This window comes from Phascolarctos cinereus, unplaced genomic scaffold, assembly GCF_003287225.1.
Source record: "Phascolarctos cinereus isolate Bilbo 61053 unplaced genomic scaffold, phaCin_HiC Scaffold_726;HRSCAF=1367, whole genome shotgun sequence".
Classification (NCBI taxonomy): Eukaryota; Metazoa; Chordata; class Mammalia; order Diprotodontia; family Phascolarctidae; genus Phascolarctos; species Phascolarctos cinereus.
In genome coordinates, this window is record NW_027556098.1 from 174610906 (window position 1) to 174682769 (window position 71864).

General features: G+C 43.2%; 2 protein-coding genes across 4 annotated transcripts in view; both read right to left on the reverse strand.

Annotated features, from left to right (window-relative positions):
• Positions 1-7962: 7962 nt before the first annotated feature.
• USP2 (ubiquitin specific peptidase 2) lies at positions 7963-38879 on the reverse strand. 3 transcript variants are annotated; one of them, XM_020984837.2, is made up of 13 exons: positions 38680-38879; positions 29469-30259; positions 13586-13636; positions 12618-12741; positions 12276-12387; positions 12035-12145; positions 11736-11800; positions 11399-11502; positions 11230-11310; positions 11002-11080; positions 10344-10451; positions 10026-10161; positions 7963-9741 (listed from the first exon to the last, which is right to left on the reverse strand). In XM_020984837.2, exons 2-13 carry the CDS (start codon positions 30216-30218, stop codon positions 9654-9656), a joined length of 1809 nt encoding a protein of 602 aa, XP_020840496.1. In that variant the 5' UTR covers positions 30219-30259; positions 38680-38879; the 3' UTR covers positions 7963-9653. The 3 variants fall into 3 exon arrangements, with proteins under 3 accessions (XP_020840496.1, XP_020840497.1, XP_020840499.1); XM_020984838.2 differs by having other exon boundaries at positions 10026-10146; positions 38680-38877; XM_020984840.2 differs by lacking the exons at positions 29469-30259; positions 38680-38879 and adding an exon at positions 16996-17461 and having other exon boundaries at positions 10026-10146.
• A 31811-nt stretch (positions 38880-70690) lies between these two features.
• Positions 70691-71864, reverse strand: part of THY1 (Thy-1 cell surface antigen) — a 6034-nt gene continuing 4860 nt past the window's right edge. The window contains exon 4 of the mRNA XM_020984841.2: positions 70691-71864. This exon is cut by the window's right edge and continues 314 nt beyond it. The gene's annotated coding sequence lies outside the window, so the exon portion shown is untranslated.

The window sequence follows — 71864 nt, forward strand, 5'->3', positions numbered from 1 at the left end:
CCTGGATGTGACCTTTATATATGGTCTGCAGCATGAAACTCCAATTTAATTGCTATGTGGTCTTTTTATTTGGGATTATTGCCTGCAATTATATTATGTGCAGATGTTTTATGGTATATTTTGAGAGCTGTCCATATTTACTTAGTGTTATTTGTAAGAATTACAAATTTTTTTTTATGGTGGGGGAAAAGACGTAATTGGAGTCCATCTGATTGAAGAAATGGCATTTCCCATGAGACTCTGAATCTCAAGGAGAGACCTGATTGGAATTCCCTGGATTACAATACTGTGGGACATGTGCCTGGGCATAGGAGATTTCACTGGATGTATAGGGGTGGTGCAATTTCCTGGGATTTTTCCATTGTTTGCTTGGGAATGAGACCAGACCCTAATTTCCTGAGTGCCACATGAGATTGTTTCTTTGCTCCTTTACTAATTGTCTTAATCCCAATTTTTGCTTTTAAGATGCAAGTTCCTCATTCTAGTCTTCCAATATGATGCTACACTGAATGTAGATAATGTTCAACCTCTCAGTATCTTTAGGATGGGGGCTCTCAAGCCAACTAAGAAAAGATTAGCCTTCAAATTACCCTTACAATGAATCCAGTAATCTGTAGAAATTCTGGGATGAGTGGAATATAAGGTAGCCCTTGTTCTCGAAGAACTTACAATATAGGAGGGAGGTAAGACATATACAAATAACTATAATACAAGTTGGAGGCAGTTGGTGGCTCAATGGACAGAACACTGGGCCTACAGTCAAGAAGATCTGAGTTCAAATCAGCTTCAGACACTTCCTACCTGTGTGATGCTGGGCCAGTCACTTAACCTCTGATTGTCTGACAAAAAGGATCCCACTAGATTCACTAGATTCCCTGGATCTACTGGAGAAAGAAATGGCAAACCACTCCAATATCTTTGCTAAGAAATCCCCAAATAGAGTCATGAAGAGTCAAACATGACAAATAACTGACCAAAATGTATTAAGCATAGGGATGAGAGATTAGGAAGGGAAGGACCTCCTCTAACAGAATGGAATTAAATAAGGTTTCATGGAGAAGGTAACAATTGATCTGAGTGTTGTAACAAGGAAAACATTTCAGTAGGCACAGATACATAAAGAGTCTATTCCAGAAATGAAGGATAGTATATGTAAATGCACTGATGTGGAAGAGAACATGTCAATGTATATCAAATTGCTTATCCTCTCAGGGAGAGAGGGAGAAAATTTGGAACTCAAGATTTTAAAAAAATGAATGTTAAAAATTGTCTTTACATATAATTGGGGAAAAAATAAGATATTAAAAAAGAGAGAGAGAGAGCGCATGCCAAGATTAGAGAATTCCAAGAATTTAATTCTGGGTGGCATGTAGAGTCTCTAAATGAGAGCACTATGAAATGAGATTGGAAAGCTTGCTTAAGTTGACTCTAGGGGGTACTGATTGCTTTGCGGCACACACAGAGTTAGGAGACTCAAGAGGGAGGGAAGCTGTCAATGGGTACAAAAAGGACCAACTTTGGAAAAGCACTTCACGCTATTCCTACCCTCTGCTCTAGCCGTCAGCAACAGAATATACATTTCTGAAGGGCAGGGAATGTCTCATGTTTGCCCAGCCCATAGCTGGTTGTTGTCCTTCATGTTCGAAGAAGACCAAAATGACATCACTCTGTTGCAGTCAAGATACAGTGTGTCTGACTGTGATTGATCAGACCAATATGAGCTTGGAACTCTCTACCAGAGGTTGGGCACAAATAGTCTGTGTGAACATTTGGAGTGGAGATGTCAATACATTTGTGCCTCTCATGTTTCTTTTAAACTACTTCAATTGTGCTTTGTTCATAAAGCACAGAACCATTGTGGGCATGCCATGCTGGGTGGTCCTGTGCCAGTGTCTTCCATGTCTCACAATGGATTCCAAAGTTCTTCAGAGAGACCTTGAGAATGTCCTTGTATGGCTTCTTCTGCCCTCCTGAGTGCTTGCCTTGTGTGATTTCTCTGTAAAATGGTCTTTTAGGCAAACCTACCTTTGGCATTCAAACAACAGTGGCCGGATCACCAGAATTGCATTCTGCAGTAGAGTTTGAATGCAGTTCAGCTAAAGAAAGAACCCCAATTGCGCCTGGTACTTTATTTTGCCAGGTGGTTTTTAGAATCTTCCTAAGACAATCCAAATAGAAGCAATTCAGTTTCTTGGCATGGCGCTGGCATACTCTCCAGGTTTCACAGGCATACAACGATGAAGTTGCACAATGCTCTGTAGACCTTCAGTTTGGTAGGCAGCCTAATACCTCTTCTCGTCCACACTTCCCTTCAGAATCTCCCAAACACTGAGCTAGCTCTGGCAATGCATGTATCAATTTCATTATCAATGTGTACATCCCTGGAAAGTATACTGCCAAGGTAAGTTAACTTATCCACAGCACTCTTTATTTGCTGTAACTGATGGTTCCACACGTGGATAGTGTGGTACTGGCTGGTGCAGAACTTCTGTTTTCTTGTTGTTAATCATCAGGCCAAAATTAGCACAAAGGACAGAGAATCGATTCATACTCTGTTGCATCTCAGCCTCCATTTTAGTCTTGGCTTGTAGCCTTTTCAAGTTAAATAATTTACTATCAGTGGTAACCTACTTTGATGATATTTTCATCCTCATTGAAGGAGTTCAACATTGCTGAAAACATCATGCTAAAAATCTTGGGAGCAAGCACACAGTTCTGCTTCACTCCATTTCCATTGGGAAAGTGTGACAGCGTTGTACATTATCCGGAACCCTTGCAAGCATGCCACCATGAAACTGACATATAATATTGATAAACTTCTCTAGCCAACCAAATTTTGCCATGATCTTCTACAAGCCCTCATGACCGACAGTATCAAAGGCCTTGGTCAGATTGCCAAACATTGTGTACACCCTCTGTTCTGCTCCTGGCATTTCTCCTGGAGTTGCTGGGCAGCAAAAACCATATCAATTGTTCTTCAGCCTTTTCTGAAGCCACACTGGCTCTTGGGTAAAAGACTATCTTGCAGGTGAAGGATCAGCCTATTAAGGAGGACTTTGACAAGAATCTTGCTGGCAATAACTAAGAGAGAGACTCCTCTGTGATTGTCACAGGACAACCTATATCCCTTTCCTTTGTAGAGATAAACAATGGAGGCATCCTTGAACTCCTGGGGGATAATCTCCTCTTGCCATATAACTTAGAACATTTCCACCAGTTTTTATATGAGCAGTGGACCCCCTGTCTTGTATATATCAGCTGGAATAGAATCAACACCAGGCACTTTGCCACATGAGAGGAGTCTAATGGCATTCTATATCTCTTGTTCAGCTAGAAGTTCAGCTAGAGAGGGATTGACTTCAACCTGAGGTATGTGGTCAATGGCTTTAGCATTGGTTGATGACAGTCTATTGAGAAGACCATGGAAGTGTTCAGCCCATCTCTCCAGGATCATGTCCTTGTCACTGATCAGTGTGGCTCCATCAGAGGTGAGTAGTTGAGATGCACCATAGGTCTTTTGGCCCATGAAAAGCCTTCAGGGCATCATGAAAATGCTTTGGATTGTTACTATCAGTGTGAAACTGTATTTCATCTGCCTTCTTACTGAGTCAAGAACCCTGCATCTTTCTACACTTTATTTTTTTTTTTGAATAGTCAGCCAATAGTCAAAAAAAATTTATTGAATACCTCCTATGCATTAGGGACTGTACTAAGAGCTGGGGATAGGAAAAAATGGCAGCAGACAGCATTTGCTCTCAAACAGCTCACAGTCTAATGGGGAAGACAATATGCAAACAAATTGTTTGTTGTTTATCCTTCCGTCTTGAAGAGACCAGTGACATTAGGAGGGCGATGTCCTGACTTGCAAGTGAATTGAATCTAAGTGCTTTACTTTTGATGGAATTAAATACTGCCTTCTTAGAGAAGGATGAACTATCCTGCCGATAAACCTTGTAGAGTTCTTGTTTTTTCATTTAGCAGCTCCTGAATTTCCCCATCATTTTCATCAAATTATTCTTGATGTTTGTGAGTGTTCTGGCCCAGATAAGTAAATGTGGTGCTGTACACCAAATCTCTGAAAGCTCCCCACTCCTTTTTTGCTTCACTGTTGCCAACTGGCTCATAGAAGTGCTCTAATTTGTTGACATTAAGTCTTCTGGCAATTGGCTTGCCTTGGGGCCTGCAGCTTTTGTTGAATGCGAATATTTAGCTTGGAAAAGATATGTCCATGATCAGTCCAGCACTCTGGGCCACACATTGCCTTTGTGACTCTCACACCCTGTCTGTCTCATCTCCTTACAATGACATAGTCTACTAAATACCAATGTTTGCTATGAAGGTGCACCATGAGGTTTTATTGCTGAGCTGAAGTTTATTTAATTGAAGTTTAGGTAAACAGAAGGATGATATTGGTGATGAGGTCATGAGATGCACAAATCTTCAGTGGTAAGTGACCATTGCTGTTGCTGTTTTCCAACTCCATTCCTCCCAAGGACTCTCTGCCGTGTCTGATAGTCTGTTACTACTCTGGTGTTAAAGTCACCCAGAATTACAAGCTTGTCTTCTTTTGGCACATTAAGGATGAGGATCTCAAGGTCTTCATAAAATTTTTCTTTGACCTCATTAGAGTTCATCATGGTGGGAGCATATGCACTGATTATGGTGGCATGGCACTTTCCTGCAAGTGGTAATCACATTGTCATAAGTTCACTCCTTTTGGGAGGCATACAGGCTTGTTGACTAGATTAGTTTTGATTGTGAAACCTATACCAGCTCTACAGTTCTCTCCATCACTATAATCACTCTGACTCCAGCTCTGACTCCAGTAAGCTAGCCTTCATTTGCCAGCTTTGTTTTATTTAGATGGGATACCTGCTGAGTTTTCTTGCAACAAGAACTGTTCACCTTTCAGGTCTACTAGATTTCTTGTTGCCCATAAATGTGAACACATTCCATGTACCAAAGGTGAGTAGAATCATCTTTGCAAAAGTTTTTGTACTTTTTTTGTGTTTCCACCATAGGGTGGAATCCCCGCCGTCTTCAATAAGCAGACCAGGGTTATGTTAGGTGAAGCAGACAATTTTTAGGGCACCTTTTCTAGCCCCTTTCTCATGTTAGGAGGTATGCAATGTGGTCCTTACAAAGGGCTGCTCAGACATCTAGGGGGCTGCCAAATCTCATTGCTGCTTCAGTCCAGTGAGAAAATTACCCTATGGTCTGGGCCACCTATATGCAGGGTTGTGACTGTAGTTCCCAGTGTATTTGCACCTGCTGCTTTATCACTTGCCTGCTGCCACAGGACTTTGAGGTAGATAAAAATGGTAAAATGGTATGGGTGATGTCATTTGACTTCATACATTTGTGCACTGAATTCATGCACAAATTGTATTTAAGTGAGGCAGAATTGCATGAAGTCATCAGCCCCACTCTCTCTTTCAGAGTCATTGAACACCACTGGCAATACAAAAGTCAAAACAACTGGCAATGGTTGGGATGCAGGGGATGACCTCGGCGTCTTTGATGTCTGATTAAGTTCTAAGTGCTCCACAGCCCTTGCCTTCCACTGCCTTCATGGTTCGTTGGAACAAATTGTTCATCTCTACCCATTCTGCTGGGGGAAGTCGTCACATGTTTGGGGTAGACACCCCCTGACTCACTGATGGGTCTAAGGTCAGTCGATTACTCTTGATCTCATTTAGCCTGTCTGCTGAGATGGCCTCAGGATGTCAGGACACTAGGGAAAGTTCCTAGGGGTTCAAGGTCGTGATTGCTTTTTTCCTGAGAAAAAGCCCTGTTGTTGTTCATGGGATGGGGTGGGTGTTGGCTTGACCTTTGCTTCTTTCCCATAAGAATATTCCCCAAGGCCATGGGTCCTCTTTTCTGTCTATACTTACTTTTTTGGTGGTCTCATAGATGCCCAAGGATTCAATGATCATCTCTACATGGATGACTCTCAGATCTACATACCTAGCTCACCTCTCTCCTGTATTCCAGTCTCTTATTTCCAGCTGTCCACTGGCTATCTACACATAGATGCAGGCAACTCAAAACTCCCTGTATTCGACAGAACTTATAACATCATCCCTAAACCCCTTCTCCAAACTTCCCTATTTCTCTTGAGACCACTGTTCCAGCAGTTCCTTGTTTTCACAGTGTTGAAGGTATCTTTACTCTTCCCTCTTCATTACCTTCCATAACCAGTTAATTGTCTGGTCTGGTCACATCTTTTGTATTAGTCCCTTCCTTTACACCATCTTAGATATTTTGTATCATTCTTTCATGTACTTTGCTGGAACCAAATGACCATAGTACTCCCTGAACCTGATTTTCCATCTCCCATCTGTATTCTTTCTCACAGGTTTCCCCCCCCCCCAATTCCTAGAACACATTCCCCTTCATCTCACCTCTTAGAATCCCTAGCTTCCTTCCAGAAGCAGCCTAGGTGCCCTTCTCCTAAATGAAGTCTTCTCATCCCTCCAGTTATTAGTGTTCTCTTCCTCTTCAAATGAACTTGGACATACTCAAGCACCCATATTCTAACCCGCCCCCTATTCCTGAGTAGAACATAAATTCTGTGAGGGCAAGGGTTATTTAGCATTTTTTTTAATCCATTACACTCAGCCTTGCCCAGAGGTGGTTAATAAAGAAAGGGAATGAGACAGCACAGTTGGGGTGGGGATTGGGAGCAAAGAGGGCCAGATAAGGGTATGCCATTTCCCTAATAAAATCCGAGTTTATGGGATCTTAGTACTTGGCACACTCAAAAGACTACTTTATGGCTTCAGGATCGGTATAGTATTGTACAAATGATGTTAAAGGAAGGATGGCTAAGAGAGGTGGAGGAAATCTTGAGATTAAATCTAATCTAAATTTACAGTGACTTCAGCAATTAAAGGTTGAGAGAGCAAATGCTGGACAAACATGAGGAAAAATATTCAAAATCAAAGGATACAAGTCTAAAGTAATAGGGCTCTTATTTTTAACAGTCAAGATAATATTACGTAAAACTGAAAAAAAAATTGCCTTTACTGCATGAGGTAAGGTTTTACTTTAACCTAACACAAAAGTATGTGTAATTATGTAATGAGGAAGATTTTGCAATCTTATAGACATGTGACTCTTGGTTTAAATAGTTACTGCTGTAATCAGTGGGTGTTCTTTCATGTAGGTTGTTTAGAAGGGGAAATGCAGGTACTTATTAAAAAGGGTTTACTCATAGAACTTTGGAAACCGAAGGGCTGAACGCATCTAATCAAACCTCACCACATTTCAGGTGAGGAAACTGAGGTCCCAGCATATTGTCAGAGAAGAAACGGCAAAGCAGGAGAAGCTCCCTGAAAGCAAGATTTCAGAGAAAGACCTTCCTCAAAATTTGAGATAACAATGGGATGGGTTGCCCTAGGAAACATATTCCTCATCCCTGAAGATTTTTAAGTGGAAGCTGGATGATCAGTTGCTATGAAGAGGTTGGGCGAGATGACCCAGAAGCCTTTTCTAGTTCTGAGGTTCTACGATGTTCAACAATCGCCCAACATACATCAATACACATCACTGTTGTTGGTGTTCGGTTGTTTCAGTCACTTGTGAATTTTTGTGACCCCATTTGCACTTTTCTTGGCAGAGATACTGGAATGGTTTGCTGTTTCCTTTTCCGGCTCATTTTACAGATGAGTGTTAAGTGACTTGCTCAGAGTCACACAGCTAGTGTCCGAGGTCAGAACTGAACTCATGATGACGAAGTCTTTCTGACTTATGACCCGGTGCTCTATCCACTGTGCCATCCAGCTGCCCAATATATGTCATTAGGGACAGAATTCCTAATACCCGGGGTTGCGCTTCCTGCCTTACACGACACTGCCATTGCTCAGGGTGTGGTAGATCACCAAGACTATGCAATAAAAACTCTTAAGCATCAAATTGTAAAGTGCTCTGTCTGGACACAGTTGACTCACAAAGAAAGGCTTTTTTTTTCAAAGCTAAAATTTATTCTGTACAAGGTTCCACTGTACATTAGACATTCTCTTTTACTCTTGCTTACACAGTAAGCAAGTGTACACTAGCCCCTTGGCTCAGGTTTACAGGTCTCCCCTGGAGAAGGGGGTCAGGCCAGATAAACTTATGGAGTCTTCCCCTTAATTCACTGGAGTGCCTCAATCTGAGGAGCACAAGTTGATCCTGGGTCTGCTGGTGGGGGAGGACCCATGGAGCTGAGTTCCTTGGGGTTGGATAATCTTTCTTTCCAGAGACCCAGTGGAGTTGTGTCCATCTACCTAAGGGAAGAACCAGACCCTTGTTGGGGAGAAACACTAAGAAGGGCTGAGGCAGCATGTCCCAAAGCACTCATGGCTGTAGCTCTCAGGATGGTACCAAAGACTAATGCTAAAAGGAGCCAAAGGGGCAGCATGGGTGTCCCTGAGAAACTCAGTCCAAGGGGCCTATGTCTGAGAAGCTCTGAGGGAAGGAGGGAATGGAAGGGAGGAAGGGAATAAATTAAAAGAAAAACTGGGAAAGGTGCCAGGGAAATGGTTTGTACTGTCCTTTAAATGCCTAGGAAGTGGAACCATAGATTGATTGGAGGAAGTGGGCAGGGAGAATCAGACACCTTGTCATGAGAGATGTTCTCCTCACCTACTTGCTTCTTCATCTCACTGCACTGTGAAGTAAGTCAGTGGTATAAGGACATAGCTCCTATTCCCCCAGCAAGTTTGAGCATGACACTGGGGGGAAGGGAAAACAAGGCAGAGGGATATATCTGGGAAGGGCATTCCCCTAGTCCCCAAATGCTGTAAGGCACAATTCTCAGAGGCAACTAGGATCCATCCAAAAAGCTTTAACCAAAAAAAAAAAAAAAAAAAAGAAAGAAACTTGTTAGATGCCAGTTCTATAATGGCTGTGCCCTGGGGCCCTGCTGACATGCCTGCCTAGCACCACTGGGGGCTATTATTAGAAAAAGTTGTGCTTGACAAGTTAAAAAATAAAACCAACACAACTTCCCAGCTGCAGAGGCATACAGGAGAACACCTCCAGTCTGAGAACTCTGCTTGTAGTTGTTGGAAAAACAAAAAGAAAGAAAAAAGAAAATTGGGCTTTTAAAAACAAAAACTGCTTATTTCAAAAAAATATCCCACAATCAGTTCCTCTGGAGTTAGCAGCATCAGGAGGCCTCCTGGCTCATGTGTGACTTCAGCAGGCTGGCGGTCCAGGATGGGGTCTCCTCTCTGCAGAGCCAGCATGGCTAGACGCAGTCTTCCTGGTCAGGCTCCTGAGGGCGAGGTCTCAGGAGGAGTTCGAAGCTGGAGACAGCAGCAAATGGATGAGGGCCTTCTCCCCACAACTGCTGTTATTTATTACACACATGGAAAACACACGTTTAAAAAAAAAGAAAACACGAGAAGCCCAGGGAGTGCCTTGCTGACTCCAGTCTCCGCATCCTGCTTTCTCCCAGCCAGGTCTGGGCGAACCTTGGGAACACCCAGCTCCTCTCTCCCGGCCCCTGACCAGGCTGTATAAACTCCTGCTCGGCAGCTTTATTTTAGTTTATTACTCTCTCTCTTTCGCTTTCATTTGCAGTTTCTTTTTTTTTGTCTTTTTAAAAAAACTTGGGATGTGGGGCTGCCACGGGGACGGGGAGGTGGGGTGTGACACCCCTGCCGCTACATACGGGAGGGTGGACTGGCCAGTTCGTAAAAGAGCAAATAGGCATCGCTGCTTCGCACTTGGCTGGAGGACATGGGTGTGACGCTGCGGAAGAAAGGAAATCTCCATTTATTCCTATGCTCTCTAGTGTTTTTAATAGGAATGGGTGTTATATTTTGTCAAAAGTTTTTTCTAAATCATGGTCAAGGGCTAGCCAAGGGACATCTCTGGAAAACTAGCACTGATATGGGGCAACTACTTTGCTACCACTAGAATTTTTCAACAACCCCAAGGTCTTTGCTTGCTGTAATACAGAAACTCTGCCCTTCCTGGCCCACCCATACCTGCTAGGAGAGGGGGAGGGGCACACCGTTCCCAAGACCACTCACCTGGAGTCATTAAAAGTGTGCCATTCTCCTGTCACTGGACTCCGACAATAGGCAGTATAGTGGCCACCCATGGTGGTTCCAGAGTGATTGGACACAGCATACAGGTTGTAAACAGCGTGGTCTAAACGAGGAAGTCCTGAGTCAAACAGCAGCAAGGGGCACAAGGCTTCAAGCCCCTATGGGTCTCGGCCACCCCTCCTTCCATCCTCTATCCCGCTCTCAGTTGGCTCTAAGTATTCCTCTTACTCTCATCCTAAAGGTGGTGATGCCTCCCCCTTCTCCCCTTCATCCCCACCCAAATTCTGTTAAGACACTCACTGGTGTTCTCTGAGGCAAATTCTCTCAAGTCCAGGTCTCTCAGTGGGAAGTTCACAAATGTTGTGAGTTTGCTGGTTCGTATCCTGGATTCTGAGAATCGCTTTAGATCTGGAATTGGTTTGAGTTAAGAGCAGAGAGGGTAGTATTTGCTCGTCACTTATTGTCTGCTAAGTAAATGGCACCATGTTCAGTGCTGTATGAGCACAAAGTCCAAATAATGAATATAGGAATCCTAACTGAGCTTTCTTGTTTTTAAGAAAGCAGAAAAATAGTCAAGAGCTAACATTTACATAGCACTTTCATTGTGCCAGGCATAATGCTAAGTGCTTTACAATTATCATCTCCTTTGATCCTCACAACAGCCCTGGGAGGTACATGCTATTACAATTCCCATTTTACAGATGAGAACACAGAGAGAAGGTAAGTGACTTTCCCAGAGTCACACTAGTAAACATCCGAGGCCACATTTGAATTCAGGTCTTCCTAACTCAAGGTTTAGTGCTCCATCTACTGCACCACCTATCTGCCTCACACAATGAGGATTTCATTGTCCCACTCCTGTATTACCCTCACCTCCCCACAATTCAATCAGTCCATTTCATTACACTTCACCCTCCCTCAAAATCAAGATGCCTATCTTGGTAGGCCCTAAGGATACGGAGCACCAAGATCTTTGGGAACTTCTGGATGGAGAATTTCTTTATACACCTTTTTCTGGCTCGGCAGCGACAGCATGTCTGAAAAACATAAGGAACAGAACGGATGAGTTGTGGGGAAGATCATAGGACTCAATGGTAGTGAACCCTAGCGCTTGATCAGCTGAACACCAAGTAAACTAAGGTGCTAACAAAAAGTTGTTATTTGCCTACTGGAAAGCATCACTTACTGGCTTCTCATCTCCATCAAGCACATCCTCTTTGGTGAAGAGCCTCATGCAGTCCATCAAGGTCACCTCAGGATAGCCCCGCTAGGAGGATACAGAGCTAAGGTAAGAGGCCATGGAGAGGAAAGGATGGGAAGGGGAATTTTAGAAGTGGGGTAGCAGCCAGAATTACCTTAGCAATGGGTAGAGAGAGGTCCCAGAAGGGGTCGAAGACGGTAGAGCAATAACCACACTCGGTACATGTCAGGGAGCTCTTTAGCTGCCCAACAAAGAGATCTGAGGGGAAAAGATGGAAGTGAGACACATAAGCAAAGAGGATAAGGACATGCAGTAATACACATTAGATTATGTGCTCTCTTTTCAGTATCCTGATGGTACTGCTACCAAGCGCTAAATCCTGGGAAGGACAGTGATCTTCCCTTGGGGATCTCCATCCTCTTTTCCCAATTGCTCAGGTACAAAGTGACAATAAAACTTGAAATTCCTCACCGATGATTTCTAGCACTCACCCCCAATCCGACTGTCTTCCCGTTCCAGATATTTCCTCCACATTTGTCGCCCTTTCTCCTCATCTCTGTGGTACCCAGAAAGAGAAAGATTAAACAATAACTGAGTTAAGGTCCAGATTCTGATAAGCTACAAGTGTAATAGAAGCACTGACCCAAAATGGCACTCAGATCTAATGTAGAATCTATCCTACTTTGGTTCTCTTGGTCATTTCATTGTCTTTTGCTTTTGTGGGGGAAGGTGGGAGAACCCATTTTTTCCTTTAAGTTTTTCTTTCTGCCCATTCTCTTTTCTCACTTACGGAAGGTGATCGAGGTTCTCAGGGTTGGACTTGGGCCGTACCGTGACCCGGTTCACCTCATTGTGGAGTCCATCCAGAAGAAAACGAAGGAACTCCTGAGCATCCTGTTGGCTGAACAAAGAGAAGGGAAAACAGTAAGGGGGAGGGGAGAGGGCAAGTAGGTCATACACATTTTCCCAGAGGTTCTCAACTGTCCCCTTCACCCACCCTGGGAAGAGACATCTCTCTGCAGAAGCCTTACTTATAGCCAACGAATCGGGGTGCAAATCTCTGGATCTGGGTCTTGAACTCTGATGGGCTCACCACATCATTAGCTGACGAAGTCCATATGGTCTGGATCAGTTTTGCGAATTCTATTGGGAAGAAAAGGTGTCTGAAAATGCCAGGACACAGAACAGTCCATTAAGGGTCTCTGAAACTGGGGCTCTAACCACAGTAGACAAATGCCAAAAAAAGGGAAAATGGTAGACAACATGACCAAAGGGGAGACCAGAGAACAGCTGAAGCAGCTGTCACGGAAAGAAGGGAAAATAGATTTCCAGACAGCATGGGTTAACAGGACAACTGCCCAAAGATTCCTCACCCTCCATAAGGGCTGTATGTGCATGGCTGCTGCTGTTGAGGTCACGGAGGTAGAGCCTCTGGAGGCAATAATCTCTCAGCTCCCGGGTATTGCTCAGGCACTGCAGGATTGAGTTCATGAAGCACTGAAAGAGATGACAGGAGCCATTACTGGGCAAAGCAGAGAGATAAGGTTTCTGTACACTATAAGCAAGGCTTGAGAATTGCATTCTCTACCCCCGCCCCATAAGTGTTTCTATTCACAGAATTTGTGCTTTAATTTATCAAGGAATAAAAATATCAATGTGCCGGGAAAAATGGAATATTTAGGCATTAAAATATACATGTATAAATAACAGTATTAAAATGCACCCCTCACTGGGACTCCAACCCCCCACCCCCAACGCCCACCAATGTGCTATGTCCTAGGCGGCTGCCTACCTTACCTATCCCTAGTCTCAGCTCAGTCCGTAGGAGAGATGTGTGGCCCCAATCTAGAGTTCTAGCTTCCCTAGCATACAGGAACTCTTTGGTTTACCCCAGATATGAATCCTCCCACAACCTCAAGTTCCTCTTTTCATAAGTGAAAGGATTGTTGACCTGTAGTAAATTCCCTGTGTCAGCATAGGATGATGTAAAGAGTTATTTATTGCAGGGGTGTGCAACAGGGTGTGGGCAAGATTGGGAATAAGGGAATAGAAAATGGAGGGATACCCCTGAGGGCAAGGATCAGGAAGGGTATTAACACTGTCAGTTAAAAGGGAAGCTCCCCTTCAGCAGGGCTTTTTTCTGGGGAATTGAGGCAAGACATCATATAATTCTGGGAAATGCCAACCAGGTAAAGAAGGTACCAATTGGCTTAGCAGGTGGTTATCTTGCCTACAGCTAAGTGGGCGGCTCTAGTTAGGATGGCTCTGCCAGGAACAGGAGGGGGAGTCTTGAGGAACAGCTGGGTTGGGTAGAGATGTGCAGTTTAGGCTTAGTACTCACCGTGTTCCCAAGGTTTCGAAGACCAGCCAGACCCTGGGTGCTTTTGGAGGTCTGAAAAAACCAAACAAACAAATAAATAAATAATGCACGAAACATTAAGCAGAAGCCTAGTCAGCTCTGCAGGCAGGGCCTGTGCTAGGTCCATAGCTCCATTCTGACAGGGGCCTTGCACTTCCCTAAGCCATGAGCACCAGGCCACAGATATTATTTTCATCAGGCTCTCTTTACTTCTCAGGTCTGTGCTCCTTGTGGAAAAGAGGGGTAAAGAATGCCTTTCCAACAAAGAACAAAAGTGCTCTTCAGAATTTTGCTTTTTTTGTCAAAAACTATTTTATTTAATTATTTTTCACCTTTTCACTTATCTTTACTACTTTTCTCCTCTACAGCAGGCAAGGGCTAGCTGTTAAGGCTGAGAAATAGGAATTAGGACATGTGGGTTTCCCTCTACTCCTGGCTATGGGAGACTGCAAGTCAGAAAACTGGGGTTTTCTTTATGGCTCTGACTTATAGGATCATAGGATTTTAGAGCTGGAAGGGACCTCTGAGATCATCTAGTCCAACCCCCTTAATTTACAGATGAAGAAAATAAAGCCTAGAGAAGTTAAGTGACTTGCCCAAGATGAACAATCCCTAATTTTACCATGGTTGCCCAATATACAAAGTGGGAAAAACTACAATGGCCACTTCAAAGAGGGCTTGAAAAGTTTAATGAAATAAATCATAAACCATGTTTTCAGATCTTCAGCTGAGAGAAGCTCAAGTCTCTGCCAGTCCAAAATGCCACTGACAGGTGGAATTCCTTCCTGCTTCGCTCAGCTCCCAAGGGCTGATGAATTAAGAGCTAGGAGAATCTTCCTTCCCTGGCTCCATGGCTTGGGTTCTGACATCCTGAGAGGCTACTGGCTGGGAATCCTAGTGATGGCAAATTAGGGTGATTTGATATCACTCAGGTGGCTAAGCAGAGATAAAAGTCTGGCTGAAGGGTGCTATTCTTACTTCCCTATAATGGGGGCTGGTGAGAAGTGATGCAGGTATAACAGGTGCTCAGGCAGGAAGTCAGGATGCCCATTGTTAAGGCACCTTTACTGATCCAAGTAGGCAGAAAGTCTAAAGTGTCAAAAGGGGTTAAAACAGTATCTTCAAGATGTCTGCCAACTCTACTTCTAGGGAGATGGTCCAGGATCAGACAGCTCCAGAGCTGTACTGGCTGGGGCTTGTATGGGGCCAGCTCAACCCTCATCAGAACAGGAGCTTGAAATAGCTCGGCTAAAATTACTCTTGCTATACACTGACAGCCTACATAGTTGTCAGAGGCTCACTACCCCAAGAGAAGTGGTTAGGGAAAGGAGAGCTGGGTGGACATGGGGCCTTCTTTTAAATGTTGCTTTGTTGAACTCATAACTAAGTTTTAAGATCTCCCTCAGTAATAAAGCTGAATCCCAGCATGTGAAGTCAGATTGTGCCACTGAAAAACAGCCCTTAAATATGTAGTCAGAGGGAAAGGTATGTTGATACCACGTGAAAGCTGTCATACCTGAGAAGGAAAACAGGATGCCAGGGCTGATATTGTATGGCCCTAACTAAATAAGAGAAAGTAATATTTAGGGGTTAGGGCAGTCTAGCTTGCAGCAGCATCCTGATATGGAAAAGATTTGTTCATGTGATCTTTGGGGTAGAAACCTGATTAAATTAATATGCAAGTGGCCCTAGAGAAGTACAAAGTACACATTATTGAGACTAATACATTTCTCTGTTTTGAGGATTCCTAACTGAATGCTGAAAACTCTGCCCTCAGACACCATCTAATACCTGTCTTTGGCATAGTCCTACACACCTTAACCTACTGTACCAAGTTCTTTAACTTGCACACATGAAAAAACTGGGGCCATGAGCATCCTTCCAACCATGCCAATAACAGTGTTTACCAATGTCAAGGTATTACATCTATGGTAATAGCCTAGGGGAAGAATATAGGGTCATCTTTCAACCTAGGTTCCCCCAAGATGTTTTAAATTAGGAACTGATAGCTTGGGAGAAGAAGGGTCAAACAATGTCATTACTATTACTATCCATTATGATTTTGCCCCTTGTATCCAAGTTGTCAGCTTGTGCCCCCCACTGCCCTCTCCAGGTCTGTGGGGGATAATTGTTTGCATAAAACTTCCTGAATTCATCCTTCTTGCCAAATACTAAGACCCATGTGCAGGAAGTGGAACTGCTGGATACCAAGAGTCTAGAGGAGAGTAATGCTGCTTTGCATTCAGTCAAATAGTCTGCCATTGAATAGGAAATTAGGAGCTCCAGGGAAAGTCAGCACTTTCCATTCTAGGGAGGAACAAAATGTCCCAGGAGTGACCTTTCTTACCAAAAACAATCCTACCTCTGGACCAACAAGGAGAGGCTAAGACTGAGGAGCTGGGGAGACTTCAACTAGCTTCTTGCCCCCTTTCCTTAAGACTGTAGGAATTCTGATAATTTCAGGCAATTCTTAAAACTGGTCATTAGAAAATGTGTGATTCAGTGACAATAAATATGTATAGAAGGTGGCCAGTTTCCTCCCCCACCTCTTTAATACCTAATATCTAACAGCCTTTACCCTTCAGAGAAAGAATAGGGAAGGTTAGGACAGACATGGGAGGGGCTGACAAGTTAAAAGAAACTGTCTCTGAATTACACCAGAACATAAAAAAGATATTTAAGGATCAGAGGTCACAAGAAAGTTCAGTTGAGACTTATTACTTAACACCCAGGATCATTAGGAGAGCACCTTTGTGACTATTTCACCTGTTCTGACAGGGTCAGCCATGGGTCCTGGCTGAAGCCCAGAAACCCGGTGTGGCTCTGGCACGAGGCAAACCACGCTCTGCCAGGACGAGTCAGCAGTGCCTGTTACATAATAGCTGTCAAGCTCCTGCCCCTTTTTGCTCTCTTAAAGGGAGGAAGGAAGGAGAGGTCAATTTGTCTCCAAGTTACAGCACTGTTCTAAGGTGCTTTATAAATTTTAGGGGCGTATGATTTCATTCAATAAAGCTGAATTTGGCCCACAGAAAGGTGGGGGATTCCCCTCCCCCTCTCACAGCTGCTCTGCCCTTCACAGGGTCACAGGGCTTTCCCCAAAGCCCAGGGACACGCTTTGGAAACAACGTCTTTTGTGCTGGGATTCCGGCCTAGGAGTGCCGTCCAGAACACACTACTACGGTTCCCCTTCCCTCGCACCTGTCCCGACTCCAGTCAGGAAGCCTCCGGATCCCCACGACTCAGGGTGGGGGTGGGGGAACAGTCCCTAGGGGTGTCCTGTTCTGGGCTCACCTGGGAAAGGAGGAACTGACCTCCGGGGGGGGCAGAGAGCTGGGCAGGGGGCGACGGGAAAGGAGCGGCCCCCGCCCAGGGCGGGAGGGGTCCCGGCGTACCTTGGCTTTGTTGAGCAGTAGCCCCACGAAGGTGGAGAGCAGCAGGGAGCGGGGGAGCGGGGCACGGGGCCGCAGCTCCTTCCCGAAGGCGGGGAAAGGGGCTGCGGGTGGCTCCTCGGGCAGGGTCACGGTGTACGAGGTGCGCATGCTGGGGGGCGGGCCGGACGGCAGGGGTGCTCAGCAGCGCTCCGCTCCCCTCCCCCAACAGACGTTAGCCGGCGGCGCGAGAGCCGGGAGGGGACACCCCGCGCCGAGGGCCCGGCGACCCTGGCGAGCGGGAAGCTCGCGCCGCGGGCGCGCTCCCCCAGCCGGTAATCGCTCCCGAGCCCGCACCGCGACCGCCGTCAGCGCTCCCACCGCCGCCCCAGCTCCCAGTGGGCTCGCGAGACCCGCCCCCCAACAACCTCCTCCGCCGCCTGCTCGGCAACTCGCGCAGCCAAACGACCGAGCGACTGTCGAACCCGAGCGGCCCGGAGGCTCGAGCCCGCTGACGTCACGGAGGGGCGGGCCGGGGGCGGGGTCGGGCGGGCCGCGGTTGAGAGCGCGCGAGAGGGCCCCGGGGCTGGGGGGTGGGGTGGGGTGGCGCGCGACTGCCCGCCGGCTCGAGAGGCCGTTGGGGGGCGCTCGGCCTGCCCAGGACCCCACCCCTCTCTAGTTTTCCAGGCAGGGGCCACAGGTACAGGGTTTAGGGCTACAGGGGATCTCAGAGATCATTTAGTCCAGCTCTCTCATTTTACTGATGAAGAAACTGAGGCCCTTGCACAAGGTCACACAGATAGTAAGCAAAGGAGCCAGGATTCGAGCGCTGCATTTAGAGTCTTGGAATCCCGCAAAGCGAGGGTTCATTTTAGATGCCAAAAATGTGACCTGGAGGTAAAATGACAAAGCCACACAGAAAGGACACAGCCAGCACTAGGACTGTTACAATCTTCAATACTAGATCTAGTGCCTTTCCCACTATATTGGCGGCCGCCCGCAAAGACAATGCACCCACAGAATGGAGAAAAACCATCTTTTGCCATCGCCAGGGAGAAATGCCCCTGGTTTAGAAGCCTCCCACTCCAAACACCATACTTACCCCCATTAACCAGGGTCTCCCACATCTAGCATTAACATTTTATAAGCTACAAGCTGGTGGAGAGAAAATTTGAACCAAATAGCCCACAGACATAAGTCAAGGATCTCAGTGGCTTTTTGCAGGGCAGAGGGTGGGTAAGAGACAGTTAAACTTTTCTGGGAAATGGATTTTCAGCTAAGTCACAAGCTGGTGTCTCATCTTCACTGTGACCATAATCTCAGCCTGCATACTTCTTTGGGGCCTCCTGGTTCTAGAGAATTTTATCTCTGACTCTATATCCCTCCCCCTCGGTGTAGCACATGGACCTGCCTGGAGAAAGTATCTTGTTTGGAGCTTGTAGGCTATATTTAGCAGCATTTAAAAATATTCAGAGAGGCAGCAGTGTGTGCTGTTACTCATCTGTGGGCTCCTTCTGTTCCTCTCATAAAAACAGGCCTGCTCATATTCACATGTACACAAATGGTGTCCACATGGCCATGGGCACATGGGTAATGGGTCCTGTACGCATGCATGGCGTGTACACTGTTCATTTGCTACCCAGGTACCTTCAGCTTCATGTTGAAGTTTGGGAAGCTGGGTTGTCTGCCAGCCCTAAGAAATGGTAGCCCATGGATGTGGTTGTAATGATTGGGAAGGCTGGGTGATGAGAATGGATTTGTTGGGGCTGTGCCTGCTGATATGTGCCAGGCATTCTGTGACTGCATGGATGTTAAAGGGCTAGACTGTCACAGCTACCACCCCAGTGTCCAGTCTTGATCATTTCACAACTGGACAACTGTAACAGGTTCCTTCCAGGCTTTCCTACTTCTAAACTCTCTTCTTTCTGATTCATTATACACATTGCAGTAATAACAAATTTTTCTCATACATTGCTTGGATCATGTCATTTTTCCTTGCTTAGAAATCAGTTTTTTATTGCCTTGTATTAAATTAAAACTCCTTAACATTTCCTTTAAGACTGTTCACTAATTGCTTCTTACTATCTCATCATCCATGCTTTTCCATACTCCCTGCTGTGAGCCAAGCAAACCCACGCACTGTACTCTTTAGGCAACCTGATTTCTCCCACTTCATCCTATCTTTGCACAGATGCGCCTCTCTGGGAAATCCCCCACCCCTTTCTGCCAGTCCACATCCCTTCTCCTCCTTCCAAACTCACCTCCTCCATGAAACTTTTGCATTGCTACCTACCCACTTAGCTTTTAACACTCCATTAACCATGTCCTCTTCAGCAATTAAGCACATAGTTTAAACACACTATATTAATTTGCATCTGGTTATGTTTTGCTTCATAAAGTCTTTTGTATTTGCTCTTCTGGGTGCATCTTTTGTTATGGCTGTCTGTGAGATGAAAACTGAAGGTCACAGGTGCTCATTCTTTAGGGAGTAGGCAATAAAATGAGGTGTCGGTATGAAGGAACTGATTGTTGGGGATGACAGTTCTGAGTGTTTTGGATAAAGTGCCTGAAAATCCAGCAACTTCTTGAGTAAAGGGGACAGGGTATGTACCTTCTTGTAAAGCAGACAGACTCCTTTCCTGCAGTCAAGAGCTGACTTAGCTGCCTAGGGACACTGGTAAGAGGCAGGTATCCTAACAGACAATCATAATGGCTGACAATTAGATAGTGAGTGCTTTGCATAATTTGTCTCTATGGGTCTTCAGTACTTTAAATATTATTATCCCCATTTTGCAGATGGGAAAACTGAAGCTCAGAGAGTTTAAGGGACTTGCCCAACAATCTGTATCTAGAAGGGACCTTGGAGATCATTATTTTTGCAGATGAAGAAACCAAGGCTGAGGGAAGATAATAAAAATAACTAGCCCAAGGTCACACACAGGTAGTAAGTACCAAGGCCAGGATTTGAACTCAGTTTCTGCCATTATAAATCCAGTTTTCTTCCTGTGCCACCATGGTACTTTCTATCCCTTCTCAGAATGGGCAGCCACGTTCCTCTCCTCTTTCTTCTCCTTGGCCAGAGAAGGTCAGGAAGCTATAACTAAGGAGAGTGAAGCCTCAGAATGGAGAATCCTTTTCTGGGAGCTTGTGAAGAGGAATGTGATAGAGGGAGTTCATACACTTAGCACTGGAAGGCACCTTAGAGGCCATCTGGTTGAACCCATTTTTCTTACTTTGGTCTGCCTTGGCTATGTGGTCACAGTTCCCTTTCCTGTGCCTTGAAAAAATAGGTTACTTTTAAATTGGACCAACCTCACCAGGCCAAGATAGTAATGTCTCTGTATTTGCTTGTTCTGCCTATGCTTCTTGAGGGCAGCATACACTTGTTTTCTACTTGCCTTCTAACTGGCCACAAGGTTTAAGTCCCAGCTTCTGTCAGTGACTTTGACTGCCTCTTCAAAGCGAGCCAGGCAAAAATCCCTATGATTCCAGGCCACATCTCAGATGCTGCTGCCTGAGGAAATCTGGGAAGAATGGACAGAGGCTGCTGAAACTCACAAACCGTCTGGCACCTGTTTCGTTTGTTCATTGTAGGGGGAGGAAAGGGATCAATCATTTTACTGTCTATGGGGCTGTAAGAGTACCCCTCAGAGGGAAGCGGAACCCTGGTTCCCTACCTTCTTTATACTCTGTCTGCCAACGGCACTCTCCACATTACACTGTCCACTCCCCTCCACCCTGCCTCCCTCCAAGACTTCTAGGAAGCAGGTTACTGATAGTGGCAAGTTCTGAATTACACTGCGCCCTGGGGGGAATGAGCCTGCTTCAGCAAGTTTTCAGAGACCAGCATATAGTCCCTGTCCTCTCACACCTGGGTTCATCAGGAAGTCAGTTCCAAGTATACAGTGAGGTTGAGTGGGGGCCACGTGTCCAATCCTGGGCTCTGGACATAGTGTTCACTTCCTAATCCTGATGATCAGTGGAGCAGTTCCCCCGGAGGCAGGGAACATTCTCTCAGACCTTGATTAACCCCTGCATAGCTCGAGCCAGTTCTGTCAATGAGTCATCCAGAATTTGGATGGGGGGGGGCAGGGAATGTTGTGTGTGTCAGGAATTAGATGGCAAAGAAAGTGCTGTTCAAAGACTGAGAAACTGAGGCACGTAACTTTTCTTTCTTTTTTTCAAAAATTTTTTAAAAATTGCTTTTTAGGCAATTGGGATTAACTGACTTGCCCAGGGTCACACAGCTAGGAAATGTCAAGTGTTTGGTTTGAGGCCTCATTTGAACTCAGGTCCTCCTGACTTCAGGGCTGGTGCTCTATCCACTGCGCCACCTAGCTGCCCCTGTAACTTTTCTTTCTCTGGCTGTTTAAAGGCCAAGAACTGAAGCCTGGAGAGGCAAAATGGGAGCCTTTTCACCTAACTTTCTTTTGCTAAAATCCTTTCATCAGCCAGGCAGCACTGGATGTGTATGAAACTCAAACTCTGGTATTCAGATGCCCAGCTAAGCACAAACCACTGAATGAATGCACTTTTGAGCCTTGGCATCTGGCTTTTTCTCCTAGCTAGGGGACCCTAGCTCTTCCTGGCTTTCTCTTCTAAGAGACTTTCTAACTTGTCAAACACAAATCCAATCTAATCCTCAGGGATAGTAATTCCAAGCTAATTAGGGGAGGGGGTAGTATCTGTGTTGGGGAGAAGGCCTCAAGGTGTCAAGCTATCACTGAAGAAAAAAGAGATAGGGTGAGGATTTAATTTGGTGGAGTAAAAAGAGCCAAGGGGAGGGAAGAGGAGGAAGAGAGGAAGGTCAAACCGCTCACCAAGGAACTCCTAGGACTGTCCTTGGTGTCCTTATTTGCCTGTTTAGAGTAACCCCTGGCTCACTTCAGGTCACTGCTGAAGTCCAAAGTCCTATCCAAGAGGGATGTGACCATGATTTATTACCTGAGTGGCACTTGCCACTAAGCAAATGGAACTAGGCTTAGGGCACTGAGTCAACAGCCCTAGGGGCAAAGAGGACCCAGGTATTCCTAAACTTGGGCTTCCAGATCTTGACTCCAGAAACTGACACATAAGTTAGGTGAGGAGGGGGTGGGGAAGCCCTGGAAGAAAATGGGTGTGCGGAGGGAGGGCTGTACTGATTCAGTTCCTGGCTCCCAGTGTGGCTCAGGGGGAGGAAGGGGGCAGGTGTCCAGACTGGTGACTTTGTCCTCTGGAGGTACCTCGGATTACAAGTATCTCCTCACTGTTCGTTTCTGTTTTACTTTGTTCCCTGCGGAGAGTGAGCCGAGCTGAACAGAGGAGGCTCAGTGCCAAGGGCCAGGAGAGAGAGCAGCTGGAGGGGGTGGAGCGGAGGTGGATTAGGAAGGATTGTAGGGGGTTAAAGCACAGTCCTGGCAGGACTCTGTAGAACAGCTTGTCCTTCCATAGGTCTAGGGAACATTAGAGGTGGGGTGGATAGGATGGGATGACAGCACATTGGGTATTGAGGCTTCCAGTTCTCTAGCAAGGCCAGAAGCCACCTGTGCTGGCTTGATTCCCTCTTTGGGTTTTGCTTCTAGCTGCTCTGGGCCCATCTTCCTCCTCCTCAGCTTCCTGCATTTTGGGAACAGCACCTACTCCACTGGAAGGCTTTTCTCTGGTACTGAACCTTTTCTTCTTCCTTCCTAGTCTGTTAATTTTTAGACTATGCCTGTCACAGTTCAGAGGCATTAAGTACAGGAGGAGGGGGTAGAAGAGGCCTAGGAATTTAGAATTTCTGATTTCTTCCTTCCAAAGCTGTTTCTCTTTCTCCTTTTGGCCTCAATTTCTTTCTCTGCTGCAGATAGATACTATACCAACAGAACAGGGTGAAGGCCTGGTGATATTACTATATCTTCAATGTCAGGGCCTGCTTTGGTCATCCTTACAAAGGCAAAGTATCTCCTGTACACCAACCACTGCCACTCTCTTAAGTTATCGGTAACTGAGTCGTCCTAAATGTCCATTGTGGCAATGTTGCCTTTCATGGTACTCCTGATTAAAGGCAGCGCCTAAACATAAGAAAATCAGGAGGAAGGGAGCCCAACCTAAGTTAGCTAGTTTAGTTCCCCTAGCTTCTTGAATATCTTTATTCATGTTCTACCTGGAGTGTCTTTCTTCCACTTTCTGCCCATTGGAACTCAAGCCCTTCTTCAAGCTCAAGCAGGAATGCCAATGCTTTGCAATCTTTCCCTAATGCCTCTAGCTGGAAGTGATCTCTACCCTTCTCTGAATTCTGTAGCATTTCCTTTGCTCCAGTCATGTGGCCTTTATTATATACAGCTATTTATTATAGTTGGGGCAGCCAGGTGGAGCAATGGACAGTTGTCAGGCCTGGACTCAGGAGGACTCATCTTCCTGAGTTCAATATCTGACCTCAGATACTTATGTGTAACCCTAAGCAAGTCACTTAACCCTGTTTGCCTCAGTTTCCTCATCTGCAAAAAGAGCTGGAAAAGGAAATAGTAAACCGCTACAGTATCTTGGCCAAAAAAAAGCCCCAAATGGGGTCACAAAGAGTCGGACATGCCTGAAAAATGACTGAACATCTATTACAGATATTTATTTCTTCTATTAGATTTTAAGCTCCTTGAAGGCAAGGACTGTGCTCATCCATCTTTGTAGCTCTCATAACACCTAGTACAGTGCCATGCACACAGCAGTTACTTGGTAAATGTTTGTTAATTGACTGAAAAAACTATAAGATGTGATTCCAGAGTATCAATTTGCCAATAGTATAGGCTTGTTCCTATTAGAGGAAGTGGTCAAGTTCCCATTCTAAGCTGCAAATGAGAAGGCTCTATCTTGCGCCAGTATCAGGAACTAGTTATATCATTGGAGGGAGGGGAAAAGAAGAGGATAGGAAGAAGGAAGGAAAGGAAAACAGATACAATAAAGCTTTTACACAGAAGAGTTTATGGCACTGGCCCATCAGATTTCTTTCTCTGCTGAAATTTTCTCAAATGGGTGGGTGAAATGTCAAATTTACATTTTTATCTGTTTCCCTGGCTTCACTGATGACCTCTAGGCATATGAGTCCCAAATTTACATATCCAGTTCTAATCTTGTTGCATCCCACATTGTCAACTGTCATGAGGGCTGCTTGGTCTAGTGGAAAGAGTACCAGGTTTGGAGTCAGAGGAGCTGGATTCAAATCCTGACTCTAGTACTTAGGACCTTCATGACGTCAGACAATTCACTATGCTTCTCTGGGTCTCAGTTCCTTCATCTGAAAAATAAAGGATTTGGGTAAGATGATCTCTAAAGTCCCTTCCAGCTTGAAATCTATGATCCACTGAGATTTTCTTCAGTTTCTCAAACTCAGCATGTCCCAAATGGAATTAATTTCCTTTCTCCTTAAAAATCACCTCTTCTCCAAGCCTCCCGAGTTTTTGAGGGCACCATTGTCAGATATTGTGGGATTGCTGTCATCTAGTTCATAAGCCTAGAGTCTTCCCTCTAACATTCTCCATATTCAGTCAGTTGCCAAGTTGTTGACTGTATCTCCAAGTCCTTTTACCTTCTCTTCAAATACATCGTCACTCCCCCCAAGTTCAGGCCCTCATTACTTTTTCATTTGTCCTAGACTATTGCAGTGGCCACCTAATTGATCCCCTTGCTTCCAGTCTCTCCCCTTACCCTCCTCCTCTACACAGCTGCCAAAATAATCTTCCTCAGGCACAGGCCTGACTATGTAATTCTCTTTCTCAAGACTTGTCAATGATATCCTATTTTCTCTAGAATAAAATACAGACTTCTCAGCCTGGCTCTGACCTACCTTATTGGTGTTATCTCATATCATCTCCTGTCTTCATGTATTCTACATTCCAGACAAACTAGACTACTAGTTATTACTTGAACTTTGCATTCTATTTCCCATCTTGTGCCTTTGTACAAGGCTGTTTCCTATATCCCCTTCATCTCTGCTTCTAATAATCTTTTGTTTTTGTTTTTTTAAGGCAGTTGGGGTTAAATGACTTGCCCAGGGTCACACAGCTAATAAGTGTCAAGTGTTTGGTCTGAGACTGGATTTGAACTCAGGTACTGCTGACTTCAGGGCCGGTGCTCTATCTACTGCGCCACCTAGCTGCCCCTGCTTCTAATAATCTTCATTTTCCCTCAAGGCTCAGATTATGTTCCACTGGGCTAGCATTCCAATGCCAAACAGAGGGCTTGGTATTTTATCCTCAGGCAACTGGGACGCACTTCTTCCTTCAAAAATAGAGTTATCTTTCTTCGGAATAACCTCGTATTTATTATCTGTCTGAATGTATCCCCTTGCTCCTATCCAAAAGAATGTAACTTTCTTGAGGGCAGGGGCTATTTTATTTTTCGTTTTTGATCTGAATTTCTTTCCAGTCTTGGCTTGTCTAATTCTGAATTTTAACTTCCTCCTAGATACCTAATCATCATGACAATGATGGTAATGCCATCGTTATCATTATATCATCATTATAAATGGTAACTTCCACTTATATAAATAGTACTTCACAGTTTGAAAAGCACTTTAACACATTATTTACTGAGCTGACCCAGCCAGGATCTCAAATTCACCTTGTTTCCAAACCTGAGTTTCCTAATCTACACAACTGGGGAGTTGGGAATGGGGGAAGGTGGGACTGGAGGCTTCTAAGATCCTAGTGACCTCCTTATCTTCCTGCCCACTATCCCTCTCCAATCTGCCCTTTCTCCAACCTTGATTTCTATGAATGGCCCTTCCATCCTTCTCTCAGTCACCCAAGGTTAGGATCTGTGTCCTGACAATAGCTACCTCTGCAATAGATCTGCATCTGTCACTTCCTTTACACTCCCCCACTACAATTCATTCATTCATTACATTCAACCATTCATTTATTCAACAAATGATGCTTTATTAAGCACCAGCTCATGCTAGGCTCCGGGCTAGGTCTGTGGCTATAAAGACAAAACCAGGACAATTCATGGCCTCCTTACATTCCATTGGGGGAAACACCACCAACAGAGAGAAGTAAATAGAGAATATGTACAAAGTGAATAGAATTTCTTGCGGGGGAGGAATTCTAGCAACCGGGGGAAGTCAGGAGAGTTCTCATGCCCAAGGCAGCACATGAACTGAGCCTCTAAGCAAATTAGAAATTCTCTGAGGTTCAGTGAGGAGGGAGTGTGTTCCAGGCATGAGATGAGAGATGGAATACCACATTCTGGAGAACAGCAAGGAGACTCTTTGCCTAGAACACTGAGGGTGGGAAAGTGAGTAATATGTCTAGAGAGGTAGGCTGAAACCAGACTGGCAATGCCAAAAAGAGGGATTTTTATTTTATCTTCAGGCACTAGGGACTCACTTCTTGAACAAGGGACCAACATGGTCAGACCTGTGTTTTAGGAATATTAATTTGGCAATTGTGTAGAGGTTAGATTGAAGAGGGGAGACTGGAGACAGGGAGACCCATTATTGGAAGGCTACTTCAACTGTCTTGGCCAGAGGTAACGAAGGCCTGAAAAACCCTCAAAAATGAGTCCTGCATCTTTCAGCCCTTCATCACCTCTGCCCTAGACTACTGCAAAATAGGCTACTCCTAACTAGTGACCCTTTCTTTATCTCTGGCACTTTTCTCTTGAGGCAGGCAGCTTGGTTTAGTCCTGGACTTGGAATCAAAAAAACCTGGGTTCAAATGCTGATTCAGACAACTTGCTAGTTGTGACTCTATGGTCACATTTAATGTAGTATCACTTAATCTGTGTGCCTCAGTTTCTTCATCTGTAAAATGGGGGTAATAATACTTGCAGTATCTACTTCACAGGGTTGTGAGATTCAATGAGTTAATAATGTATGTAGAACACTTTGCAAGCTTTAACTTACTATATAAATAACAGCTGAAGAGTAGCCTGGTGTAGTAAATAGAGGACTAGACCTGAAGTCACATTTGAATCTGGCTACAAATCTCACCTTGACGTGAATTGTGTGACCATAGGCAAGTCACTTAAGTTCAGAGTCTCAGGCAACTCCCTTGTATTTCTCTACTAAGTTAAGGATAGTTTAGTTGCAGTGGAGGCAGGAATTCACACACTGATGAAACCATAGATCGAGGGATCCACCCTCCTTCCTTTCCTTCCATCCTTCCTTCCTCCCTCCCTTCTTTCTCAGATATCACCTCTTTTATGAAGTATTCCTTATTATTCCTTAGTCTCTAAGCTGGAAATTATTTCTCTTCCTCTTAAAATCACAGAACTCGGTTTGGGTCTCTCCTTGCACTTAGCACACTTTACCTTGTAATCAAGTTATCTTTGTACATGTCCTTTCTCCTTTGAAATTTTAAGCTCCTTGAGAACAGGAACTGTTTAATTTCATATATTTGTGCTCTCAATGCCTAGCACAGCACTTTGCACAGAAGAAGTGCTTACTAAATGTTTGTTTAAATAGCTCTAGAGGACTGTTCTGCTACTTGAGAGTATGGTAGGTCACTCCCAGTAACAAGAGAAGAATCTGCAGGTGGTTGTATCTGCACCAGTGGAATTTGTCACTTCACTACTTCCTTCTCTGGTGCAAAGTTGAAGCTGTTCTAGAGGTCTGGAACTGAGAGGAAGAGGCCACTTTTGTAGGAGAGCCAAACAATTAGAACTCAGTCCATTTGATATAACACATCCACTAACCTGACAAAAATATGAAATTTCATGTATGTATGTATATATATACACACACACAGGTAGTCTCTAGTCATTAAATACTTCCTATGTCATGACATACTTCATATCCCACTACTCTATTAGATGTACTCTCTGCTATGATCCAAATGATTTAATGTTCCCTACCACACTTTGCCCAATCCCATCTTCCCACATTTGTTTTCCCTGCCTAGGACGTCCTACCCCACTGCTTTCCAGTTATTTAAGTCTTACTGGCAACTAAGTGGGGCAGTGGATGGAATGCTAGGCTTAGAGTCAAGAAGACTTGAGTTTAAAACTGGCCTCTGGATAAGTCACTTAACCTCTCTCTGCCTCAGTTTCTTCAATTGTAAAATACGATTAAGAGTACCTACTTTCTCAACGTTGTTGTAAGGATTAAATGAGATAACTTCTAAAGCACTTAGCACAATAGTAAGAAGTACCTATTGGTGCTTTATAGATCCTCCCTCCCTTCCTTTCTTCCTTCCTTCCTTCTTTCCCATCACTTAGTAAAGGCCAGATGAAGTCAAACCTTTTCTGTCCATCCTGTCCACAATAATGTCTTCCTCTTCTGAATTCCTAAAGCATTGTTCTGTGCATCATTCGGTCTGGATCTTACTATATATCAATACTGGTTGTGTGTTTTAGTGACTATTATATGACTATGTCCTGTCTTCGAAACTATATGATAAGCTCCTTGACAACGGGAAGTGAGTTTTACATCTTTCTATCTTACACAATAGAAGACTGGCCAATAAATGTTTGTCGATGAAGATATCAGACTGTCCTATCAGGATTCCATTGTCATGACACATTCCATGTCTGTATCTATTTTGGCCTCATAAAAATTTGTCATGACTGTCCTAGACCACATAAAGTATTAAGAGAGTTCAGAGGACAGAGGTGTGACATCAACTCTTGAATATTCTCCAAGTGAGTCCTTTCCTATGAACTCCTATGCACTCTGGTCGAGGCAAGTCATGAGCATGTTCAAAAGACCGCATTAAGTTTCTCTGCCATTCTTTAGGTTTATGAAATAGCAATAAGTCACTTAAGAAGCTCAGTTGTCCAAATACAGGACTCTGAAAGCCAGCTGGTTATCTCTCTGGCTCCCCCAACTGATGATGTAAGGCCATAAGACAGCTAAATATGGGAACATGACCCCAAAAGAAGATGGGGAGGCAGAAAAAGACAGAAGCAGCAACCCAAAGCAGCCTGGCCCCTCTTTTTGCCTACAAGTTCTGCTGCTGATCTCTTTCCCACACAACAAGAAGTTGAGGAGTTCCAGGTGTGATGGTTATCTGGTGTGGAGGGAGCTACAGTTGGTCCTGGTCTAGAAAGGGTCTGGAGGCCTTAATATATAGGAAAAGGAGAAGCAGCAGAGCTTTCTGGAGACCCTGGGGTCTGGCAGACTCCATGGAAAAGGAGAGGATAAGAATAGCAGTGGTTCTGGAGGCTCTGCATTCCTGAGAGCGTCATCCAGCTCCTCCTCCGTCCCCATCTCCTTCCCTCCCCCCAACCCTATAACACAGCTTACCGAAGCCAGGGTTCAGTCAGGGACAAGAGTGGGCTAGGTCCCCTTACTCTCTCATCAAGCATTGACCAATAGGGAGCCTGGTCATATTGTGACACCCTCCCCCTATTCCTACTCCCTCCCCTCAACAGGGACTTAGATAGCAATGGAGGTTAGAAAGTTTTCTATCCCTCTGACCCATCTCAGTCAATTTATCAGTAAACTGAAGGTATAGGAGCTCAGTACATAAAGTTCCTTGGTGATCCTCCCCACACCCTGGGGGATTGCCTTCCTTGCCTCAGTGCCCATGGGGTTAACTCACCATAACATCGCGCCCTGGGGAGGTGGAAGGGCTGGAGCCCTTACCCTTTTCCCACAGGCTATAGCGGCCACTTGGTCGGTAGGTGGGGCTGAGGGCCTCCAGGGCTCTTGGGGCTGACCCCTGGCTGGCACTGCCCTTGCGCCCATAGTTCTCCAAGTAGTCTGATAGGTACTCAGATCGACTGGCCGCCTGGTATAGCCCCTGTAGTGCACACAACTCCTTTCGGGTCCGCGCAAGCATTGGGCTCCGCCCTGGGCCAGGGTCCATTCTATAGCTGTCTGTGGTCCGAAGGCCAGAGAAATCTCGGGCCAGGTCTGAGTGACTGTTAGACTTCTTCTGGGTCAGGGGCACTACCTGGTCCCGGGAATTTACAGGTAGGTAGTTGAAAGAGCTACTGGGCATTCCATAAGGCAGGTTGCTGCCTCCATTGAGTCCGCTCCCAGAAGGCCGCTCACTGATCCTACTTTGGCTCTCTCCTCTTTTGCTACCTCCGACCTCAGACCTCAGCATGGGACGGCCTCGGTCATAGTCCAGGATGGAGGCAGGGCCGTATGTACGGGGACGGGTATTGAGAAATCCCGAGGGATGTGCTGGCTTGAAGCTGAGTTTCTCCTTCTCCAAGAAGGATGCAGCCAAGTTGGCTCCGTAGGAGGAAGGGGTATGGGTCCCATAGCTGGACTTTGCGTAAGGGGTATCTGTGTAGCGTGACGAATCTGTGTAGCGCTTCAGGGTGGAGGAGAGCTGGGACATCCTTCAGGGCGAAGCTCAGTGGGGGCTGGGAGCGGCATGGGCTGTAAAATAAGGGAAGCAGCTGTCAAAGACAGCCCTCTAGGACTAGCTCCTCCACCATTCCCATCCATTCCCTTAATTTCCCCATCCTCAGTTGGGCCTCTGTCTGGGCTCTCAACTGTGACTAAACCATAGACCACCTCCCAGATTTTTACACTGAGACACTAATGCAGGGAAACACACACAAAGGTATAAATACAGCTATATAATTTAGACACCTGACTTGACTCTAAAGTAATGAGATTGCGGACAAGTCACTTAAATCTTTCCCAGCCTCCCTCTTCTCAAGACTGGACATAAAGATCTCTAAGGCCCATTCCAGCTCTGACAGTCTCAGAGTGACTAATTTATTACTTATAGAGGCCACACAAAAGCAATCTCTTCATTTTACAGTGTTACACACACACACACAGACAAACAAGCATGCAGACACCCTACTCAGTCCCCAGTCCCCTCCATGCCACATATAATGTCCTATTCCCATAGGAAAAGATAAGACAGTCCCATTCCCTTAGATAAGCTTTCTGGAGTAGCTGATGGAGTTGAAGGGGTTAAGTGAAGCTCTCCTCACTTCAAACTGAGGCCTCCAAAAAGCAAGACTCATGAGACAGCAGACACATTGGGTGGCATGCCTTTGAGGGGAGAAACATCCTTCTGGTGCAAGCTGTGGGCCCGGCACTGTCATGACAGATGCACTTAGCCATCTTAGAATCATTGAATGTTATAGGTAGAGAAAACTGTAGCCATCCAGCTGCTTTGTTTTAGAGATGGAGACACTGAGGCTCAGGGAGGTAGTCACAAAGCTCATCGGTGGCAAGGCCAGGAACCAGAATCCAGATTTCCTGACTCGGATGCTATTGCCTGCCCTCCCTGGTCCTCATTGCCCTCATTTGTAACAATGATAGGATTGGTCTAGATGGCATCTAAGGTTCTTTCCAGCTCGAAATGTACAATTCTCTGAGTTCTAGGTCCAGTGTTCTATCAGTCTTTGCACCACTCTGCCCAGGGTCCAGCCCAGCCTAACTTCTAGAACTCCTCTTCCCTAGTATTTAAGTTGACCCTAATACAGCAGTCTACAGCAGACAGCTGGAAGGGTCCCAGTAAACACCTCTAGAAACCTTCAGAAGAATCCCACAAATTCTCCAGGATTGATGGAAGTGCTTGGCTTATGCAAAGGGGGCCCCTAGAGGCAAAAATCCAGTACTGCAGCCAGCACTGCCCTCTCCCACGGGACTCCACAGCGTTGGGTCTGGAGTGGATCTTCTTAGAGACCACAGGATTACAGAGTCAGAACTGGACAGAGATTTAGAAACCAGCCTGTCCAACACCCCCCTCCCCATACATTTTACAAATGATGAAAGTGAAACCCAGAGAGAGGAGATTTGCTGGGATCTGGAACCATGTTCTCTGAACCCAAATTGTGTTCCTTCTGGTCCAACTCCCACAAATCATATAGATGAGGCCAAAAAGGTAGAGGCCTGCCCAGGGTCATACATCAGGGTATAATGGTAGAGCCAGGACCTCAGCTCACATCTCCTGATTTCAAGTCCAAGGCTCTTTCACTGTAACTTGCTTCCTCCCAACTCTAATTGACTCAAAGGTTCTTGTGACTAACACAGAAGGGGAATGGAATTATGCAAAATATTAGATATTAGAGAGTATTTAATGCACATCCCTCATTTTACAGGTGAGGAAAAGGAGACCCAGAGGGGTGATATAATTTGCCCAAGGCCACACAACTCAATAAGCATTTATTAAAAACACAACTGGGGGGCAGCTAGGTGGTAGAATAGATAGAGCTCTGGCCTTGGAATCAGGAGGACCTGAGTTCAAATTTGGTCTCTGGTAGACCAGACATTTGACACTTACTAGCTATGTGACCCTGGGCAAGTCACTTAACCCCAATTGCCTCACAACCTGCCCCCCACCCCCAAAACCCCCCAACAAACTCAAAACAAACAAAAAAACCAAAACCCACAACTGGGTAGGAGCAGGGCTTGGGGCTAGAACCCAGGTCTCCCGGCTAGAACCCAGGACTCCTGACTCCTCCCTCAGGTCATTTCTGGTACTGCACTGTGCTCCCCTCCCTCGGCCCATAATGCTTGAAGGCTTCCTATTTTACCTGTACTGAGGACATCTAGGCTATCTCCCTACAGGACAAATCTTTCTTGCCAAAAGAACTAGGGAGGGAGAAGTGTTGATGGAACAGGAGATCAAAGGAACTGGGTGTGTTAATGGGTGCTCACACCCCCCTTTTCCTTGAAGGCTATCTGGGGGCTCTTATGGGGAATAGTCAGGAAATTCAGGACTCTGGGTTTCTTTCTTCTAGCTATATCAATTCTCTTCTATTTCCCCTCCTCTAGTAATGATAAATCGTCTGCCCACTCCTCTCTCTCTCTCTCTCTCTCTCTCTCTCTCTCTCTCTCTCTCTCTCTCTCTCGCCATCCTAATTCTGCTTTTGCTGTTAAGCTTGTGCAATGGGTTCCCAGTCCTGCCTCCTTTTGAGATCAACAGGGGAGTACTGGGATAGTGGTGGTGGAAGGCACTGGCAAGATACAGTAGGCATTGATTCTGTCTAGCCTCCCCCACCTCCCCTCCCCTGGGCATTTGAAGGGCCCAGAAGCCCAGCCCACTTTGGAATTAGTGCCAAGCCTCAAATACTTCAGGCTTGGCTGAGATCTCTAGGAAACCAGATTTGAGGTAGGGGGTATATATTCTGTCAACAGCTGTAAAAGAAATCCACTTGGGGGCTTAAAGGGATAGTCCCCACTGCCCACCTAGCTAACATCCACAAGGCACTTGAATCCCATGATGATGTCCCAAGGCTATCAGCAAGGAGTCTCATCCATGCCAGCTGCTGAGTTTTCTCTCATCAACCCTGTAATTCATTATATACAAATTCTCCTATTCCAACCACTTAGGCCAGGGCTAAGCCTTTTACCCCCACCAACCTTAAGCAGTGCCGTTCTAACTTGTGTGATAAAAGGTAGTTGAGGAAGGGTTAGAGGAGAAACTAGGAACTTTTCTCCCCTTTTTCAGTCCTTTGGGGAGAAGAGGCAGATAGAAGGGGTTAAAGGAGAGAGATGGTGGGGGAAGGGGGAAGTTGGTCCAGTCCTGCTCTATTTCACTGTTAGAGAACTCCATCAATAATTCAATGTCAGAGAAACTCCAGGCATCAGAAGTCCAACTCCCTTAAACTAGGCAGCCATTCAGACATGGCAGCGTCCCGCCCTTCTTCAGGGGATAAGCTCATGGCTCCTCCCCAGAAGCCTCACCATCACCACTGCCACCTCCACCGCCACATTAGCATTCTGCAGGCCACTGTCACAAGCTTTGGCATCTGATGGCCTGTCTTATGACACTGGCCTCTTGGGAGGCCATAGAACAGGGGTTAGGAACCTGCAGCCTCAAGGCCATATGTGGCTCTCTAGGTCCTTAAGTGTGGCCCTTTGACTGAATCCAAGCTTCACAGAACAAATTCTGTAAAACTTGGACTTATTCAAAAGGCCATACCCAAGGACCTAGAGGGCCACATATGAACGTGTGGCCTTGAGGCTGCAGGTTCCCCATCCCTGCTGTAGAGGATGCTTCTGAGCAGTGGGGTATAGCTGGGCTAGAATGGGGCTGCTAAAGCGGGAATTCAAAATTCATGTCTCTCCCTCCCCTCCAACTCCAAAGTAAAAACATCCCCTTTCCTTAGTGCAAGGGTTCCTAACCTGGGGTTCACAGACCCTAGATTTCAGAAGCTTGGATGGGAAAAAAAAAAAAAAACCCCGAACATCTTTGTTTCATTATAATTGGTTTCCTTAGCAATCCTATGTGATTTATTTGATCCACTTAAAAATATGGTTCTGAGAAGAGCTTCATAGGTTTCACCAGACTGACTACCAAAGGGGTCTGTGGCATAAACAAAGTGAAGAACCCTTGTATGAGAGGAATCCCAGCGGGCTTATACATTCTCATTCTCACACCAGTTTAATCAGCTGGATGGGGACAGTCCCAATACAAAGCAGTAAACTGGCTGTCCTTCTAGTAATTCTGGGCAGCTGATGGAGTAAGCTAAACATCCCCCTGATGCACAAACATACACATTCCTTCTTGTAAACCTGATGGCATCATGTCTTGGGTGGAACTGGTTTGGGCTGAGGCCCCAGGCCACTCTCCAGCCCCAGCCTACCTAATTCTGGTGCTGAGTTGAAGACTAATTTGTGTTGGCTGTCTTGGGCATTACCTGGCTCAGGGGCATCCCTGGAGGCTGGCACAGGGTGGCAGGAAAAGGGGCTTGGTTCCAGCATTCTCATACAGGGCAGAGGTGCTCACATGGCTGTGAGTCTCCTCGTTGCCACAGGAACCACCCATACTGAATGGCCCTTTCATGGGGCAGTAAGAAAAGATCCTGTTGGCTGGGATCCCTCTCACCCCCAGTAGGGGCCCCCCCCATCCATCTCCTCCTCCTGTTTATTCTGGGTTGGCAAGTACTGACACGCAGCTCCTGGCAGGCAGGCATCTCTCCTGGTGCCAGTCACTTTGGACACACTGGGCAGCCAAGTTGCCTAGCTCTGGGTACTTTTCCCCTTCTCCATCTCTCAGGACTGCAGAGTTCTCTCTCTGACTCTGCCAGAACTCTCTGGCTAAACTTATACCCTCTTTGGAGTTAGGTCACTCCCATGTTACCTCAGAAAGGGTAAGGTCCCTGTGGAGCATCTAGGCCAAGTACCTTCCCTATGGGATGGCAGCAGTGTGCACTCCCCTGAGCTCAGGGCCTCACAGCCCCTCCCCTCCCCTCTGTCTCAGACAATGGAAGGTGTCTAGCCTTCCCTGTGGTTGGGCCTACAAGGGAGCTGCCCAAGTTTCAGGAAGGAGACTGTCAGTACATGTTCAAGACATCCTTCTGGTCCATAGTCCAGGTAGCCCAATAGGGCCCCTGTAGGAGACAACCCTTCAGATTTTCCACTGGTAGGCAGGTGAAAGTGAAGCTGGGAGCAATTTGAGCCCCAGAACAATACTGATCAGTCAAGATATCATCCAGGAAGACTCCATTTCAGCCATGGTGCCAATCTCCCCCATGATGCCCGTGCCATAAGCATCCTGGACACAGCCAGAAGTTCTCCAGACACTGCCATGGGTGTCCCATCCGCAAAATGACTCCAGATTTAACTTGGCACAAGGTGCCAACAAGCTAGATGACTCAGGGGTTACAATTAACCCTGTCACCACCAGGACAGTCAGCTCCCTTGCATCAGCCACTGTCATTTCCTGTCCCCTACTCGAAGGGTTCCCCAACCTGTCCAGCCAGGGGAGTGACTTGCTTAATGGGAATCCCAGAAACTCCCAGCCCCAAGGGTAGGGGAGGGCAGGGAACATCCCATGCCCTGGCTGCCACCTCTGCCGACCCTTGATCTGTTGTACCTGTAAGCACCTCCTGGTGATTTCCAGGGCAAATGACTCCCGTGCTCTGTTGCTCTGACCGGTCTGGTCTGGGATGGAGATTTCAAGGTGAGGTTCATGGGAAATCTCCATATAGGTGTACAAGTGCCCAGTGTAGGATGAGTTATGTCCCTAACCTCCCCCATGCCAGGTGCTTGGGGGCCTCCTCAGCAATGACCTCACAGCTTCCTAAAGCTACTCGCTAACGGGATTGGAATGTGGTCAGACTAATGTGCCTTCTGTGGAGGGCAGGTGGGGTTGGGGGCAAGAAAGGGGCCCAAACTGTGCTCATCTCTTTGGGGGAAGCATAAAGGCACTAAGGCATGAGGGCCAATCCGAGACAGATCAGATCTGGGGGCGTTCTGGCAGAGAAAGAAGCAAAGGTAGACAGGAGAGGTGGGGGACGGCGAGTTTACATTCTCACTGGTCCAGGGCTCTGTTTATGCTCAGACCTCCTCCCCTCGCCTGAGCCTTCTCTCACCTTCTTTTGGCAAGCTAAATCTATCAGGGGCTAGCACACTATACCCTATGTGATTAACAAACTCTGACTCTTTTAGAAATCAGTCAGGAAAATGCAACCCCCTTAATGTTTCCTACAAGTTTCTTAGGAGCCTGGTGGGGAAGATAAGGAAGTACGACCCAGATATCAGATTAAGGCTTTAACACTGAATAATTGAAAAAGAAGGTGTGTATGTGGGCCCAGGGTGGCATCTTAGTTGGGAAGCATATCTTCATATTTTCCAGAGAAAGCAAAAAATGGTGCTAGTGCCCCTGGATCAGTACTCCCAAACTTGCTTCACTACTACCATGAACATACAGTGGTCTTCTGGACATTTCAGGCAATATGGAAACCCTTAAGAAGAGGTCTCCTAAACCTACTGCCTAGCTTGTTCTTTCCATTTCTTGGCCAGATCTTGTCTCTCCTCTGCTCTCCATCTCCTAAGGTCTTGGCCTGGCTCGAAGCACTAGACCTGGCTGGGTAGATAGATAATCTTCTGCCATCTTCACCCACCACTCCTCCCCCCACAACTCCCCCAAGCCTATTAGCAGGGCAGGAACCAGGCACTAGCACCTACATATGTTTAGATGCATAGGGGGGCAGTCACTGACCTGTGTCCAGGGGAAAAAGATTGATCAGACTCTGGGGGCCTCTCCTTCCCCAGTGGGGTAGAGGATGGAGTGGAGGGTGGAGGAGTGAAGCCCGACTCCAGGCTGGGTAATCCGGAGCTCAGGTTACTGGCTCTGATATATATAGTATCTTATCTGACCTCACAGGGATGGCTACAGCAATTCACTCACATTCCAGGATCCAGAGAGACTTAAAGGGGCAGTGCTGTGCCCACCCAATGGGGCGTGGGGTGGTACTGTCCCTAATGAGCAGGTGCCAGGCAGGGGATGACTTTTAAAGAACTCAGGGAAGGGTACAGTAAGAAGTGGCACAAGAAGAGGCTCAATGTGAAGAAGGGGGTAAGAGAAAAGGTGGCAGGGTGCATTGGTGGTAGGTTGGGGTGAAAGGAGGCATAAGACTGAAATTATCTGGAGGTTACAGGTTTCTAGGAAGAAGAGTCCTGCTTGTCAACTCTAAGTGGCAGACTTGCTTCTAAAGTTAAAAAGCAACTCCAAAGCTTTCTTTCATGCTTCGACCTATAAATCCCTTGGTTCTCATAACCAGGGCAGGATTGGTCCCACTACCATAGCAGTGTCAAAGTAGGCTAAACAAATTCCCAGGATGCCTTAGTCAAGGAGACATCAAGTATCTGTCCAGGAGTTCAGACCACTGCTGTTTACTTCAGGCTTAAAAGAATGGGGAAAGGACAAGGTCCCACAGGTGACTAGGCAAATGCTCAACTGAATCCTACCCTTGCTATAAAATGTGCCCATTCCACAGGGCTCTGCCTTCATACTAGATATAGAGGGAAATAATGGCATTTCTCACCTTTCTAGGCCTTTGTTTCCATCTTGCTCCCCAAGAGTTTCACAGTCCTTGTCGTAGCCCACCTTCATTTAGGTGTCTCAAGGCACCTGTCTCCACCCTGTCCCAGCTGATGCCACTGACTCAGCACTGGGTCCTGATGATGCACTCAGGCCCTCATTCCAGTCCTCATTCCCTGACCCAAGTGGGCATGAGTCTACAGCATCAAAGGGGTTCAGTTTCAGCTCTTCCAACCACCTGATCCCTCTCCAAGCTTTACTCAGTCTCTCACAACTCTGTAAGCCTCAGGCAATGGGTAGTTTCTTAGTTTATCTCCCCCCCCCCCAACTCTCCCCTACTAATGAGACCCAGCTCTCTATCCTCAAACCTAAGTGCTGGGCAAGGTGGAAATGGGAATGTTCAGTCCTACAGGAGGAGGGGAAAAGTAATATGGGAAAGCACTCTGTAAACCTTAAAGCGCTATATAAATGTGACCAACTATCGTTATTATGAGAGATCTCTTAACTGTGAAGTTTAAGTTGCTGGTTTGGGTGATGAGGGCACGGGAGGGGGGCCCGGTTGTAAAGATACCTCCTCTGGTCTGAGATCCACTGTTCATTTAACTGCTGCCTGCCCCCGGGGCACAGTCAGATCACACTATCTTGTCTGTCTGTCTGTCTCTTCCCTCGCCTCCTCTTCCCCTCCCCCCCCGGCGCCCCCCCTCCCCCGATAAACCCTCCAGAGGGGTCAGTAAACGCGCGGCACACAACCTTCCTGTCACAATGGGCTACAACACACCACACATCCCGCTCCTCGGAAATCCACCCAGGCACCCTCGACCCGGGCACGCCAGGCTGGTACCCAGAGCCGGAGCCAGCCCTGGCACAGCGGACACTCCCCCCTCGCAGCTCGAGCCCCCCGCACCTCGGCTCCCCACCCCCACGCCCCTGGTGTCCGCTCTGGCTCCGGGGGCACGTTCGTGCCGCTCTGCCGGGCAACAGCCGGCGCCCACCTCGGGCACTCCCCCAGCGGGGGTCGCTCCCCTCCCTCCCCCCGCCGCAATCCCGAACAGGTGGCACCTACCTGGTCCTCTAAGGGTGGATGTGCCAAGCCGAAAACAGGCATGGAGCTGCGGACACTGGCGCGGCGCAGTGAGCAACAGCTGACGCAGAGGGCTCCTTGGCCCTGGCTCCTGCCCGCCTCTCCCCACCTCCGCCAGGGGCCCTAGTGAAGACCTCCCCGGGAGAACAGCGCCACCCAGCGGGCAATCGCCTCACGGCGTTCCAGGGCGGCCTGGCCACGCCCCATGCGTCCTCGCGTCACTGAGACGTGGGGCACCCATTGGCTCTTTATTATTGTGACCTGCGGAGCTCCTCCCAGCCTGGGTTTCCCAGGCAACTGATGTAAACAGAGCCACGTGGAAGAGAAGCACGCTGTGGGGAGGAAGTTAAGGGGGGTGGAGACTGGAGGAAATGGGAGAGAGTGTTGCAAAGGTGTAGGAAGAAGAGGATCCATAGGAGCGTATGATTTAGAGTCAGAAATGAACTTAGAGACTATCTAGTTCAACCCTCTCGTTTTGCAAATTATTTGTGGGTAGCAGCGGTGGAATTTGAGTTTTGGCCCATATTCTCCCGGAGCAGGTTGCTACAGCAACCAACTTCCCGCTCAATGGTCCAATCAGCCTCTATCCGACTAGCTCTAAGCTTCCTGGGATGGATTCAGGTCACTCATCTCATTAGCAATAAATACATCAGCTTCCCAACCTTTGCGGGTACTTTCCACTCAGTTAGATAATGTCTTATTCCCCTTCAGCTCGGCCCGCCCCTTCTGCCTCCTGGAAGGCTCCTAGCAGCACCCCACCTGGATAATAGAAATGGTTTCATTTGAGAGTGCTCAGAAAAATAAGGCAGGGAGTCAGTGAGAGGAGCTCCTTAACTGTACTGGGGCAGAAACCAGAAATTTGGATATTTCCGTTTTCATCATTCGGCATTTTCTCACGTCTTTGAACGGAAGAAAATAATTTATTAAGGGCTTGCTTTGTATTAAGTGCTGTGGAAACAAAATGCAACATAAAACAGTCTTTGTCCTCTAGGGGTTACCTTCTAATTGGGGGAGATAGCAAATACGTTAATGGTGTTCCAGGAAGGGATTTTTAAGTGCTTACTACGTGAATGTAGTAGCTAGGGCAGTAGTAGCTGGTAGTAGACAGGGGCAGCTAGGTGGCAAAGAGGATAGAGGGCTGGGCCTGGAGTCAGGAAGTTGTTGTTGAGTCCTGTACTCCATGACCCCATTTGGGGTTTCCTTGGCAGAGATAATGGAAGATGATACTCAGGAAGATGAGTCTTACTGAATCCAGGGCATACACACTCTATCCACCACGCCATCTAGCTGCCCAGAGTCAGTAAGACGAGTTCAAATGGGGCCTACAACACCTTCTAGCAGTATGACCCTGGGCAGGTCACTTAACCTTACTCTTTGCAGTTTCTCCATCTGTAAAATGAACTGGATAAGGAAATGGCAAACAACAGCAACTTGTGATAGACCCAGTACTAAACACTAGGTATACAAATACAAAACAAATAGTCCCTGCCCTCAAGGAGATTGATTTAGAACACCTACTGATTTCCATTAAATTGTAAATTCCTTGAGGGCAGGGACTGTCTTTTTATTTTGGGGAGGGTGAGGCAATTGGGGTTAAGTGACTTGCCCAGGGTCACACAGCTAGTGTCAAGAGTCTGGTCTGGCTTTGAACTGAGGTCTGCCTGACTCCAGGGTGCTCTATCCACTGTGCTACCTGGCTGCCCCAGGGACTGTCTTTTGCTTCTTTTTATATACCCTGATTTAGCACTGTGTCCAGCACTTAGTAGGTATGTAATACTTTTTTTTTATTCATTCCACTTTAAAAATGAATATATTTTAGATGCATTTATAATCTGTCCTACTCACTACCCTCCACACTGAACCACCACCACAACACCCCCTCCTCCATTCCCCAAATAGGAGGATGGTCCCTTAGCTTCCAATTTTTGGCTGCTACGAAAAAGACTGCTAGAAATATTTTGGTACATAGAGGCACTTTTCCTCTTTCTTTTAGCTCTTTGCTGGTATAGGCCTTTTATGGTATTGTTGGGTCAAAAGGTATATACAAGGGGCAGCTTGGTGGTGCAGTGGACAGAGCACGGGCCCTGAAGTCAGGAGGACCTGAGTTCAAATCCAGCGTCAGACCAAACACTTGACACTAGCTGTGTGACCCTGGGCAAGTCACTTAACCCCAATTGCCTAAAAAAAAAAGAAAAGGTATGTACAGTTTAATAGCTCTGAAGATATAGTTCCAAATTGTTTTCCAGAATGACCAATTCACAGGAAGGAGCTTACACTCTAAAAGGTGAGAGCACATACATAGCAGAGTGTTAAGCAGGGAGGAACATTGACTGGGGCTAAATACTTTTTGTTTTTGTGGGGTTTTTTTTTGCTTTTTAGGCAATTTGGGGTTAAGTGACTTGCCCAGGGTCACACAGCTAGTAAGTATCAAGTGTTTTGGTCTGAGGCTGGATTTGAACTCAGGTCCAGTGCTCTATCCACTGCGCCACCTAGCTGCCCCGTGGGGCCAAATACTCTTGCAGAAACAAATGTTAGAACTGATTTAATCATGATTTGTGGTTCCAGAATTGGAGACGGTGAAGTAGGATAACAGTATGAAGCGGCTAAGTAATTGGGGAAGCTATGGAGAAGATGGCTAGAAAATAGAGAATGAAGTGAAGCACTGTTGGGGATTTCCAGAAAAAGTGATAGGGGAGAGGCAGTCAATTAATTAAGACCTCCCTCTCCACCCCGACTTCCCACCACTAGGGTAGAAGTTGTATCACAAGATAGTTGTGGGTCCATGAGATGGTTGGAGAGTGTTGATTTGATTACTGATCCCAAAACAAGAAGTGGGAGGGAGTATAGGTCTGTATACGGTGGTGTTGCAGGATGCATGGCAAGAAGAGTGGTGAATAGGAGAACGATCCAATGGGATTTGAAGAATGGTTTGGGTTATAAGTCTCAACAGATAAAATGGACCATGTGCTTCTCCACTGGCTGATGTATCAGCTAGGACAGCATTGGGGAGCTGAATGGATTAAATTACAAGTCACCCAGGGCAGATAGAATCCTAGAATTCCTAGCACAGTGCCTGACCCACTTAATAAATAAATGCTTGACTGACTGACTAGAACCTTAGAGTTAAGAGGTCATTATTTCAATTTCTAGGCCGATCATAGGAATTCCTTGTAAGGCATGTGGGAGAGATGATTGACCTCTCTGGCTTTTTTTGAATGCTTCAAATGCCAGGGAGTTCACTATCTTGAGTCATTTATGTTTGGTCTACTCTAATTGTTAGAAGGTTCTTCCAAAAAAAAAAAAGAGCTCAAATTTGTCTCTCTGTAACTTCCATACATTATCTATAAGTTCTACCCTCTGGAGTTGCTGTACTTTCTCTTTCCTATGACAGCCTTTCAAATAATTGAAACTAGTGATCTCATTCCTGTCTTGTCTTCCCATTTCCATATTAAACATTTTGTTTTTTTTTCAATTGATCCTTGAATGACAGCTTCTATTAGAGAATCCAAAATGGGAGCTTCTGGGTGGGAGGCAGGGATGTGCTGGAACCATGTCCTATCAGCTCTAGAGAACATGTTGTTAAATTTTCAGTGTGAGCGTTTACACCTTGAAAAGCAGCAAACCCTACAAATCAGGGCTTGATTTATTGTTTTATTAATTTTATAGTAAGGAAGTAATGAAGAAAATGTTAATGTAGATTAAATTTAAAAGTATATTCTGTGTCCTTTTTTTTCCTGGACAGTTGTTAAACTTTTACAAACATACTCCTGGTAGGAGGGAGGAAAAATGAATTCTGATTCAGAGTTGGGGCTTCATGGTTTAATGGAAGGGGAATAGAGCTAGAGTTCTAGTCTTTTTAAAAATATTTTTAAAGCAAGTTTTTATTCATATTTTCTTTTTCTTCCATCACCATAGTTTAATATAGTTTAAGGTCTGGAAGTGCTATTCCCCCTTCATCCTTATTTTGTTTTATTTTATTTATTTTTTTGGTGAGGTAATTGGGGTTAAGTGACACATCTTAGTGTATCACACATTTAGTGTATCCATGTATCCCCTCCCTCCCGTTCCCTGTGAGCCATCTCATTTGATAAATAATATTTTTTAGAGAAGGGGTAAAAACTCAGCAAACTGATTGGTACTTTGAAAAAGTTTTAAAAATAATGCAATTTGTAATGCCTGTAGACCTCCCACCTGCCCAAAGGATGGGTTGGCACTATTTTCTTGTATCTTTTCATTCAAATACTCTTTGGTCCTTATAATTTTGTTAATTTTTACTTTTGATTTTTTGGTGTGTTATTCTTTCCATTTACATTGTTGTAGTTAACTGTGTATGTTGTTTTCTTGGCTCTGTTTACTTCTCTCTGGATTAGTTCTTTTAGATCTTTCCATGCTTCTCTGTATTCATCACACACATATCATTTCTTATAGCATAGTCATGTTCCGTTATAGGCAGCTAGGTGGCACTGTGGCTAGAGTGTTGGGCCTGAAGTTAGGAAGATGAGCCTTCCTGAGTTCAAATATGGCTTCAGACACTTCCTAGCAGTGTGACTCTGGGCAAGTCACTTAACCCTGTTTGCCTCAGTTTCTTTATCTGTAAAATGAGCTGGAGAAGGAAACGGCAAACCCCTCCAGTATCTTTGCCAAGAAAACCCCTACTGGGGTCATGTGTTGGAGATGACTAAAACAACTGAACAAGAACCATAAATATTTCATTACATTAGTGAACCACAATTTGTTTAAATATTTTCCAGCTGAGGGCATCTACTTTGTTTCCAATTCTTAGCTATCACAAAAAATATTGCTATAAATATTTTGGTGTATGTGGGGACTTTTTCCTTATTGGTGGCTTCCTTGTAATATAAGCTTGGTAATGGAATCTCTGGTTCAAAGGGTGTGAACATTTTAGTCATTTTATTTGCATAATTCCAAATTTCTTTCCAAAACTGTTGCACCATTTCACAGCTCCACCAACAATATATTAGTGTGCCTATGTTTCCACAATGCCTCCAACATTGACTACTGACATTGTTAAAAAATCATTTTTGCATATTCAAGGTTTGAGGTGAAACCTCAGGGTTGTTTTGACTTGCATTTTTCTTATTATCAGTGATTTGATGCACTTCTTCATATGGTTGTGAATACTTTGCAGTTCTTTTGCAACCTGCTTGTTCATGTCCTTTGACCATTTATCTATTGGGGAGTAGCTATTAGTCATTCAAAATATGCATATGTATATATACACATACATTTTTGGATACAAACCTTTATCAGAGAAATTTGATACAAAGATCTTTTTCCCCATTGGTCGCTTCCCTTCTTATTCGAGTGCATTAATGTTATCCAAGCAGAGGTTTTCAGTTTCAAATAATAAAACATATGTATTTTATTTTTTCTAATTGCCTCTGTCTCTTGTTTGGTTAAGAATATATCTCCTTTTTTATAGTATGATCTTTAATATTAAGGTCTCACATCCATTTAGAATGTGTTGTGTAATGTTATGTAAGATGTTGGTCCAATGAATTAGACTGCCAGATTGCTTTCCAGTTTTCCAAGCAGTTTTTAGCAAATAGGGAGTTTTTTCCTAGCTAATTTATGTTTTCCACTTTATCAGATGTTGAGTTATTGATTTCTACTGTTCCTGAATCTCCCTTCTCTAGTCTGTTTCATTGATTTATATCTCTATTCTTTAACCAGTACCAGATAGTTTTCACGACCCTTGCTTTATAATATAGTTTAAGGTCTTGAAGTGCTTTTCCTCCTTCATTCTTATTTTATTTTATTTTATTTTTTGATGAGGCAATTGAGGTTAAGTGACTCACCTGGGGTCACACAGCTAGTGTCAAGTGTCTGAGGCCGAATTTGAACTCAGGTCCTCCTGACTGCAGGGCTGGTGTTCTACCATTCTTATTTCTTTTCACCATTTCCCTTGATATGCTAGATCTTTTGTTTTTCAATGCATTTTGTTATTATTTTATCAAGTTCTATAAAGTATCACCTTTGTAGTTTGAATGGTATAACATCATAAGTAGAAATTAATTTTGGTAATATTTTCATTATCTTGGCATTGCCTAGTCATCACGAGCACTGAATATTCCTCCAGCTATTTAAATGTTTTGCAGTTTCTTTAAGGAGAACTTTTTTTTTTCCTTTTTGGTGAGGCAGTAGGGGTTAAGTGACTTACCCAGGGTCACACAGCTAGTAAGTATTATGTGTTTGAGATGGGATTTGAACTCAAGTCCTCCTGACTCTAAGGCAAGAGCTCTATCCACTGAGCCACCTAGCTTTCTCATAAAGGGAGCTTTATAATCGAATCTCTACAAGTCTTATGTGTACTTTGGTAGGTTGATTTCCAGATATTTTATGCATTTTGCAGTTATTTGGAATGAGATGTTCCTTCTATTATTGAGTTTTGTTATTATTATATAGAAATGCTACTGATTTTTGAGGATTTATTTTGTAGCCTGCAACTTTGCTGAAGCTATTGTCTCAATTAGTATCTTTCTTTGCTGACTTCCTAGATTTTTCCAAATTAACCATCAAATCACTGGCAAATAGGGATAGTTTTATCTCTTCTTTACCTATTTTCATTCCTTTACTTCCTTTCTCTTGTCTTATTGCTACCACTTCCAGAACCATATCAAATAATAATGGGGAGAGTGGGCATCTTTACCTTGCTCTTTTTTTGTTGAAAAAGGTTCTAGTGCAACTGCGTTGCATATGATGCTTGCTTTTGGCTTTAGATAGATGCTTTTTATATTAAAAAAAAAAGTATCCCTCCAGGCCTATACCTTGTAGGGTTTTTAGGATAAAAGAATGTTGTGCTTTGTCAAAGGCTTTTTCTACATCTATTGAAATATTATATGGTTTTGGATATTTTGGTTTTTAATATGATTGTTGTTTTTGATTGGTGTCCTACTCTTCATGACCCCATTTGGAGTTTTCTTGCAGAGATACTGAAATAGTTTGCCATTTTCTTTTCCAGCTCATTTTAAAGATGAGGAAATTGAATCAAATAAGGTTAAGTGATTTGCTCAAGGTTACATAGTTAGTGTCTGAGGCTGGATTTGAATCCAGGTCTTTTTGACTCCAGGATGGTGTTCTATCCATTGCACCATCTAGCTGCTCTAGTTAAAATGATTAATTATATTGTTTTCCAAATGTTGAACCATTTTTGTATCTCTGGCATAAAACCCACTTGATCATAATGAATGATTTCTTGGGTAAATTACTGAAGTCTGTTTTAATAGGATTTTGTTTAAAATTTTTGAGCTATTTGAGGATGATACTGTCAGAAAAACCTGGCGGATTTGCGTGAACTGATGCGAAGTGAAGTGAACACAACTAGGAGTACACAGTAACAGTGATACTGTGTGATGATCAGCTGTGAATGACTTAGCTATTCTCAGCAATACAATGATCCAAGACAATTGCTAAGGACCTATGATGAAAAATGCTGTTCATCTCCAAAGAAGGAACTGATGGAGTCTGAATGCAGATTGAAGCATACCTTTTTTTTTTAAACTTTCTTTATTTTTACTTTTTTTCTTTTGGTCTGCGTTTTTTTCCCCCACAACATGATTAATATGAAAATATGTTTTGTATGACTGCACATGTATAACCTATGTTAAATTGCTTGCCTTTTCAATGAGACGGGAGAGTAGAGAAGGAAGGAGAGAATTTGGAACTCACAGTTTTAAGAAATGAATGTTAAAATTGTTTTTACATGTAATTGGGGAAAAGAATATATACATTTTTAAAAATTGGAGTAATTTTTGAGTTACTTGTTGATTTTATAATTTTTAAGAATGCATATTTAATTCATCAATTTTCTTTTTTGTTAATATATCATTTTAATGATATACTTTTCTTCCCTGAGGCCTGCTTTAACTACAACCTTTAGTAGGTTGTTTCACCATTATCATTTTCTTTTACATAGTTATTGTTTCTATGATTTGTTCTTTGATCAACTCATTATTTAAGATTTTATTTTTAAGTCTTCATTTGAGTCTATATCTTTTGTTTTGTGATCCCTGAACCAATTTCTATTCTTATTGTGTTGTGATCTATAAAGGATGCGTTGTCTATTTCTTCCTTTTTGCAGTTGATTGCAATATCTCTGTGCTCTAATATGTGGTCAAATTTTGTAAAAGATTCATGTGGTGCAGAGAAATTTGTACATTCTTTTGCTATCTCACTTAGAAGACATCACAAGTCTTTTAGTTCCAGTTTCTCTAGACATTTGTTTAGTTCTATATTTCCCTTTTGTTTATCTTTCTATTAGACTTATGTAAAACTGATAAAGGGATATTGAAGTCTCCTGTGTTACTGTCTCTATCAGGGGTGGGGAACCTGCGGCCTTGAGGCCACATGTGGCCCTCCACGTCCTCATGTGTGGACCTTTGACTGACTTCAAACTTCAGTGTTTGTGAAGTTCTGTGAAGATACATGTGGCTTTGAGGCCACAGATTCCCCACCCCAGGTCTATATCATCTTGAAGCTCCGATAATGTTTCCTTTATAAATTTGGATGCTAAAGCATTTGGAATGTATAAGTTTATTACTGATATTCGTTTGTTGTCTTTGATTCCTTTCAATGTGATATGATTAGATAATATTTCTAATTATTTACTTATGTATAGTCAGATGACTGACTTGTTAGGATAAAGATCACAATTAATATGAAATTAGAAGAAGGAATAAACATAAGATATAGCCTGCTGTTGAAGTAATTCCAAATGGACTTATTTAAAGAAGCTGATGATTCTGAGAAATGGGAAATGGATATATAGTGGCTACTACTTCCCCTCTGCTAACTCATCCTTCCAATTTGGGTCCCCTAAGAGGCCCTACTTCCATTCAGAGCACAATTTTAAACATATATATCATGACAGTCCTCCTCTCCTCATCATGTACTTACTTTGAATAGTCAGCCAGTAGACATAATCAGCTCTGAAGGAAAACATTTGCTGTCATGGCAGCACAAGAGCAGTATTAATAAAGCATTTATCCCATAAATTAGGGTGCACTCTCCCACAAATACACATAGCATCTGTGAAAAGAGAACAGGTTCGAACTTAGAGTATAGCAGTAGTGAGGCACTCACTTAGGGAATATATGTTACCAAAGCAACTCACATCTCTGATATTGAACCAGCCCTGCATTCCTGGTATAAATGCTACCTGGTCATAGTGTATTATTCTTGTGATAAGTTGCTGTAATCTATTTGCTAATATTTTATTTAAAATTTTTGCAACTACATTCATTAGGGAAATTGGTCTATAATTTTCTTTCTCTGTTTTGACTCTTCCTGGTTAGGTATCAGCACCATATTTGTATCATATAAAGATTTTGGCAAGACTCCTTTTTAGCCTATTTTCCAAATAGTCTGTATAGTATTGGAATTAATTGTTCTTTAAATGTTTGATAGAATTCACTTGTAAATCCATCTGGCCCTGGAGATTTTTTCCTAGGGAGTTCATCGATGGCTTGTTCAATTTCTTTTTCTGAGATGGGATTATTTAAGTATTTTACTTCTTCTTCTGTTAATCTGGGCAATTTATATTGTTTGTAAATATTCATCTATTTCACTATGATTGTCAAGTTTATTGGCATACAGTTGGGCAAAATAGTTCTTAATTATTGTTTTAATTTTCTCTTCATTGGTGGCGGATTCACCCTTTTCATTTTTGATACTTCAACTCACATCTCTGGCAATGTGGGTCATAATGTCCTGTCCCTCCCAGTGATGTCCTCACAGTTTTCCCCTGGGGATAGCATCTTTACTGGGCAGGCCATTCAGCTATGCTTGGATCTATTCTTCTCCACAGCTCAACTTACAATGGCCAAAGCTGTCTCTCTCTTTGACTCAGAGTTTCACATTCCTCAGTACTCTATTCTGCCTTGACCCTTAACCTGCTCCCTCCTGGGTGCAGCATCTTCTTCTGTTGAGTAACTCTGCTTCATGATACCATGGCTGATGTGTGTGTGCAGGAGGATCCCATTTCAGGGGCTGGATTCTTCTTCCATGTTTGGTCCTCAACTTTGCTTTCAAAAATTGCAGTTTCCAGAGCTCTCTTCAGTCTTGACTGCCTCCTTAAAAAAATATCCAGATAAAGGGCTAAATGGAGTTATTAAGGCTTTTCTTATTTTTGTTTTTCTTATTTTTTTTTTAATGTAACATGTGTCAAAGGGTAAGTATAGTTTTCCTTTTGGGCATAGTTCCAAATTGTTCTCCAGAGTAGTTGGACCAGTTCACAATTCCACTATGCCCAAAAAGAAAACTAATATCTTTATTTTTCCATATTCCTTCCAGCATTTGTCATTTTCCTTTTTTTTTTTTTGGTCATGTTAGACATCTGATGGTTATGAAGTGGTGCCTCAGAGTTATTTTAATTTCCATTTCTCCAATCAATAGTAATTTAGAGTATTTTTTTCCATATGGCTATAGATAGCTTTGAGTTCTTCTGAAAGCTGCCTGGGGCCATTGCTGGTAATCTTGACTTTTGTCCTGCCACCAGACTTCAATGATTCTGGAAGAGAGAGTAAGGCTGATGACTTTCTGCAATTCTGCCTCACTTAAATCCAATTCATATGCAAGTCAAGATATCACCCTGTGATGTCATTGTTTCTCTTTGAAAATAAAGGATGAACAACAAAGTTTATTTTGAACATTTATCAATCGGGGAATGGCTCTTATTTTTATAAATTTAATTCGATTCTCTATATATTTGAGAAATGAGGCCTTTATCAGAGAACCTTGCTGTAATCCCCTTCTGACCTCCCTGCCCCCACCCAGTTTCCTGCTTTCCTTATAATTTCGGCTTAATTGATTTTATTCATGCATTTAAGAATTTAAATGCTCTGCCTTTTGGTATGTATATGTTTAGTATTGATATCACTTTGTGGTCTATTGTACCTTTAGCAAGATGTAGTTTCCCTTATTATCTTTTTAAAATTAGGTCTATTTTTGCTTTTTCTTTGTGCAAGATCATGATTGCTAAGCCTGCTTTTTTTTAACCTCAGCTGAAGCATAATAATAGATTATGCTCCAGACTCTTATTTTAACAATGTATATGTCTTTCTGTTTCAAATGTGTTTATTTTAAGCAACGTATTGTTGGACTCTGGTTTCTAATTCATTCTGCTATCTATTTCTCTTTTATGGGTGAGTTCATTCCATTCATACTCACAGTTCTGATTATTAACTGTGAATTTTCTTCCATCCTATTTTCTCCTATCCATTTCTCTCTATTTATCCTGTCCCTTCTCAAAAGTGTGTTTGGCTTTGATCACTGCCTACCTAATCACTTTTTATCACCCCTCCCCCCTTATCCCCTTTCCCTCCTACTTCCCTTTTGGGCAAGATAGATTTCTACATCCAAGTATTTTCTGTCAACCCCTTATTTCCTCCTCCACTGTAAAAGCTCTTCCTTGAGTACCTCTTTTATGTGAGATAATTTTCCCATTCTTCTCACATCCCCCTTTCCCAATACATCCCTCTTTTTCACTTGCTCATTTTTTTGGACATTATCAATATAATCAACTCACACCCATGCCCTCTGTCTTTGTAGACTCCTAATTGCTCTAATAATGATAACATCCTTAGGAATTATGTGTTTTATCTTCCTGTATAGGAAAGTAAATAGTTTAACTTTATTGAGTTCTTTATGATTGACTTCTCTTTCATCTTTACCTTTTTATGCTTCTCTTGAGTCTTGTGTTCTGTTTAGCTCAGGGCTTTTCATCAGGAATGCTTGAAAGCCTTCTATTTCATTAAATATCCATTTTTTCCTCTGAAGGATTACACTCAGTTTTGCTGGATAGGTTATTCTTGGTTGTAATCCTAGCTCCTTTGCCTCTTGAATTATCATATTCCAACCCCTCAACACCTTTAATGTAGAAGCTGCTAGATTTTGTGTGATTCTGACTGTGGTTCCATGATATTTGAATGGTTTCTTTTTGGCTGCTTATAATATTTTCTCTTTGATCTAAGAGCTCTGGAATTTGGCTGCAATATTCCTAGGAGTTTTCTTTTTGAGGTCTCTTTCAGGAGGTGATTGGCAGATTCTTTCACTTTGTATTTTACCTTATGGTTCTAAGATATCAAGGCAGTTTTCCTTTATAATTTCTTGAAATTTGATGTTTAGGCTCTTTTTTTTCATAGCTTTCAGGTAGTCCAATAATACTTAAATGATTTCTTCTCAATCTATTTTCCAGGTCAGTTTTTTTCTTTTCATGAGATATTTTATATTTTTTCATTTATTTGACTTTGTTTTGTAGTTTGTTGATGTCTCAAGAGTCATTAGCTTCTCCATACCCAATTCTAATTTTTAAGGGAATTATTTTCTTTAGTGAGCTTTTGTACCTCTTTTTCCATTTGGCTAATTTTGATTTTTAAAGAGTTCTTTTCTTCAGAACTTTTTGTGCTTCTTTTTACTAAGCTGTTAATTCTCTTTTTCATAATTTTCTTGCATCATTCTTATTTTCCCCCCAATTTTTCCTCTACCACTCTTATCTCTTTCTTTAGCCCTTCCAGGAATTTTTGCTGGGTTTGTGTCCAATTCGCATTTTTCTTTGAGACTTTGTTTGCACACATTTTCTTGCTGTTATCTTCTTCTGAGTTTATGTCTTGGTCTTCCTTGCCACTGACGTAGATTTTTATTGTCAGGTTTTTATTTTTCTAAGTTTGCTTATTTTTCCAGCCTATTTCTTGACTTTCGACTTTATGTTGGAGTCGGGCTTTGCTCACTTGAGGGGTGGGTCTAAGCACTGTCCCAAGCTTCAGGCTTTTTTGTGCTGCTGTTTTCAGAGCTAGCTTTGAGGGTCAGTAAATTTTTGGTGCTTCCAAGGTGATGTGATCAGGGGAGAGGTGTGGTTGTTACTCTCCTACTCTGTGCTCTGCTCTTTGCGCAGGAAGGGCCCCTGATCCCCTACAGCTGCACATGTTAGCACTCCTCTCAGCTCTTGAACCGTGACCAGGTCCCAGGCTCTCCTACTGCCACGAGTGATAGTGCTCCTCTCTGCTCTGGAATGTCCCCGGGCTGCGAATTCCAGACGCTGCTGCTGCCACTCTCACAGCTGCTTCCAAGGCCCACCACTGGTGTTACTGCCACGTGTGCTCTGGGCTGGCCCCCAGCTTTGGTGTCACAGACCTCTCCTTTCAACCACATAAATTGTTTTTATCTGGAAATAATGTTTCACCTCGACTTTTTCTTTGTTATACTGTTCTACGGGTTTATTTGATGCATTATTTTAAAGTTATTTAAAGGTGAATGTTAGGAGAATTCATCTAGATTTCTGCCTTCTTGTGCCATCTTGGCTTCCTCTAACCATTGCAGTTTGCCTAGGCTCATCTTTGGGGAAACCTAACCCTTTAGTAGACTTAGTCTTCCCCATTCTTGTATTTATTGACTTATCACTCTACTTTGCTATGAAGAGATTTATTCGCATACATAAAAAGTAATGCTAAGCATAAAAGGCTCATAGCATGCATTAAAAATAATTAGAACAGAACTTAGCTTGCTTATAATTATTCTTATAATCTTCTGGAAGACTGTTAAGATAAAACTTCATTAGAGAATAAAACAGTTCAGCAGTTTTGCTAATCAACCAATTCACATTTCACCTCTATGGTGGACTTATTGGGATCATACAGCTATCTTGTTCTTTTTTTCTGGTGATGTCTTTCTGACAGTGATTGACCTAATGTAGGCACTTCCTTCATAATTCTCCCAGAAGCAACTTTATGTCATCCTCATGAAGATACCATCTTCTCCCTAGAGTCCTTCATGTGAAGATACCATATGAAGCACTCTTTGCATGTGTCACATCTCTATTATATTGGGATAGAGAAGGGCATGTGTCTCCACTCCTTATTGAAATTTTATTTTGTCATCTGGAGAGCTGCATGCAAGAGGGAAGCCATCTCTTTTACCATATATGATATTCCACATCATCAGCTCTTTCAGCTAGGCAGCCACTTAGCACACAGTCCCCAAGACCGGAATGGTAACTAAGTTCAAGGTATAGATATAGAGTAGGTGCAGTGCACCATTTTAGAATGTAAACAAATTTCTAAATCTTCTGGAGGAGGATAGACGACAGTGATGAGTGTATCACCTCATAAAATAGCAAGCAGAAAGGGAGGGAAAAAATAAGTAAGTAAACAAGTAAATAAAAAGGTAAGGTGGAAGACACAAATAAGCTAGATTATTCACAGAGCCTTTAAAGATTGAATTTGAGAAAAAGGACAACAATCAGATTAAAAATGGAAAAGATAATAGAGATTTCTTTAACAGATTCATTTAATCAATGTCAGTGCAGCTGTCACCTTTGGGCTGTGATATCCTAGTTCCCAAAGTGTTAAGTGATTTTCCTAAAGCAGAGGTCCAACAAAGTCACCAGTCAATAAATTCCAATGGCTTTTTATTGCCTCCAGGGTTGATACAAAATCTTCTGTTTGGCATTCAAAGTCCTCTGTAGCCTAGCCCCCTCCTCCATTTTCAGTCCTCCTACGCCTTATGCCGTGACTGTGCCTTTGAATCAGTCACAGTGGCCTCCGCGCTCTTCCATTGAACAAGTCGCTCGCCTCTCAGCTCGGAAGATTTTCTCTGGCTCCCCTCCATACTTGGCATGTTCTCCCTCATCAGCTCTTCCTACTGGTTTCCCTGGTTCCTTTAAGTCCCAGTTAAAACTCCTTCTTCTACAGGAAGCTTTTCCCAACCCCTCTTAATTCTAATGCCTTCCCTCTCTTAATTACTTCCTATTTATCACATATATAGCTTGTTTGTTCATATTTGCTTGCTTATTGTGTTCCCCATTAGACTGTAAGTTCCTCAAGGGCAGGGATTGTCTTTTGCCTCTTTTTGTATCCTCAACACTTAGCACAGTGTAGAGGCACATAGATACTTAATAAAGTTTAGTGGCTGACTGACTGCTGCATGAGAAAATAAAAATGCTATAAAGAAAACAAAGATGGAAAGACCAGTTGGGTTAAATCAAGTTATACATAGAGGTGTTATGTGCTGGAAGTCAAGATATCAAAAAAAATTTTTTTTAAGTCACACCGTATTTTGAGGGCATTGAAGGATCCGTTCTTAAGATATCTGAAAAAATGGATGATATCAAACACGTGGGGGGAAAAAGTCACTGATTTTATTACCATAAAAAGGGTAAATGTGAAAATATTACAACTCATAGCTACCAATCCACATGCCTACTTTTTCTCTCAACAAAGTCTTTTCGAGAATAATTAAGGACATTCTTGATGAAAGTATGAAAAAAGAAAAAGAAGGCATTTTGAACCATATTCCACAATAGACTACATCTTTATAATCACACAATTGAATGAAAGGCATAGGGAATATATGATCCCACTGTATTCATTGTTTTTTAAATTTAACAAAAACCATTTACTTTTGTAAACAAACTGTAGCCTTAAAATCTCTTCTATAACAAGGTATCTCTCATGAACCTATCAAAATCATACAAGATACTTAAAATATGTTACAGTAGAGATAACTTTGTTCATTAACACCCTGCTTATTGGTGTCAAAAGAGTCATTAAAGAAGGAGACAGCTCATTATACGGGCCTTCCTTGATGCTGCATGGGTCTCCGTGGAGCACTCTGGCTGCTCATCTGTTGTCCTTTATTCCTGCCACATGATCAGCCCATCTGCTCTTCCAATCGTACATTTCCTTTCACTCTTCTCCTCTCATGTTCCTTGTTCTATGTTACAGCCTGCTCATACCCACCATGTACCTCTCCATTGTCCTCCCTGTGATATTTGTTTTGCTTTTTAATTCTTCAGTGGCAGTTGTATTCCATGGTTGCCTACCATACATCAACACCATGAGAATGTTGGTCTTAAAGAGACCAATATTGCGCTGTTCCTTGTCCCCTTTGTTCCCATGGAGGGGTTGGGCTATACTGTCACTCAGGTCCCTTCCAGCTGGAGCATTATATATATATTGGGCAGCGTTCTGTTCCCTGCTCTATGCTTCATGCATCTTGGGGGCATTGAGGCAATAGGGTAGGGCTTTGTGGATTGGGGAGTAGATTCTGAGAGAAAAGGAACAGAAATTAGAGTCTTTGGAGAGGAATTTTGTGGGGGAAGGAGGTGTTGTCTATGACATTCATATACTCACCACACGTTCAACCTTATCTACTGTCACCCAAGAGGCCCGGCCTGTTCAGGGAAGGGGTGGGATAAAACTGAGAAGAGTAGGAGAAAAAGTCCATCTAGAAGGTAGAGCAGATTCTTTTTCCATTGCTCTTTCTAGTTACTCAAACTACACTTAATATCCTTCTTTTTCCATGAAGGCCTTTTAATTTGACTAGAGGTAAATTGATGGCTTCCCTGAATCTGCCCTAGAATTCCTCTATCTACTTCCTACCCCAATTATTTACCTACTTCAAATAGAAATGACTCATGCTGATCTTAGAAAAACATGGAAAGACTTGCAAGAAATAATGAAGAGTGAAATGAGCAGAACCAAGAGAACATTGTATACGATAACAGCAATATTGTTTTAAAAATGACTGAGCAAATAAGTCATTTTGAGTATTATGAATACCCAAATTAACTGTAAAGGACATATAAGGAAAGATGCTATCTGCACCCCGAGAAAGAACTGATAAATAGAAGTATGTATAGAATAATTTTACACACACACACACACACACACACACACACACACACACACACACACCCCTGTTTGTGTCTAATGGTAGCCATCTCTGAGGGGAGCAGGGAAGAAAAATGGAGGGGAAATTTACATGATAACTTTATTGTGTATTTAAAAGGACTAGCAAGTTGTACATAGTGAATTTGCAATTTCATCTGCAATCATCTTCTTTTATTGTACTATGTTATGGAAATGCTTTCTTTATTCCATAAATTAGAAAAAATAAATTTAAATTAAAAAAAGAGATAACTCAAAGTGCATATATGTGAAAAGAGGGCTATCCCTCCATATGTAACATGGGAGTGTTCTTGTGTGGCGTTAAGGGAGGCAGAATAGATATCTCTAGCCTCTTCTCCCCATACCCTTTTCTAAGGGAGACTTTAATTTCTGCTAGTAGGGGAAGCAGGAAGCTGGGGCCAGAATCTTGGCCTGTCAGAGGGAGGGCTCAAATTATATCTGCTCCGTTAAATATCATTAGTTTAGGGGATATCAAATTCAAGCTAATTTCTGATTGCTGTTTCATCATGGGAGAAGCAGGAACAGTATCCAATGCTTGACTCCTTTCCCTCTAAATACCAGTTCCACAATAAACACACACAGTAATTAACAAATAAGTTTATCTATCCAATTTGGTAGCCAAACATAAAATCTAAGAAAATATGCATAGGATAATACATACCAGACACTACAGAATGAAGGAGCTGTCCCATTTGGAAGTGAGGTAATTCAACTCAATCAAAAGAAAGAATTCTAGATCTCACTCAAGGTGAAGTTCCCCAAAGTCTCTTGTGTAGTGAGGTGGAGATAGGGACATGATGGAGACTTCTAGTACCACCCAACTGCCCCATATATAAACTAACTTGCACCACCCATTCAAGCAACAGCAGTCTTCACTGGCTCTGGCTAAAACTGGTCCACAGTGTGACTTTCGCTTCTGGATCAGAAATGTTTCCATGACGTACCAGCATACTTCCCTCCCCACTGGGTCCCTTCATTAATCTACAAGACTCTATCATAGCTCACACCATCTAGGCTTCTGTCTCTGCTCCTGGCACTGCCATCTCAGAGGAAATTCCAATCACAAGATCAGAGGGAGGAAGAGAACGGCACAGACAGCATCCTTTAACCCTGTTGCTTGGCAAAACAAATGTATCATGGAGATCCCAGATGTAGGAGGGACAGTCAGTTTCTTATGCTAGAATCACCTGAAATTCTCTCTGTACATCATGTCTTATGCCCTAGGATCTTTATAGAGATAAAAAGATGACCCGAAGCCACGGGCACAATTGGTTTAGCAACCAACCAGTTCTCCAAAAAAAAGTCTGCATTAACATTTTCTCCAACAACAAAACAATAAACAAAGCCCTGATTTATAGTGTGTGCTGACTTTGGAGGTGTAAATGCCCACACTGAAACATTTAGTCTCTGGCTTTCAGGAACCAGTGTAATCTGGCTCTGGTAAGTCTCTGGATTCATTTTCCTGCATTTCTGACACATATGTAAATATGAGCTTCTAACCCTTTTAGACCCAGCAGGGCAAGGCAATACCCTTGTGTGCTACTGAGAAGTCTAGGGCATAGGCAGGGAAGAAGGAGAAAAGAGAAAAGGCTAAGAAGGGCATTGGGAGCAGTGAAACAAATTTAGATCCTTGGCCTTTAAGTAAATACTTTAAAAAATCCTTCTTCCTCTTGGGGAATCGATCTCCTCCTCACTGTGAAAAAGACCTTTTTTTTAGACAAAAGTAGACTGCAAACTTCCTATGCATCAACAATGTGATATGTTTCAATGCTTCAATGTACTTGTTATGTCATCATAGCCCTTGCTACAAAAGCAGATCTTTCTTTCACATTTTATTTTCCCTTGCTTCTGCCTGGACCTGGATATTCTGGGGATCAGAAATGAGGCTAAGAGGAAGTAACTAGAAATCAAAGTGATGGGAATGTCATGAACTGCCCTTCTGAGCAAAGATCTTAAAAAACATATACTGGACTGTTTGGAGGGGCCAGTTTGCCACATGGCACTCTGTGAAAGAAGGCCACTCATTAGAGGTCACCCTTCCCTTTCTCTTGATCATGTGGTGGCCAGTGGTCAAAACTGCCAAGATGCTTGAAAGGGAACGTAGACACTTGGCAGAGTTCAACCAGGGGAGAAAAATAAAGGTGTTACAGCCAGGTGCTGAGGGGAGATCGTGGGGAAAAGATGGCTGTAGACTCCAGCTCCTCTGAGGAAATGCTTAATGAATCACAAAGGTGGGAATCAGACAGTGGATTCCACCATTTTTTGAATGCTATTTTGGAGAGTTAATGATAGTAGTTCTCTGCTTTTGGGAGGATTCATTTTTGTAGGGGGAGGAGCTGGATTGGAAACAGCAGCTGACAGGAATCTGCGACAGACATGGCATCAACATCGTAGAAGACCCATTGGATTTCCTCAGGCTCTGTCGAGATGAATGGATTTATGTAAAAATGAGAAATGACAGATTCTGTGCTTATGATTAATGTTTATACATGATTTGAGGAGATTTTTAGAAGAGTCTGTAAAAATTGTACAGATAATTATGAAGAAACTATGTATGTGACAGTGGTGTTTTTGCAAAGGAATGTTTACTTCAAAAGGTATAACTTAAAACATATAGTATCCGACATGTAGGAGGCATAATCCTCCTCCCACTTTACACCACCTCAGTCTCTGGGGAAGTGAAGAGGATTAGGTGCTCAGAGCACATCCCAGTTCCAAGTCCCAAACCTCTCCTTGGGCTCAAGTCCCAGGCACCCTGGCTTCTCAGGACTCCCAGACTCTGTTGGCTTGTTGCACCATCCCCCTGCAATCCGGGCTCCGAAATCACCATGACTCGAGCTCCTCAGTCTCCTGTGGATCACCTCTGGATTACCTCTGGCATCTGAAACCGAGGACAGACAACACAAACAGAAACAAACACCACCAGGCCCATTTCTCAGACTTAGGGTCAAAGAGAGGTAAGCAGAGGAAGGCAAGGCCTTCAGTTTATGGCAACCATGTTGGTGCAGCAGAGGGTTATTGAGAAGAGTGTAGCCCAAAAGATGACAGAAAAGAAAGTAAATGGTTCAATCTCACTATTTTTCAAGACATAAATCGAGGAGGCTACCATTCAATTAATTGTGAAAGGGTAAAGATGTAGAACTGACAAGCTAGGTGGCACATTGGGCTTGGAGTCGGGAAGACTCATCTTCCTGAGTTCAGATCTGGTCTGAGACACTTACTAGCTGTGTGACTCTGGGCAAATCACTTAACCCTGTTTATCTCAATTTCCCCATCTGTAAAATGAGCTGGAGAAGGAAATGGCCAACCACTGTAGTACCTCTGCCAAGAACCGCGCCCCCCTCCCCAAACAAGGGTCACACAGAGTTGGACATGACTAAACAACAATAACAGAAAGCTATGGTCCATTGTGAAATACTGCATGTCAATGTCAGTTTGTTCCCTACTGACACCATCATTGAGGATAACTTCAATTCATTTATAGGTGATTCTCATATAGATTTTACATAGATATGAGTATAGGCTTTCAGTTTGGTCTGGTGAGTTTCTAAGGGTCAACCTAATTAATTAAGATTAGTAGTCTGATCATTAGCAATCTGGTCACTGGGTGATTATTTTTTTTTGTTATTTTTTTTTGCCATAGAAATCCCATGAACTAGAGAAAATACAAAATGTTCTGGGAGGCCACCTTCCACATCTTCGATGAGGGTAGCTGAGTGAGAGGAAAGGTAGAAGAGAGTGCTAAGGCTCATACATTCTTAATAAACTTTCATTTAAACTCTAAATATGAGATTCTTGTTCAATGATCGACAAATGAACCTGCCATGCCAATCCTGGTATTCTCACTGTTAACACAACCAGAAGAAAGAAGGAAGTTGCAGCGAAATGAAACAGTTACTCCTGAGAGAAACAAAGAAAAGATTTGGTGGAATGAGTTTTACCATAAGCCAAGGGTTAACTAGAGCTGTTATTTCGTGGGTATTTGGTCAGTATGTACTTTACTACTAACGATGAGTATTTTCAAAAAGACCATCATGAAAATAATCATAGCTTATGCAGCAGCATCAGTTGCTGAAGATGAGGTGATAAAGAAACTCTATGAGGAACTTGATAAGACCCTTCGTATCACACTAATATACATTCTGATACTTGGTGACTTCCATTAAAAGGAGGGAAAAGATAAAGATTGGGAGCATATGTGGGAAATCATGGTTTCAGGAAGAAGGAATAGAGATTATACAGAAATCTCAAGTCTCTCTCATGAATATATTCTTTGAAAAAAAGAACCACCATGTGCCAAAAAGCAATTTTTTCTCCATACTTTCTCCATATTTCTCCATATTCTATAGAGAACTCACAGGGCAAGCACCTATCTGGTGGTCAGAAGAAGTGATACAAGGACACTCTCAAGGTCTCTCTTAAGAGCTCTGGAATTGATTGTGTGACATGGAAGACACTGGCATAGGACTGCCCAGCATGGTATGCCCTCATCAGAGAGGGTTTTGTACTCTTATGAGCAAAGCAGAATTGAAGTAGTTCAAGAGAAATGCAGGATGTGCAGATTTAGAGAATCCACCCTAAATGTTCACATCGACTATCTGTGCCTGACCTGTGGCCGAGCATTCCGAGCCTGTATTGGTCTGTCAGCTACAGTTAGACACACTAAAACTTGACCCTAGCATAGTGATATCATTTTGGCCCTCTTCGAAAATGGATAGCAACCAACCAATACTACAAAGAACAAATAGGATTATATTTTAATATATAGGAAAAGATTTTATTGATGCGGGAGTTATCCTGAAGTCAGCTGTCTGTGTTACAGTTAGATTGTTGACTCATTAGAACTGAGACCAGAATTGGCAACAAAGCAAGAAGAAAGGCTAATGATGAAACAAAGATGTGGTATACAATTGAAGAAACATAAATCAACCAAGTGGAACATTCTAATCTGTTCATCTGAGGTAATGGCATTATATTACTGGCATCTCCACTGAGAGTTGACTGAAACTAAGTTAAATTTATCCTTTATGACATATTGGAAACTTGAACAAAAACCTCTACAAAGAAAGATGGTGCTCAAAGAGGAAGCTGGGATCGTTTTTGATATTAGAACATAATCAAGGATCCTTCTATCCATAAGATGAATTAATCTCTAGACAAGTTCTCAACTTAACTGGTAATACCTAGTCTTATATTTGCTAAATCAAACCTATCAATTTTTTTTATAAATAGCATAACATAGGAGTCTTTATTAATGCTTTGGTTCACTGTTATTGGTCTTCAGAAAATTATATTAAAAAATTAAATATAATTTGTTATTTGCTTTTTTGACCAGGAAAAGAAAAACGTAAATGTTTGAACTCTGGCACTATCTGGGGCTGTGGCAATAGCTACCACTGGGCAGGGAGATGACTGACCGTTTATCTAAGTGTCCAGCACAGTTTGTCTTTTAAATTAGTATTCATTGAAGTGAAGATATTTTAGACCAGAAATTTTTAATCTGGGGTCTGTCAGCTTGGTTTTTTAAAAATATTTTTTGATATTTTGCTAATTGTAATTCAATATATTTAGTTTTCTTTGTAAAATTACGTATCGTGTTTTATGCATTTAAAAACACTATTCTAAGAATGTTCTTTACCAGACTGAAAAGGAGGTCCATGACACAAAAAAGATAAAGAACCCCTCATCTAAACTATAATGTGAAAGTGTTTCCTTGTGGGTCGTGAAAAGTAGGGAAGGAGATAAGAGTCTTCATGGGAAATGAAGCTTTCACTTTAGAGATTTCCTCCATAGCTCAGGGGATCAGAGCCAAATGTGTGATAAATTCATGAAATATTAAACTGAGGCATCCAATGATTTGCAACCATATAGCATCACTTGAAGAACTTCAGTGTTTAAAAAAAAAGTAGGTCACTGAAAGTACACTATATTTTCCCAAACATAATCCAGTCTACTCTCTTCTTTCTTATCAATTTTGAGCCCTATTCATTGATCATCTGCAATATCTCTCCATGAGATATGTACTAACAGACTGGCTCTATGAACTGTCAATCCAACTGAATAGCATAGTCTGGACCAGTGGTTCTCAAAGTGTGGTCTAGGGACCCTTGGGAGTCCTATAGATGCTTTCAGGAGATCCATGAATTTAAAAAGATTTCCATACTAATACTAAAATATTTTCATTTCTAATAAAAATATTGATAGATGTAGCCCACAGAAACAAATCTCTTTAGGTGGTCTTCAATAATTTTAGAAAGTATAAAGGGGTCCTGAGGTGGAGAAGTTTAAGAATCATTGGTTTGGACAACAGACATTCTTTATGCACTTAGTTTTTCATGTAGTTATAGATTTAAAGCTGGAAGAGACCTTAGAGGTCATCTAATCCTGTCTGCTCACTTTGCAAATGAGGAAACTAAGGCATAAAGAGATTTAAGAGACTTGCTCAGAGTTACAAAGATAGTTTATATCTGAAACAATGTTCGGACATGGGTCTTTCTGATCCCCAAGTTCAGTGCCCCATACATCGTGCCATGCTTTTGTTGTTGTTCAGTCATTTCAGTTGTGTCCGATTCTTTGTGACCCCACTTGAGGTTTTCTTGCCGAAGATACTGCAGTGTTTTGCCACTTCCTTCTCCAGCTCATTTTACAGATGAGGAAACTGAGGCAAGCAGGGTTAAGTGACTTGCCCAGGGTCACTTAGCTAGTAAGTGTCTGAGGCCAGATTTGAACTCAGGAAGATAAATCTTCCTGACTCTAGACCTGGCACTCTATTTACTACGCCAACATACTACCTTAGCTCTCCCGTACTACCTTATGCCTATCCTGGATGGAGAGTTAGGTCCCACTCTTTGGAGTAGGGATGGGTTCCATTTATGAGGCTCTGCAGTGTTTTAGGGTTATGTGCAATTAGCACAAAATCATCCACTACAACACAGGCGCATCTAGAGGAGCACCTTATTCATAAGGAATCCCTCTTCCATTTGCCATCTTCTCTGGCTCAGGCCATCTTCCATAACGGTGGCAAACACCTTTGATGAGCAAGTGTGTCTCCCTCTTTTATGCCTCACTTAATAGTTATAATCAGAGCTCTGGTCAATGAACAAAATCATTTATGTTGCAATTTCCAAAGCATCTTGTATGATTTTGACATAGGCATAATATGGGAGATGCCTTGTTGGAGAAGAGCCTTTAAGACTGCATTTTCCTCTACTGAAAATAGATGCTTTTTTAATGACAAATAAAATTATTAGCATGATGAAATTTTGTATTTTCTACACCTTTCATTCAATTGTGTGATTATGAAGATGTGGTCTGCAGTAGAATATGGTTTGCAGTCTTTATCTTTTCTTCTTGTGCCTTCATCTAGGATATCCTTGATGTGTGTGGGAATTATTCTTTTTTTTAAATAAAAATTTATTGATGTCTTGTGTTTATTATATCATCATAGTTATCCCTAGTATGTTTTCCCCTCTCCCTCCCTGAGACCCATCCCATAGGACAAATAGTATTTTTAAAAAGAAAAAAATCAATTCAACTAATCAATTTATTGAAAAAGTCCAAGAACATGTGCAATGGCTAACACCTATGAACCTCACACCTCCACAAAGGGGTGGGTTGGACTTGTCTTCTCATATTTCTTCATTTGAGTCATGCTTGATCTTTAAATTTTTGTTACATTCATTTTTGATTTTTTTTCCCATGTGGTTGTTTTCCCCATTTATACTGTTGTAGTTACTGTGTATGTTGTCTTCGTGGTTCTGCTTCCTTCACTCTGTATCAGTTTATGTAAATCTTTCCATGCTTTTCTACATTCATCACGAACATCGTTTCTTGCAGCACAGTAATACTTCATTACATCCACGTACCACAATTTGTTTAGCCATTCCCCAGTTGATGGGCATCTACTTTGTTTCCAATTCTTTGCTATCACAAACAGTGCTGCTATAAATATTTTGGAGTATATGGGGACTTTATTCTTATTAATATCTTCCTTGGGGTATATACCCAATAATGGAGCTGGTCCGAAGGGAATGAACATTTTAGCCACTTTATTTACAGAATTCCAAATTGCTTTCCCAAACAGTTGTAACCATTTTATAGCTCCACCAGCAATGGATTAGTGAGTCTATCCTTCCACAGCCCCTCTTTGACTGTTGATGTTCTTTGTCATCTTTGCCTATTTTCAGAGTGTGAAGTAAAACCTCAGGGTTACTTTGATTTGCATTTCTCTTCTTATTAGTGATTGGGAACATTCTTGCATGTGGTTGTAAATATTTTGTAGTTCTTTTGAAAGCTGTTTGTTCATATCCTTTTGACCACTTATCTTTTTGGGGAATGGATCTTAGGCACAAATATATGTATATTAATTGTTTGCATATCTTGGATACCAAACCCTTATCAGAAAATTTGAGATCGTCACCAATTATTCTTTTTTTTTTTTTTGGTAGAGATGAAAAAGTAGACATATGGATGGAACAGTAATTACAGAAGTTTTCTTAATCACTGGTTCTTTATGGTGCAGTAATGATATTTGTGTTTGTTTCTAATCATTTGGTATCAGTGAGACACAAGGTAGCATGTATCCAGAGGATGGTAGGTAACTAGAATGATATGGGCACTGGAAACTGTGCCATGTGAAGCTCATTGAAGGAAATATGGATATTTACTCCAAAGAAGGGGAGGTAGATTAAGATGGTGGCTATTTTCAAGTAAATGATAGCTGTTTCCAAATATTTGAAGGATTTTCTTTTGGAAGATGAATTAAACTAGTCCTGCTTGGTCCTAGAGATCAGAACTAGGGACAATGGATGGAAGCAGAATAAAGGTTGGAGAAGGAAATGGCACGCCATTACAGTAAAGAAAACATCAAATGGGATCATAAAGAGTGGGACATGACTGAAAAGTCACTGAACAACAACAACCCTGCTTGCCTCAGTTTCCTCATCTGTAAAATGAGCTGGAGAAGGAAATGGCAAAACACTGCAGTATCTTTGCCAAGAAAACCTCAAGTGGGGTCACAAAGAATCAGACACAACTGAAATGATTGAACAACAACAAAGGCTCAGTGAAAGGAAAAACTTCCTAACTATTAGAGTTGCCTCTAAGTGGAATGAACAGCATTGGGAGGTAGTGAGTTTCCTGTCATTTGAAGTCTTCAAGCAGAGGCTGTCTGACAATGTGTTAGGGATATTGTAAAGGGGACTTCTATTCAGGAATGGATTGGACTTGTTGACCTTTGAGTTGGATTAGTTGACCTGTGAGATCCCTCCCAGTTCTAAGATTCTACAATTCTATGAAATGTAAAATTTATTGTTTTCCAGCAGAAGAGAAATATTATTTTTACATATACCTACAGTATAGGTAATGCAGCTATGTGATGCAGTGGATAGAGCGTGGGGCCTGAAGTCAGAAGGACCTGAGTTCAAATCCAGATTCAGACACTTACTAGCTAGGTGACCCTGGCCAAGTCACTTAACTCTGCCTCATTTTCTTCACCTGTAAAATGGGTTGGAGAAGGAAATGGCAAGCCATTACAGTCAAGAAAACCTCAAATGGGATCATAAAGAGTGGGACATGACTGAAAAATGACTGAACAACAACAAACAACAACAAAACTGTATAGGTACTATCCAGCACAAAGTGATATGAGCTATTAATTAATTAATATATAATATTAATGAATTAATACGAGCTATTAAAAGTACTATTTTAACACCTGGACCTCAAGGTGAGTTTTATGATCCTCTATTTTGGCCTCTGTTGGAGGCTAGATTATGTGGAGAGGAGATAGTTCCACTGGCTGGTGTAAATACTGACTCAAGGCTTTTAAATGTTATACATCTGCAAACTCCACCACTGCCAATAGCAGCAGTCCATTGCCCAAATTCAGTACTGTACCCAGTACTTTGTTTTCTATCCATTCATATTTGGGTATATGGGCTGTTCAGGAGGAGCAGCACCTCTGATGTGAGGGCGCTCTGAGCCCTTTTCAGGGCTGCTCATCCACCTTTGGCATCCACCCGTCGTCCAAACTCTCACCTGTGGCTCCAAGGAGCCGTAGCATGTGCAACAGCCACACCCCAGTAAAACCGTCTTGGCAGACGGGCTAACCGATGGACCTCAAGCCTGTCAGTGAATTAGGGGGATGTTTACCCCAGCTATGTGAAGATTTCTCCTGGTAGAATGGGTGGACAAGAACAATTTGTTCCAACGGCCATGAAGGTTCTGTGGCGTGCTTAGAGCGTGGTCGGGCATTGCAGACGCCAGGGTTATCCATTGCATCCCGGGCCATTGCCAGTCAATCTTGATTTTTATCCTGCCACTGGACTCTGATGACTCAGGAAGAGAGTGAGGCTTATGACTTTGTGCATCTGTGCCTCACTTAAATCTCACTGTCTAGAAAGTCAAGGCATCACCCATTATGTCATTGGTCCTCTTTGAAAAGGAAGGACGAACAGCAACATCCACATTTGACCACTAGGTGGCGCTTATAACCATTTCCTCTGGAGTCCCATGCTCACCCTTGGCTTGCATACTGGCTTGTTGTGAGGCTCAAAATAAGATAATGGGCATACAGCACTTTAAACCTTAAAACGCCATATAAATGCCAGTTATCATTATTATTGTTGTTAGCTTACAGTCACCAGGCCTCCTATCTGGTGATGACTTCATTCCCTGAGTCTTCTATTATACTGAGCTCAAATAATGTTTATAGAACAATATTTGTGTGGTTCATTGTTTCTGACTCCTCATGACCTCATTTGAGATTTTCCTGGCAAAGATACTGGAGTGGTTTGCCATCTCCTTCTCCAGCTCATTTTACAGATGAGAAAACTGAGGCAAACAGGGTTAAGTGACTTGCCCAGGGTCACACAGCTAGGAAGTGTCTGAAGCCAGATTTGAAGTCAGGTCCTCCTGACTCCAAAGTCAGTGCTCTGTCCATTGCATCACCTAGCAGCCCCTATAGAACAACATAGGGTGCTGGTGGTTGTTGTTTGTCCTTCCTTCTCGAAGAGGACCATGACATCAGGGACTTGATACCATGACATGCAAGTGAATCGGATTTAAGTGAGGGAGGGCTGTGCAAAGTCACCAGCTTTACTTTCTCCCCCAGAGCCATCTGGGTTCAGTGGACAGATTAGGACAACTAGAGATGGCCCAGGATGCAGTAGGGACCTTGGTCTTTTCAAGCTAAGGTCTTTAACAGATCTTGTAAATGTTTAACAAATGTACTCTGGTGTGGGGTGGACAGAAAGGGGAACAGGGAACAGGGGAGTACAGAAGACACACTTTTTTCTGTTTTCTTTCTTTTTTGAAAAAATATATTTTTATTTATTTCATTGAGTATTTCCCAATTATACGTAATTTTTTAAACTATCTTTTAAAAAAATTTTGAGTTCTAAGTTTGAGAACACACTTTTAAGTTTAATCTGCATTATTGACATTTTCTCCATCATTTTCCTGAGTTTGGAGTGACCATCAGCAAAGCAATAACTCAAGTTCTGATTTGTAATGATTGCCAATTTCTGAGATGTAAATGTTTACACTGAAAATTTAACAATGGGCTCTGGGCAATTAGTTAGAACTGACTCCAGCAACCCCCTATTTGCCCATGTTGAAGTGTGCTGGAAGTGCTGAGTAAGTTCTGAGCTCTTACTTTTGTCACTGGGAAGGGTCAGACCAGAGGAGCTAGGTTTTTTGTTTGTTTGTTTCGGTTTTGGCTAGGCAATGGGGTTAAGTGACATGCCCAGGGTCACACAGCTAGTAATTGGTATGTGTCTGAGATTGGATTTGAACTCAGGTCCTTCTGAATCCAGGGCCGGTGCTCTATCCACTGTGCCACCTAGCTGCTCCAGGAGCTAGTTTTTGTCAGCTCTGTCTCTGTCTGCCAAGCATTGTCTAGGGATGTGTGGATTTGTGATTTACTCAGTTAGAACTTAGCTTTGATTATCCCACCCACTTGCCACCCCCACCCTTATTTGAACACTCTTATTTTGGTGAATGCTAGTCATTGTCATAATGGCTTCTGTTTCTCCTGGAAGTGTAAGTCCATGATAGAACACTGAGCACAGCATTATGCTCTTGGCATAGAATTAATAAATAAACTCTACTTAATAACAAGATAACACAAGTTAGAGTAAGAAAATAAACATCCCTGGAATGACCTTGAACTCATTGCTCTTCCAGAGCTTGGAAGTCTCCAGATATAGTATTGGTCTGGACCCGATTGTTTTAGAACCTACACAATTTGAGCCCTGCCTTGAGCAGGCAAATGAGTATAACTCATAGGAGGTCTAACTTGGACTTCCCATGAGCCTGGGCATTAGTGTTAGATGCAGGAAATCTGGTTTCAGAGTCTTGACTAACTCATAACATGGGAACTACAATGAAGCATCTGGTTAGAACTGGAACTCAACAGTGTCTGGTTGGTGTCAAGGACCATAGATAACCCATCAAAAACCAGAGTTAGTGGAATGGAAGACAGGGTTTGCAAGGAACAATACTGTTATTGTCCCCTCAAAAATTGCATCATTCTCTCTACTATTGGTATGTTTCCTCTTTTTCTCACCAGCCTCCTGTCACCAGCCTCAGCCCTAAATCCCCATTGCTCCATATGCAAGATGTTAGATTGAGAAAGGCGCTGTTAATTCTAATGCTTGGGATGCACCCTCTTCATCTCTTAGAATCCTTGTCTTCTTTCAGGGCTCAGCTCAGATGTGTGAAATTGCTGTATTTTTGTTCTGCCTGGCCATAAGCCTAGTATGAGACCACTCTGGAATATGTGGTCTTTGATGTAGGACTTCCCAGAGGATGTTGACTAACTCCATATTTTCCTCATTGCCCTGGACTTTGGAAACCCCATTTGGCAAGTCAGCATGATGATGCCAAATGTAAGTCCACCCCACACCTGTATTCCACCTCTACTCTAGACCAATCACAATCCTAGTGTAGCATCACTGAACCTTATACAACCAGTTGTATAAAAGACTGCTTCATCTGCTCTAATGCATCTCTGGCCACTGAGGGGCTTTGGGATCTCACTTATTGGCAGCTGCTAGCCTCACTAATAAATGATCATGCTCAGACTTTGTGCCTCAGTTTCTCCTCATTGCAGATTTTTATCCCCACAGGTGCTACCACCTCAATGAAACTTTCCCCTATCTTGCCTCTTCCCTCTGACTTGAGGTATTAGTAAATCTCTCCCTCAATTTCCCCTGTACTATATTTATCAGTGGGAACTGACTTCTCCCCTGCTCCCTTCACAAACCTCCCTCAAACCTGCCCTTTATGTTAATTTGCATAGATAAAAAAAGGTGAACGTGGTTCTGAGGGGTTGGGGTGGGGGTAAGGAACACAGTGTAATTTTCCACAGGCCTACACTGCCCCCAGGGATGTTCCTAGCTGATTGGAAAGACCAATGAACTGGAAGTTGGAACAGTTAGGTTTGAGTCAATTCAATTAAACAAATGTTTATTAAATGCCTATTATGTTAATGGAGTGCTACCGGCCTATAAGAAATGATGAGCAAGTTGATTTTAGAAAAACATGGAAAGACTTGCATGAAATAATGCAGTGAAATGAGTACAACCAAGAGTACTTCTTATACGGTAGCAGCTGTGTTGTTCGAAGAATAACTGAATGACTAAGCTGTTCTGAGTTATACAATCATTCCAATCAACTACAAAGGACTTTTGAAGGAAACTGCTATCTATCTCCAGAGAAAGAACTGATATATAGAAGTATGTATTGTACGGTTCCATATATATGTGTCAAATTGGCCTTCTCTAATGTGGGGCTGAGAGAGAGGAATGGAGGGAGACAATTCAGAACTCAAAATGTAATAAAAATAAACATAAGATAAAAAATTTTAAATGCCTATTACATGCAAGATTGTGTTAGGTGCTGGGGATTCAAAGACATAAATGAAATAGTAAATGTCTTCAAGGACCTTATATTCTACTGGGGTGTGTGTGTGTGTGTGTGTGTGTGTGTGTGTGTGTGTAGCTGGGGAGGGGACATACAACATATATACAAATAAGTGGAGTTGAAGGAGAATTGAGGCAGAGACAGCTCTAACAACCTGGGGAATCAGCTAAGGCTTCACAGAGGATATGGAACCTTATCTGAGCCTTGACTGAAGACAAAGATTCCTCCCTTCCTTTCATCCATCTTTCTCTCTCTCTCTCTCTGCTTCTCTTTTCAACTCATAACAAAAGAAAGCAAATCCTCCGGTAACACACATCTGTAACTATTCTGCAATTTCTGCTCTTAGTTGTCTGAGGCACTAAGAGATTAAGTGACTTGCCCTGCATCACAGCTAGTGGGTGTCAGAGGTGTCACTTACACCCAAGTTCTCTTGACCCAGAGACAAGGTACTCCCTCCCTTCTGCCAGTGCTTCATTATTAGTATTGTTAATGATGATGACATCATAGGCCCCTTAGTCTTACACTAGAGAGGAAGAGACCCTGTGTAATTTACTCCATGCATTCAAGCACAGTGACCCTCAATCAATACTTATTAATCCAATAGGTAATGCTGGCCTTGCCCATAGGCACCTCAAGTAGTTGGTGAATTGAATAAACATTAAGCACTACGGTAGCACCTTGGTAGTTCAATTGGAATCAGGAAGACTAGGGTTCAGATGCTGCCCTAGACACTTATTAGCTTTGTGACCCTGGCAGCTCATTTAACTTTCTTATCTGTAAAAGGAGGACAATAATCACACTTCTCTCCCAGGGTTATTGTGAGGATAAAATGGGATAGCACTGACAAAGCACTTTTCAAACTTTGAAGAGCTATAGAAATGCTAACTATTATTATTGGGATCCAAATGATGAATAAGATACATCTAAATTGAACTGAATGATGAAGATTGATGGCTTTGGGATGAGTCATTATCCCTCTCTGGATCCCAGTTTTCTTTTCTGTAGAATGAGGGGTTGGACTAGATGGTCTCTGAGATCTCGTCCAACCTTTTATTCTATGACAGCTGTGGAAATGTCCAGGTCAGAGGGCAGAAGCATCTTTGTTCCTTCAAGTTCACCCTTCCACAGCAACTCAGACACTTGCTAGGTGTGTGATCCTGAGCAAATCACGTAACAAGTCTCAGCCTCAATTTTCTGCAAAATGGGGATGATAATACCTAACTCTTACAGAGTTGTTATGAGGATCAAATAAGATAATACTTGTAAAGTGCCTTGTAAACCTTAAAGGTCTATATAAACGTTAATGATTATTGCCCTTGCCCCTAACTCCCTCCCATCCCCTCAAGATAACAACAGCAGCCCACTCCAGAGGCGTGGCTTTATTGTGTAGTTTTTTCCTTGCCTAGATGCCATAACACAACAAGCTGTGGTTACAATACACATGATCACAGGACAAGACAGCAATGCCAGTGGTCGTGGGGAGCTGGGTTCTGGTTTTTTAGACCTCATTTCATGAAGATTGGCACCCTTTATTGGTCTTCCTTGTTGTACTCCTCAGAAAACTCCAGCGTGGGTCTGTGGTGTCGCCAGAGATACCTGAGCAGTCCAATTAATAGGGAAGGGGACAGGAATGCCCCAGAAGAGGTGCTGTCTCAGGGACGTGGCTACCACCTACACCTATGCCATTAGCTCACTGCCTAGTCTCTTCAAACAGGAGGCTTCCTTTGTGTGGAAGGATCCAGTTATCTGGGTACAGCCTGACTTGGCTCATCAGCTCCTGGGTTTGAATTCTGGAAGCTTTTGTGAAAGTCAAGGGTGGAGGGTGAGAGGGTGAGGAAGATGAATATAACAGAGAAGGGAGTACTGGGAGATTCACTGTCCCTGTCTTTATCCTAGGCCCCCATTCGCTAGGGTTGGATGCAGAGACTAGAGGGAGCACTTCTCAGGCAGTTCATTGAAACTGCTCAGTATAGCTTTCCCTCCCCCTCTTTTCTCCACTTCTATGCCCCTCTCTTTCTAGGCCCTTCTGCATTTGTTCCTAGGTTTCTCGCCAGAGAGGGATTTTCTGAAAGTGGTAAGATGGAGGCATTTCCAATTGACCATTCTAGTGTGGTTCTTTTCAGCTAGGTAAAAACAACATGGCAGGCTTGGGAAACCTAGAATCTAGATTCCTTTAACTCAGGAATGGTTCCCATGTTTTTCCCATTTTGGCCGTGGGATGCTGCTGACACATGACACCTCTCACCTACTGCTTCCCCTGTATCATTCCCTGTCCTCCTAAACTCAGGCAGGGAAAGAAGATCCCAAGTGCCTCCTTCCCCCATGCCACCATGTATATCCTCTGTGGAGCCTCTCTTGAGGTCATAGCGAATCATCCTTGCCAATCCAAAAGCTGGCTTGGTTTCTCCTCTGCCCCCTTGCTCCCTGCTTTAAAAACTTCCGAAGGAAAGAAAAGAAGAAAAATAACCTCAAACAAATCACAGAAGCAGCCCTGGAATGACAAATACAAAAATGCAGCCGGTAGTACCAGGTAAGGGG

Coding starts and splice junctions, on each gene's coding strand:
- USP2 (XM_020984837.2), bottom strand. CDS start 30,218: ATGTCCCAGCTCTCCTCCACCCTGAAGCGCTACACAGATTCGTCACGC. Junction 10,452..11,001: donor CCCAAAGATCTTGGTGCTCC/GTATCCTTAGGG, acceptor AACCAATTCCAG/ATCTAAAGCGATTCTCAGAA. Junction 9,742..10,025: donor CACACTTTTAATGACTCCAG/GTGAGTGGTCTT, acceptor TTTCTTCCGCAG/CGTCACACCCATGTCCTCCA.